The sequence below is a fragment of the Phaseolus vulgaris genome, chromosome 2 (genome assembly GCF_051622355.1).
Source record: "Phaseolus vulgaris cultivar YP4 chromosome 2, ASM5162235v1, whole genome shotgun sequence".
Taxonomy (NCBI): domain Eukaryota; kingdom Viridiplantae; phylum Streptophyta; class Magnoliopsida; order Fabales; family Fabaceae; genus Phaseolus; species Phaseolus vulgaris.
In genome coordinates this window covers 26,184,125-26,254,756 of record NC_143499.1, presented here as the reverse complement: position 1 = coordinate 26,254,756, position 70,632 = coordinate 26,184,125, and the positions used below count along the sequence as shown (strand labels likewise).

General features: G+C 32.7%; 6 protein-coding genes and 2 pseudogenes across 26 annotated transcripts; 5 read left to right on the top strand and 3 right to left on the bottom strand.

Moving 5' to 3' along the window:
• The window catches only part of LOC137809273 (LRR receptor-like serine/threonine-protein kinase EFR), an 8,553-nt pseudogene extending 6,487 nt beyond the window's left edge, over positions 1–2,066 (top strand).
• Positions 2,067–12,063: 9,997 nt separating this feature from the next.
• Positions 12,064–16,178, bottom strand: LOC137811115 (DNAse I-like superfamily protein). 4 transcript variants are annotated; one of them, XM_068612713.2, is made up of 10 exons: positions 16,107–16,178; positions 15,922–16,010; positions 15,787–15,827; positions 15,635–15,684; positions 15,475–15,544; positions 14,820–14,941; positions 14,163–14,305; positions 13,737–13,881; positions 13,443–13,590; positions 12,064–12,836 (listed from the first exon to the last, which is right to left on the bottom strand). In XM_068612713.2, the coding sequence occupies exons 1-10, from the start codon at positions 16,160–16,162 to the stop codon at positions 12,525–12,527; spliced, it is 1,176 nt and encodes a 391-aa protein (XP_068468814.1). In that variant the 5' UTR covers positions 16,163–16,178; the 3' UTR covers positions 12,064–12,524. The 4 variants fall into 4 exon arrangements, with proteins under 4 accessions (XP_068468814.1, XP_068468815.1, XP_090154570.1 ...); XM_068612714.2 differs by having other exon boundaries at positions 15,922–16,038; positions 16,107–16,175; XM_090298444.1 differs by having other exon boundaries at positions 14,163–14,300; positions 16,107–16,173.
• Positions 16,179–17,116: 938 nt separating this feature from the next.
• Positions 17,117–20,025, top strand: LOC137809272 (uncharacterized; annotated as a pseudogene).
• Positions 20,026–20,071: 46 nt separating this feature from the next.
• On the bottom strand, positions 20,072–21,546 carry LOC137809271 (protein MAINTENANCE OF MERISTEMS-like). Its single transcript, XM_068610404.2, has 3 exons — positions 21,115–21,546; positions 20,478–21,021; positions 20,072–20,118 (listed from the first exon to the last, which is right to left on the bottom strand). Exons 1-3 carry the CDS (start codon positions 21,544–21,546, stop codon positions 20,072–20,074), a joined length of 1,023 nt encoding a protein of 340 aa, XP_068466505.2.
• An 11,723-nt stretch (positions 21,547–33,269) lies between these two features.
• On the top strand, positions 33,270–40,749 carry LOC137811114 (Pectinacetylesterase family protein). Of its 5 annotated transcripts, none has more exons than XR_016518572.1 (18): positions 33,270–34,257; positions 35,052–35,173; positions 35,294–35,376; positions 35,514–35,643; positions 35,727–35,806; positions 35,910–35,996; positions 36,081–36,205; positions 36,293–36,353; positions 36,542–36,595; positions 36,685–36,762; positions 37,036–37,141; positions 37,318–37,463; positions 37,898–38,023; positions 38,317–38,388; positions 39,102–39,170; positions 39,270–39,344; positions 39,800–39,908; positions 40,500–40,749. XR_016518572.1 is itself a non-coding variant. In XM_068612712.2 (13 exons), the coding sequence occupies exons 2-13, from the start codon at positions 35,053–35,055 to the stop codon at positions 38,027–38,029; spliced, it is 1,203 nt and encodes a 400-aa protein (XP_068468813.1). In that variant the 5' UTR covers positions 33,270–34,257; position 35,052; the 3' UTR covers positions 38,030–38,264. The 5 variants fall into 5 exon arrangements, 2 of the variants coding, with proteins under 2 accessions (XP_068468813.1, XP_090154568.1); XR_016518571.1 differs by having other exon boundaries at positions 40,343–40,749; XR_016518573.1 differs by having other exon boundaries at positions 33,791–34,967; positions 40,343–40,749.
• Positions 40,750–42,323: 1,574 nt separating this feature from the next.
• On the top strand, positions 42,324–47,550 carry LOC137811113 (RING/U-box superfamily protein). Of its 4 annotated transcripts, none has more exons than XM_090298440.1 (6): positions 42,324–42,912; positions 43,779–44,838; positions 45,021–45,215; positions 45,301–45,452; positions 46,017–46,127; positions 46,687–47,550. In XM_090298440.1, exons 2-6 carry the CDS (start codon positions 44,398–44,400, stop codon positions 46,745–46,747), a joined length of 960 nt encoding a protein of 319 aa, XP_090154566.1. In that variant the 5' UTR covers positions 42,324–42,912; positions 43,779–44,397; the 3' UTR covers positions 46,748–47,550. The 4 variants fall into 4 exon arrangements, with proteins under 4 accessions (XP_090154566.1, XP_068468809.1, XP_068468807.1 ...); XM_068612708.2 differs by having other exon boundaries at positions 42,328–42,912; positions 43,798–44,838; positions 45,322–45,452; XM_068612706.2 differs by having other exon boundaries at positions 42,328–42,912; positions 43,798–44,838.
• Positions 47,551–52,377: 4,827 nt separating this feature from the next.
• On the top strand, positions 52,378–59,923 carry BMY2 (beta-amylase 2). 3 transcript variants are annotated; one of them, XM_068612702.1, is made up of 10 exons: positions 52,378–52,958; positions 53,425–53,649; positions 54,568–54,648; positions 54,818–55,021; positions 56,358–56,552; positions 56,819–56,983; positions 57,099–57,359; positions 58,534–58,746; positions 58,946–59,162; positions 59,595–59,923. In XM_068612702.1, the coding sequence occupies exons 1-10, from the start codon at positions 52,566–52,568 to the stop codon at positions 59,612–59,614; spliced, it is 1,974 nt and encodes a 657-aa protein (XP_068468803.1). In that variant the 5' UTR covers positions 52,378–52,565; the 3' UTR covers positions 59,615–59,923. The 3 variants fall into 3 exon arrangements, 1 of the variants encoding a protein (XP_068468803.1); XR_016518566.1 differs by having other exon boundaries at positions 52,382–52,958; positions 56,819–56,972; XR_016518565.1 differs by lacking the exon at positions 59,595–59,923 and having other exon boundaries at positions 52,382–52,958; positions 58,515–58,746; positions 58,946–59,234.
• Positions 59,924–60,191: 268 nt separating this feature from the next.
• Positions 60,192–65,309, bottom strand: LOC137811111 (RNA-binding (RRM/RBD/RNP motifs) family protein). Of its 9 annotated transcripts, none has more exons than XR_011081032.2 (9): positions 65,133–65,309; positions 64,668–64,986; positions 63,794–63,895; positions 63,567–63,653; positions 63,217–63,342; positions 62,774–63,064; positions 62,063–62,128; positions 60,862–61,005; positions 60,192–60,737 (listed from the first exon to the last, which is right to left on the bottom strand). XR_011081032.2 is itself a non-coding variant. In XM_068612705.2 (8 exons), exons 2-8 carry the CDS (start codon positions 64,965–64,967, stop codon positions 60,949–60,951), a joined length of 1,029 nt encoding a protein of 342 aa, XP_068468806.1. In that variant the 5' UTR covers positions 64,968–64,986; positions 65,101–65,299; the 3' UTR covers positions 60,701–60,948. The 9 variants fall into 9 exon arrangements, 1 of the variants encoding a protein (XP_068468806.1); XR_016518567.1 differs by having other exon boundaries at positions 60,192–60,638; positions 65,133–65,304; XR_016518569.1 differs by having other exon boundaries at positions 62,774–62,973; positions 65,133–65,304.
• Between the last annotated feature and the right edge of the window lie 5,323 nt (positions 65,310–70,632).

Genomic DNA, 70,632 nt, shown 5'->3' with positions numbered 1-70,632 from the left:
AGGTCATTTACCTAATTTCTTGGGCAATTTATCCATCCAACTCAGTCTACTACATCTTGGAGGTAACAAGATATCAAGAGAAATCCCTGAGTCATTAGGAAATGGCTTAGCTCTCTTGACGATGGAGCATAACCGCATTATTGGAACTATCCCAACTACTTCCGGAAAGTTTCTGAACATGCAAGTGTTAGACCTAAATGCAAACATGCTGTCAGGAGAGATAGGACCCTTCATAGGAAACCTTAGTCAATTGTTTCATTTGGATATGGGAAAAAATATGCTAGAAGGAAATGTTCCTCCAAGTATAGGAAACTGTCAAAAATTAGAACATCTAGACCTTTCACAAAACAACCTTACCCTTGGGGATTTTTAATCTTTACCTCTCTAACAACCATGTTGAATTTGTCAAAAAACTCATTGAGAGGTGATATACCAGAAGAAGTGGGCAGCCTAAAAAACTCAATTGACTAGATATATCTGAGAATCATCTGTCTAGTCACATTCCTGGAACTATAGGAGAATGCATAATGTTGCAATACCTCTATTTACAAGGAAATTCATTACAAGGATTCATACCACCCTCTTTGGCATCACTTAAAGGTTTCAACGTTTAGACCTGTCAAGGAATCATTTGTCTGGATCAATTCCAAATGTTATACAGAACATTTATTTCTTAGAATATCTCAATGTATCTTTCAACATGTTAGACGGTGAGGTTCCAACTGAAGGTGTCTTTCGAAATGCAAGTGGACTTGTGGTGACTGGAAATGGTAAGCTTTGTGGAGGTATTCCAGAAGTGCATCTACCACCATGCACGGTGAAAGGTGTGAAACTTGCAAAACACCTCAAATTCAAGTTGTTAGCAGTGTTATTTAGTGTGATTGGTTTTCTTCTCACACTGTCAATTCTTATAACCATACCAATGATGAGGAAAAGGAGTAAGAAGCCATCTTTGGATTCAACAACATTTAACCAACTAGCTAAAGTTTCGTACCAGAGTTTGCATAACGGAACTAGTGGGTTCTCAACTTCAAACTTGATAGGTTCTGGAAATTTTTTAGCTCTGTCTACAAAGGAACTCTTGAGTTAGACGACAGAGTTGTTGCCATAATGGTCCTAAATCTTCAAAGAAAAGGAGCTCAAAAGAGTTTCATTGCTGAATGCAATGCACTTAAAAATGTTAAACATCGAAATCTGGTTCCGATTTTAACATGTTGTTCCAGTACGGATTACAAAGGTGAAGAATTTAAAGCTCTAGTTTTTGAGTATATGAGAAACGGAAGCTTAGAGCAATGGCTCCACCGAAGGACACTGGGGGCAGAACATCAGAGATCGTTGAACCTTGATGAAAGATTAAACATCATGATTGATGTTGCTTCTGCGATACATTATCTTCATCATGAATGTGAGAAATTGATTATTCATTGTGACTTAAAGCCAACCAATGTCCTCCTTGATGATGATATGGTTGCTCATGTGAGTGATTTTGGCATTGCAAGACTACTCTCAACTGTCAACTCTACCACTTCTGGGCAAACTAGTACTATTTGTATAAAGGGGACAGTTGGCTATGCTCCTCCAGGTATGGTATAAACTCTTGAATCAATATTTCTCTGAATTTCCCTATCTTTTAGTGAAAAAATAATATTTAACCAAAGTTTGACAATTTTTGTTAATATTTTAGAGTATGGAATGGGTCTATGAATGGTGACATGTATAGTTTCGGGATTCTATTGTTGGAGATTCTTACCGGAAGAAAACCCACAGATGAAATCTTTGGAGATGGTCAAAATTTGTATAGCTTTGTGAAAAATTCATTTCCTGATAATCTTTTACAGATTTTGGATCCATCGCTCGTACCAAACCATGGACAAGCAAGCATAGATGAAGAAAACAATCAGAATCTTACTTCAAGTGTTCAAAAGTGCTTAGTTTTACTCGTTCAGATTGGACTTAAGTGTTCTGTGGAGGCACCAGATGAAAGAATGAATATAGTAGTGGATGTCAATATAGAACTAAGCAAAATTAGAAGAACCTTTCTTATTGGTAAGATAAATGAAAAATAAACTGATTCTCCGCGTAACAGTCATTTACAATATTTTTTTACTCCTCTGTTGTTTAATTTTATTTTATGAATTATTTCCCAACATACTACTTTTTCTTCTCAAACTTAACAATATAATAAAATGGAGATTTCTATATTCTTAATTGCAGATGCTAACGGCTTCAGCTCTTAACCCGAATAATTTCTTTAGTTCCAATTTGATTTTGTAACATTTTGTATGTATTTCAAAATTGCAGAACGTCGAAGGGAACAGGCTTCTTTTCGTAGTTCAGGTGTTGATGCTTGAAGAATCAAATCTGAGGTCAAAAGCCAAAGCCAAAGCTTATGTTTGCAGCATGGTGTACTGTTCAATTATATTGTAACCAGTTTTCTGCCTTTTGTTGTTGTTGCATCTTCTCATATGAATGCATCAATTTATTGTATGTCATAATTAATCAAAGTAATGTACTTACTGTACTTCGTTTTTATTTCCCATTATTTTCCAAATAGCACTAAAATGCTTTCAAACTAAATCTATATTCACCATACCAATGTTTTATGTTTATTTTGAAGTAACATAAAAATCATTGGTATGTAAATCTCACTTGGTATTCATGCTTTTAAAGTATTATTAGTTGGAACATTGGTATATTAAACTACACAACTATTAATGACAAACTAAGGATCAAGATACCTGCATAAAGGCGTTTCAGTGAAATATGGTTCATTGTTATGTTCTGTATCACTTTTATGGTGCACCGATTGAAAGATTGGTCCAAGGATGGTTGTATTTGAGAAGAACCTGAACAAAGGTGTCTAGTATGCCTTTTAGTTCATTTCCTTAATAAAAAGGATTTTCCAAAATTTTCCCAGTTTATTGGAACTTTGATCCATTGATTTTTCTTTCTTTTTCTGATTTAGTGTTTTCCAAAGATTTGTTTTGCAAAACGGCTTGCAGAATTCACCTCTGATCACAACAGTGTTTTTCTTGAAAACCACTACAGTTTCTCATAAATTTTGTGAGATGTATTTTGTTTTGAACTGTGATAGTGATAGGAAGCATAATTTTTTATATTCACTACAGAGGATTGATTTATTATATTGCTAATGTATTGCTTATGGTATTTGAATTTGACTGTATAGTAATTTGAATTACGGTTAAGCTTTTAGCTATCTTTCTTGTGAACGAGCTAAGATCATTTTTGAAGCAACTTGGTCTTATCACATTTGTATCGTGCTGGAGTACCTATTGCTTAGAGATCTACATGTTTAGGGGACTTCAATTTCATAGCTGAGAATGATTGATCCAACCATGTCATCAACTCAAACTTTATTTCCCATGACAGTAAAACTGTAAACGAACGAAACCAGGCAAAGATGCTATTTATATACAGAGAAACTAAGGAAAAACAAAATACCAGTCTAAGAAGGAAGACTGTTGAAAACAACACAAAACATACTAAGGCTAGAGGGTCTAGCGAGACCGTCTAGACGTTCCAATACACTAGACGGTCTAGCAAGCTGCAACACACTAGACGATCACTGTCTACAACAAACACGCTGCAACACACTAGACGGTAGACAATGCAAGACACTAGACAGTCACCATCTATTACGAAGCTTTCACGAGTCTACGTAGACTCGCGAGTTTGACAACCTTGGTATGGTGTAAACTTTTAAATAGCCCTTTTTTATCTGTCTCGCCTTTTGTAAGGACTTATTTACTAATGACAAGTTTTGCTACACATGTCAGAGTATGGAGTGAGTTCTGAGGTGTCTACGCATGGTGACATTTACAGTTTAAGAATTCTTATGATGGAAATGTTTACAGGAAGGAGACCCGCAGATGAAATCTTTGAGGATGGTCAAAATTTGCATACTTTTGTGAAAAAATCATTTCCTAATAATATTTTACAGATTTTGGACCCAGATTTTGGACCCTTCACTTATAGCAAAACCAGGACAAACTACAATAGAAGAAGAAAACACTCAGAATCTTACTAGTGAGTGAAACAAAATCAAGAGAGTCTTTCTAGCTTTTAGAAGAGAAAAAATGTGGATCATCATATTGTTGCTTGGCTATATTTCAGAGATATTGTTTGTTTTGGATATCAGAGTTCTATCATGATTTTGTCATTAAAAGATTTTTTAGTGGGTTTGAAGGAGGAAGGTGTATTTAAACCGTCTTTAGTCTCGACTCTTGATGTGAAACTATTGGGCATACTGGAAGAGAATCCATACACTTTTCTTTAATATTAAAGAGATATGCAGCATAGAATTCTGTTTAAGTTAAGGTTTATTAGATGTGAAATTGATGGTGGTCGAAAAATAAAAAAAGTCATGTGAAATATGCAAATTAATGAGTATACACAAAGTACAAAGTAGACTACAAAGGTATTCTTGTATATTCCCTGCACAGACTTTCAGTCTGAAAGCGATTTCACATTGCCGAGTCCAAGTTCTTGTGTAAAATCATGTTTAAATATTAAGATAACAGAGGAAAAATATGTCAAACATATATGCAGAGACTTTTTAGTCTATCAAAAGAGTGGTACAGGTACTTGTAATTTGTAGAACAATAAATGAATTAAGAAACAACTTTTCTAGGATTTCATACAATAATCAAACATTTAATCAGTGATTGTCTGTCTGTTTTCTTTAGACAAATCAACAAATGTGACTGAAAATGTAGACTATGCAACATTGCAGAAATCAAATTCCATTTTCTACCTGCTCATCACTTTTTAAATATACTGTTAATTGTTTGTCTTTCTCTTCAATCGTAGCTGGTACTTTTATTATATAATATGAACAGTATGTTTTATATCATCAGGCGTTTCAATGTACTTCAAATTTTGTTGTATCATAACTGAACAAATTGAGATTTTTCAGCAGTCATGAGGCCTAAACGAATTTGATGTCATTTCAAAACCCCTTACTTTTGTAACCCGGTGAGCTCTTAGTATTATGCAGCAAGGTTAGTTGAAACACCACTTTTCTTATAGTTCTTTGAGAGTTTTCTCTGTTCAAGTCAATTAATGAATGCTTTTCACCTGCATCTATTGATTTTGTTGTAATTTCAGAATTAGAAATACATAAGTTTATTGTTGAGTATTGTTGATCAGGAACTGGTTGTAGGCAAATATTTTCTGATGGACTAGAGCAGCAAACCTGTTGTAAGTTTATTTCAATTGCTGAAGAGGTGGACCTAAACTTGTTACAATTGTGTAATGGTAATTGAAACCACTTGATTGATCTTCTAATGTCGAGATAGACAATATGTATTGGAATTCTTCCCTATATACTTTCCATGTTCAGAAAGTCTGTACAAGGTATAACAATAATAAAAATATAAAAATATGACAACAATATTACAAAGGCTCTAATACTTAGTTACATTTCAGCTTAAAACCAATTGCCATGTAACCAAATGAAGCAATAGATATATAAATCACACTCTAAGAATAGGTGATAGGACTTTCAAACACTCCTGTTTCCATTAGGGATAACAATTTAAGTTATTTATCGCATAAGAAATGTAGATTAATTTTATTTTCCTATCCCACATAAGAGTTGGTTTGCGGGCTTAGGAGTCGAGCCTTAGGAGTCGAGCCCGCATAAAAAAAAATTTAAGAAAATTAATGAAATAGATTTTTTAAATATAAATTTTAAATACATTTTTTTGTTTATTAAATTAAATTTTTTTCATTTAGATGAATTAAGTATATTGTCTCAAAATATTGTTCTCACGACACATGCGCAATAAGATATAGATAAAAAATAAATATTATGATGTTATAATTTTCAATAAAATTTGAATTTTAATTGTATAAATAAATGGACTAATAAAATATTTTATTAAATATATACACTTTTAAAGGTAATAAATGTAAACAAATGATTAATTCTAATTAGAAAACAGTATAAAATAATACCTATAATATATATATATATATAATATTGTATTTAAATTTTATTATAAAAATGAATTAGGTAATATTACTATATTGGATGAGCATTGAAACCTAAACAATTTATGCATTATGCATTTCAGAAAGACAAAAATACACTATTAAATTTCAAAAAATCATCAAGTCTTACCGAATTTTGTGAAGGTGTTATGAATTAGGGATTGAGACAAGTTTCTTCCTACACCCCATACTTCAAAAAATACTCAAATTATCTTTACATTTTTCATTGAAAGTTTTTCTTTAATTTTAGAATTTGGAATAATATGGATAATTTTTCAATTTTTGAGAGTATGAGGGTACTAGAAGAAATTATGGAGGTACAAAAAAATCCAGAATTTTAATATATGCGGGTTGGCTTACGTCATCCTACACTTCACCCACGCGGACTACGAGTTATACGGAACGAGTCTAAGTGTACTAACTAACGGCCACTTCACGTTTTTCTTTATCAAGTCACAAGCTAACCCAATGACATTATCATCCCTACTTCACAAGCAAGCTTGCCAAACTAGACAATTATCAAGATAAATATCATGATAATAATAAACAAAGGATGGAGACATTGGAATAGGATTTCTCATATTAGCCCTAATATAAAGTCTAAAGCAGTGGACACAACAAATATATAAATATCACAATAGCATAAAAATTAAATTATCCTTAACTCATATATATATATATATATATATATATATAATATTATGTAACAAATATATCAAACTTACTTTAGATTACACTGCTTCCATTCCCTTACACCAAAAACTGCAATAACCATACATCTTGATTAACCCTTCGGTGGTTACACATACACTTCATTTCTCCAGTCTTCCTATGAGAATGGTCTCTGAGATGATGAAAAGAGCTGAAGAAAAGGATGAATTGGCCAGCTCAATTTCACGTGAACTGATTGTCCAAAAGTGTAAGTCCATACTATTTGGCACAGCATGTGCATTAATATTGAAACCATACACACACAGACAAAGGCAAAAGATGATTTAAAGCTGAAGTAAAGACAAATAAACTGCCACCGCCATAATTTATTTGTTCTCTTTCGTTTCAACCCCATTTTTATTTCCAAATTTAGGTTCTCTGTCTCACTTAACTTGTCTTTCGATTAATTCACTCTCATCAATTTCACATGTTGAAAATCCATACTGATATGACTACAGTAAAATGTAAACTTCAATTTCTAAATCAGTTTTTGTAAGCTTAATTTTATTCTAATTCAAATTTTAAGATCATATTTGAACTTGTTTTAGTGATTGTTGATTACAAATATTAGTTTCATGTTTAGGATGTAAAGTTTACATAAATAGATAATGAAACTTGATCTTGCAAATTAAATTGGTATGATTGAGTTATGAGAGTCTATTTTCTAGAGTTTTCTGCTACTTAGAAGTCATTTTCAATCCACAAAGAAGAAGAAGTTACTGTTTCATCCTAGCATCCATCTTCATCAAATAACTAACTTTGATATATCTCGATTCTATATTTTCATGGACAATAACTAATACCAATACATGTGATTTAGAGATAATGAGCGTTTTTATCAACATCTCATGTGCGAAAATATATTTTAAACATAAAATAAGAAAATTGAATAAACTTTTGTATAAATCTGATCCATGCAAGTTTGTGTACTTAAGTTTTTTTATAATATATGGAATACTCCTTTAACTAATTAACTACGTCTTTAGAAAGTATTTGCTGACAGAACATCTATGAAATTAGTCAGTAAATTTTACCATGAAACTTGTCAAAATAAGTTACAAGTTAAATGTTGATGTGATAAGTTTTCTATATTAAATAAGTATTTGATTAAATTATTTATGTAAACTTAACTTAAAACATATTAAAAATCTAGGAATAAGGATTTTCTGTGCAGTGAATTTGTTCGTACAGAAAATAGGTAAGGACAAGTTTATATCTGCCACAATGCTTCAACTAAAATAAAATTAAAAGCACCCTTTTGTATGCCACAGACTGATTTCTAATATCGAAGGCTTATTGAAGTAACAAAATTTGTGATTCAAATGAGAGGAAAAAATTAAAATCTAGCCACTTGATCTTCAATCTCTCTCTGATTGAAACTCTGATTATGCCTCAAACCATGTAATTGCGTGATCCATGATTCCTTCCACCCCCAACTTGCATGCCATTGAAGTTGAATGAATATGACAATGCTATCCAGCTTGTTCTAAAAGGTCCTACACTTCACGTGCCACCTACTTGTTCCTAATTCTATGGACCCCCTTTTTATTTCTCTCCTTGCTTTTAAACCAGTAACACTAACTGTTGCTATTGCTATGCCTCAACTTGTATTCAGATTCTGAGGTCACACTCATCATAAGCTTATTAGTTAACTTGAACAAGCTGATATTGTTAAGTCAGTGTTATAAGTTAATTGTATCAGGCATTTTTAGACTCAATTATTTTCTTAATTTTCCTCTTCTAAAGGAGAGGACAAGTCAGATAAACTTTATCAAAATCTCCCAAATATTAAGCAGTTTAGCTTTTGTGAAAGAAAAATAAACACATTTTTTGGAAAAAGAAACTTGGTAAATGATTAGTTTACCTAATTCATTTGTATCCCTGTGGAGGGTCTGCAATTTTTGAACTAACCCCTTATGACGTATTCATGTCACTTTCTATCACAATTTCTTATGCTTGTCAGTTAGTGTATGTAACACACCAAAGGGTGTGAGAAAAGATAAATCTTGGCCTAAAAAATCAGACCAGCATAAATTCACGCCATGCTGGCCTTCTCTATATAAAGGTCATCATCATTACAAATCTTAGAAGAGAGGTGAGAGAGAGAACACTCCTTGAGCTCCACCCATATCACAGCAACACTCTTGTTAATAAACAATGACCACTAACATGGCTTCCCAATTTGACAGTGATGTAAGATCGAAGAGACTAAGGCACTGTGCAGCCTCTTATGGAGAAAGAGGGAGCCCTAGCTCACTATCTCATCGCCAAAACTATGAATATATTCGAATCCAACCCCAAGGTAACATCAAAGAACAGCATACTAACAACATGGAACGTGAAAAGGGTACTAAACGTGGCACAAACCGAGGTAGGAAACAAGCACAAAAGCTTCAAAGGTTGGGTTTCTCGTACCTTGCATCATCTTTTCTTTACGTAGTCGTCAAGGTTAAAGCCTTCTATAATGGATTCCTTGGAGAAGTTTCTGGTGAAGCAAAAACAATGGGCATTGAAGCACCAATGACTACTGCACCATATTTCTCAGTGCCAGTTCTTGCAAATTAATAAAGTTCTTCCTTCAGTAGGGGCAACACGCATGTTCTCATGTCTGGTTCACTACTATGTTGGAGCACATAAAGCAAAATATAAAAAATGTCTCGAATGTTTATATTATTAAAGTGAGTAGAAATTTGTAATCAAGTTCTGACTAGAGTTGCACTTCTATGCGCAGGTTTCTTGAGAAGTTCCCTGCTGGACTATGAAGTAAAAATATATTTTTTGGGAACTGATTGTAATGATGTAATAAATAAATTTGAACAAATGTTATTCTGTTCTACATATTGGTGTCTGCTTTGCAAAAACCTGCTGAAGTGCTAGTTAACTACATCAGTGTATATGTGTTAATTAAGATTAACTAATTGCACCACTAAAACATTGAATACAAATTAATATGTTCCATTTTGGAAGTTCTGACCACGTAAATATTTGAACTAATATTATATTCTTAAGAATGGTTTCAAGCTCACAGACTATTACTTATTATACCAGCAAACGTGTATTCCAGAAGATTCAGACATGCGCATTTACTTAGTTCCAACAAAACTTGAATGTGAGATTAGGTAGCCCGCATATATTCTATTGCTGAGTCTAAATAAATTCACCAGGATGCGTAGAAAATTCCAGAACATGGAATAATATGTCAAGTTTCACTATGAGCCGAGTCAAGAATTTTGTCTCCTTGATGAATTTGTTTGGATTTTTCGGCAGTGGAACTTTCTGAAGAGAGGGAGACATGACATCGAAAAAACTAATATAAAGAGAAATTTAACAATAAATGTATGAGATGGAACGTGCCGATTCCCACCATCCAAAATGAGAAAGAAAGATTTGCGTAAGACTAATTACAGCCCATGTGGAACACAAACCACAGCAAAAGATGAAACTGAAATGTTTGAATTATGAATGTGTTTAGAGTGAAGATTAAAATTTGGGTGCCTTGTTTATCGTTTGGATAATGTTTGATGAACACTCAAAATGTGAAACTACATTTGGAGGGATGAAAAATCAGGGAGAAAAATTATATACTTACATGAGATTTGCTGTGAGTAAAAAGAGAGACAGGCAGAGAATAAGGATCACAAAGAGGGGTTCGTTAAAAGTTAGGTTAAACTCGTTTAATTTTTTTAGAGATTCATTGGAACTATTTTATTTAACGATAAAGCTTCCTCTCTAGAGAATATAATGATGAATTTGAGAAATTTGACAAGATTTTCATATTCATTAGCACAATCTTTATTTGATCAAGCTCCCGTAAGAAAACTAAATTCATCAAACTGTTTAAGAATTTATTGAGCATTTATTTTGGTTACCTCAAGAATTTAAGTCGATTTCCAGTTCATGGAAAAGTTAGTTGAAATGTCAAATATTTGATGTACTGCATACGGCATCCCATTTAAAGTTTCTGATGCTGACCTGGGAGAAATAGCCATAAAGTACCTCTATCTATACAAACTGTTTCCCATGTCAGGAGGGCAAAGTTTCCTTTACCTTCCAGCCAAAGACGAATATGCAAGGATTTTTGTTAATCGCCATGAGCCCCACTTCCCCACTTTCCTTTGGGTCTGGTTCAGATTTCGGAGACAAGTATATACTATCTATCTAAAGGCTTATATGACCATGTGACGATCTAATTTTTTTAAAGGTAAGAACCTTCCTCAAAGAAAGTCGCAATGGTTGCATTTTGACCATGTTTTTGAACTTTTGAAATGAACGTCGCGTTAATGCATCTAAAGAGTAACACCACTACACACTTCAGATTGTATAGTTACCTTAATTGAGACGAGGCAACATGTGTGGTTAAATTTAACCAACCTTAGAAACATGAAAAATGAGAACACAAACCTACCCCCCTCCCCAACTTGCAACTTGCAATGTTCGTGGTCCCAAACGAAACCCACCAATCATAACTGTGGGCATCAGTTTGTAAGGGTCCTGCTGCAATCTATCTCATTGATGACAACAGTAAATTGTGTTAAGCATCACGCGAATGGACAAATGAGAGCCGTCCAACAAGTACATAAAACAGAGCAAATTAGCTATGGAACAACTGTAGTTTCAAAATTCCCTACACCAGCAAAACAAGTAAATTCGTTTCATTATTGCACAAAAAATATAAAAAAAATAGATAGTTAGCTACTAATTTGCCCATTCTTACATAAAATATTTGTTTGATAAAAAGAAGAGAAATATAAAAGATGAGAATAGGAAAAAAAAATTGATTGGGGTAGATAAGGAATGAAATAAAAGTTAAAAGTGTTTAACTGAAAATAAATAGAGAATATAGAATAAATAAAAAGAAAAATAGGAAGATGAATAGAAATAAATGAAAAATACACTAAAAGGATTACTAGTAAATATCCCTACTTTTAAAAATATATCTCCACTAACTTTTATCCACAAAACAACCCTTCTTATTTCCATCTTCACTCATCCACCCTATTTTTCACAGAGAACAAAGACAAAGTGATACTTGGAATTTATAGCTAATAAGAAGTGTATTCTGACAAGGTAATGTGTGTTATGGGAAAACAGTGATATGGGCAATCTGATAGGGGAATGGGCAAATATTGACTTCGTAAATCAACTGTGTAGTGTTAACTAGTCGTTATCGTTGGGCAATCAAATCATGTCACAATCATGATGAACATCAAATTTCTGTCTCGTATGGACAGGTTCAGAACTTCCACCACAATCTTAAAAAAAAAAATATCCAACGAAAAAGATCATGGTCGTAAAAGCTGAAGCGGCCAGTAAGTGCTGGCCTGATAGGACATCCAATAGCCAGAATTAATCACTTTAGTTTCAAGATCACCAAAGAAATTCGGTATACATACTTTTTTCCAGTATTCCTTTGAAATAAATAATGACATTTAATAACAAAAATGCTTTATCTCCAAAAAAAATACATAACAAATTATTGTCTTTAGAAGGATACATATGTTCACATAATTTCTGAAACCGTCTACCTGAGAATAAAAAAACTTTTTTAGAAAGACTCGGCTGCAATTTCGGGGGGATAAGTCGGACAAACTCAAACGAATTTTTCATCACAAAACAAAGATTCCTGCATAATATTAGCATTTTGGTGACTGTTGGCCTCCTTGCCAAGTGCCTGTGATGATTTTATGACATAATTCATTGAACATTTGCTCCCAGAGCCTTGCTTGCATCTTCAAACAGGGGGAGGAGATAGAACATGAAGCCTGGTAATTTAAAGAACACCTTCCATACAAGAATGTTTACTCCTTGATGATTTCGAACTCAGCACCAATTGGTAGATGATCACTAGGATAACTTAAGTTTGGCAGTCCACCAACAATATCGGCTGCATCAGAGTCTGGAAGCTCAAGAAAACTAATTGGTTTAATGTGATCAGAAGGGGAATATAAAATATAGTCGAGTGTTCCAGTGAAGCCAAGTGTGTAGTTTGTAAATGGTGGCTCTCCTCTTGTAGAAGCATAGACACTACATAAGGGAATCGGAGGCGACTCCTCTAAACAGTTCAGCATCAGGTTTGATGAAGGATTGCCGGATACAAGGTACTGATAAACCTGCAAAAAAGGGGAAAATGCTATGGGTTAGTAAAGCATTGGAGAAAATACAGCTCATATTTTGAAAGCACATCCCAAAGCTATTACAGGTAATCAAACATGACTAAAAGTTACACGGACAAACAACAACAAATGCATACAATACAAGAAAGGAACTATGACTGCACAAATTAGTCAGTGTTGCACTGTTCATTCTAATGCTAACTAAAAAAAATATCAAAAGCCTCTATATTTTACATGGTAAAATATCTTTCACTGTGCAAAATTGATTAGCGATTATAGACATACTAAGAGTTTTATATTTTATTTTTGAACGATAAAGAGTTTTCAATCAATTGCTATGAAAATTGAATTGTGTTCAACATCTTTTGTCAAACTCAGAATTTGTACGTCAAGAATACTTGCATAGTTTGGTCATGAGTTTATTAAAATAAATTGCAATTCTTCAAGGGAGAGGAGTTAAAGTGTGCAGACTATGATATCCCGGGACACATTTTGCGATTTCCTTTTCCCAATAACTTTTATTATTTCATTCTTCTCTTTTCCTCGGGGACATTAGAATTTAGACAAAAAATAGAGAATTTGAGATTTAAGGGATGCTAGTACCGTATCTCCTGGCGTAGAATTGAAGTCACCAGCCACAATGACTTCAGGTATGCATTCATATCTATCTGAGACCAGTGTTTTAAATTTTTCCAAGCGGGATAGAAGATATTTAGCTTGTGCAAGCTTGACATCAGCCCATTCAGGATCCCTGGAGCAAAAATATATGTAATTTATTAATTCCACCACCAAAGTTAAGCAAACCCATGTATAACACAATACACATTTGAGTTAAAATTACATTCGAAGACAACAATGGAAAAAATGAAGTAAAACACACATAAGTCACTTCATTACCAATAAAGATGTGTGTTGGCCACAATAATAATTTGACGAGAGGGATCTTTGAATTTGAATGCAGCCATTATTCCCACACAATCACGCTTAAGTCTCACATGGGGGTCATTGGGATCTCCACGATCTTCTTTATTTGATTTGGAACCTGAATCAGGAATTTAGTTAATGAAGAAATCTATACTCTAATATGTACAGACATCCATGCAGCCACAAATTCTGTGTGTTAAAACAATGAACACATAAAAAAAAATAACAATGAAATAGCTAAGAAAAGGAAAACAGGGAATACAGCAGCAATAGAAATGAAGTTGCAGAACCAGAATTGAGTTTCCGCCAGTTCATCAGTCAGTCCATAACAAAAATTAAAACTGTATATAGAAGAAAATATAAAATCTTTAAGTATCTTTAATTTCATTTTGCATTTACCATTTTTGGGTGCCACATCCTTTTGTTTATCAGCATGGACTGTCTGATTATTGGTGTGATCGTCGTCGTTTGAAGAGTTCCCATCGGGAATGGACTTTACAAGATCATTGTATTCAATTTTCTCCTCTAAGAGCAACTCTGCACTAAAAGGAAAATTTTAAGGATAAATTTAAGTAGATAAAGGTAGTGAGAACTGACCATCAATGAATATTATGTAATCACATGTCTTAAATTCTTTTGGAGAGAAAAAATAACTAACAATTAACTCCAAAAGATGAGATGGGAAAGAGAGATAAAAGATAAAAAGAACCATTCCAATGTAAATATTAATTAACCAATATCAAGCAAAGTACCATTATTGCTGGTTTTAATTACTAGAAAATTAAGTTGAAACCATTCCAAGATATATATGTGTGTGCTTGTGTGTGTGTGTAAAACACTGACTTTGGACCTTAGATCAGCATAGTTACTGTAGTTCTCCCCGACTTATTAAAAAAAACTTGTATCCACTCTAGGTGCAAAATCTTAGCCATTCACTAGTCACTGGTTCAATCTCGAGTTAAATTAAAATCTACATTATAAACCATTCCCCCTTCCTTTCATAGCTACAATACAAGTTTATGCATGTAAAATAACCGCAAAAAAATTTGAACATACCAATCATGCTTGTAAAATAAGCCACACCCATCACGCTTCTGTCCACTTCTCTTCATATAAATCGAAGAATATCCTAAATCCTGCATGTTTCCTTTGTAAAAGCTTTCAAATTCATCAACTTCCTGAAATGATCCATCATAAGAAGAAGAACATCACTTGAAAGAAAGTAATTAAGAGGCCAAAATTTACTAATATGATATAAATTAAAATAAACAAATCGGAGATTGAAACTCAATCTTCACACTCACTTAAATTTGCATTCTCAAAATCTCTCTATTCCCTATTTTGGATAACATTTCACAAATTACCTTGACAACTAGCCAAAAAATATCTCAGCCATCTCCAACTTTCTGTGTCTATACGTAATCCTCTTAATAACAATTATTTTCAATCTTACTTATTTTATCTTTTATCTTCAAGTTAAATTTTAATAGTTTTCAATGCTTAAAAATAACCTTGTATCAAAATGTAAATTACTTTCATTGTAAATCCAAAATGTAATTTATATTCAACAGTATTTGTTTATTATGAATTTAATCAAATAATAATTGCCATATTCAAAATATATATTTATTAATTATATCAAAATAAGTATGTATCCTGTGCTGAGTAATGATAATTAGTGCCAAACTATAGTTTGACAAAAATAAAAAACCTGCAGGCAGAAAAAATCAGCTCCCAAGTCCTTCAGAACTTCCAAAATTGTGTTCGAACGAAGTTTCCATCTACAGGAAGCAAAATCATTTAGTGAAATCAGCGTGCAGATTTCACATTCATCATTTGAAACCTCAATAAATACAAAGCACATTAATTACTTGAGAGACGAAGAAGGAGAGTGAGGGAACAACGAGCTCTTCACATAAACCTACATTACAATCAGACATATTTTATATATAAAAAAAAGAGTAAATAAACTGTATCCGTATATTCGTCCATACAAAATTCAAAACTTTTACAATTAGCGTACCTGCGCCAATATGTTATACGAAACAAGACTGAATCTGAAGCCTGAATAATAAAAATTGAGAAGCGAAAGGGCGTAACTGAATTGAACGACGTAAAATTCAAAAGGAGAAGGGAAAATCAAGGTTAGGTTAGTTACCATCGGGTTTACTTCTGGAATGTATGTCTGAGCCTTCCACTGATACGAACTTGCAAGATGCCGCTGCTGAACTCATCTTCCTTACAACACTTTATTCATTGATTCATTCAGCATACACTGTTAAAAGGAACTCAAAGATTTGTTCAAAGGATTGTTAACAGGATTTGAATGTGTAAGCAGAATACCTAGTGGAAGAAGAGTTCGAGCATAGCACTGCACGTGCACCCAATGCTTTCAGCATCTCTGCAGACGATAGAATCAATGTGGCGGCGCATTCTAAATACTGGCCCAAACTAGTTCCCATGGGTCCAGGCCCGGTACCTTTTTCGGCCCATCAAATGACTGTGGATAGGCTGAAGCAATTCAGAGTGCTTCTTCCTGCACCTCCATCCTTTCTTCAGCCACCTCCATTCACTTTTAAAATTCCAAAATTGTCCTTCAGTAAAAAAAGATAAAAATAGAAAATTTGTTTTACCTTTCTTCGCATAGTGAAAACGAAGGTGTTTGGTCCTTGATGCTTGGTGCTTGGTGCTTGTCGTTGTTGTAGTCATGGTGATAGTGGTGCTTGTGGTGGTAGTGCTAGTGGTAACCGTGGTGGTGGTGCCAGCAGTGTTGTTGTGGTGGTGGTCTTCACGACTCGTATTCTCAAGTTGTTATTGTAAGGTAAGTTTTCAGTGCTTTAAACACTTATTTCCCCAGATTGGGTTAATCCGCTAGATCACCGGATTGTATAATCCGTAACAATTTAAGCAATGAAACTTCATGTTATCCACCCCTATAATCTGGAATAATTTTACAATCTGTAAGACATTAAAGTGATATGGATTAGTTAAACCGAAGGTATACCGGATCCAAAACAAACATACTCACTTTTCCGAATTGTGTAATCCGGTACAAAATGAACTATGGATTACATAATCTGGAAGTCATTTTAGAACTTCAAATATGACTTATGGATTATGTAATTCGGAATGCAGTTTGCTATTTTAATTTGACTTATGGATTACACAATCCGGAAGTCACTTTGAAGTTGTGAAATGCATTACGGATTATCTAATCTAGAAGGTACTATTTGACTTATGGATTACACAATTCGAAAGGGTAATTGAATGTTGTTTTTATTTTGCATACTTGTGTGAATTTATGAAAATTAGAATAAAATAGAAATTTATGTTTTATGAATGAAGGTGTAAGTATGGATATGGAGGTTGGATTGATTACAAAAAGATCAGATGAAGTAGAAATGATATATATGGAAGAATTAATTAATTTTGTGCATCAACATGAATTAGTTGAAGAGGATTATGGTACTCATTTTACAACAGATGAGGTGAATAAAATTTCATTCTATTTATGTTTATTGCTTTATAATTTGAAGAAGTGATTTTGTAATATTGTTGGAATAACTTTTTGTAGGTTTTTCCTTCACGAGAAGATTTATTTCAATGGGTCCGTAGGGTTGCTTATAGACTTGGTTTTGTTATTGTCATTATTAGGTCTGACATAGCAAATGGAAAGCAAGGGAGAAAAACATATGTCTTGTTAGGCTGTGAAAGGGGAGGTAGTTACACAAAGTACAAGGATGGTTTGGAAGTTAGTGTAACCGGTACTCGAAAATGTCAATGTCCCTTTAAATTGCGAGGTAAACCTATTGGAAAGGGTCAAGGTTGTGTACTTAAGGTAATATGTGGTACTCATAATCATGATTTGTATGATACATTAGTTGGTCATCCATATGCGGGCAGATTAAAAGCGAATGAACATTTCATACTTGTTGATATGACTAAAAACATGGTTAAATCGAGTAGCATACTACGTACTTTGAAGGAGAATAATGAGGATAATATGACAACAATAAAGCAAGTATGCAATGCAAGATACTCATACAAGAGATCAGTTAGAGGACCACGAACTGAATTACAACAGTTAATGATGTTGTTAGACCGTGACAATTATCTTCATTGGAGTACGTGTCATGAGTCTTCCAATATTGTTAGTGATATTTTTTGGACTCATCCTGATGTTGTGAAACTTTTGAATGCATTTAACATTGTATTCTTGATGAATACGACTTACAAAACAAACAAATATTGACTGCCTTTGCTTGAGATTGTTGGTGTGACTTGTATAGGTTTGTCCTTTTCTACTGGTTTTGCATTCTTATCTAGCGAGAAGGAAAAGAACTTCATATGGGCACTACAAAAATTTAGAGGGTCACTTGACATCGCATGTGAGGCCTGAAATCATTGTTTGTGATAGAGATCTTGCTTTGATGAATGTCATCAATATTGTGTTTCCTAAAACAAGAAACCTTCTTTGTCGGTTTCATATCAATAAGAATGTTAAAGCAAAATGTAAAATGTTGGTTGATTCTGTCGAGGCTTGGGAAGTTGTGATGGATTCATGGAGGACTATCATTGAATGTACAGATATTGCTAAATTTGATGAGTTTGTTAAAAGTTTTGAAACTATTTGTTCACCGTGGTCATTACTTGTTGAATATGTGAAGAACACATGGATTATTCCGCACAAAGAAAAATTTGTAAAGTGTTAGACAGATTCATTAATGCATTTGGGAAATACAACAACAAACAGGTATATCAATGCCTTTACTTTGTTTAGAACATGTATAACGTCTAATTGTTTTATGTTTTATACTTATACAGGGTTGAATCAGCTCATTGGTCTTTGAAACGAATATTACAAAATATCATGGGAGACTTGTGCTCATGTTGGGATGCTATCAAGCATGTTATTATACTTCAACATAACGAAATAAAGGCATCCTTTGAAATGAGTCTACATGTGATATGACACACATTCAATGTGCAGTTATACAAAATGTTGGTTGGCTTTGTATCTAAACATGCTTTGATTCTCATTGCTGAAGAGTTTGATTGGGTCAATGATGTGGGGTTAGATAGTGAATGTTGTGGATGTGTACTTAGATGAACTCACGGATTACCATGTGCTTGTCAATTAGCCATATATGCTATGGGTGGCATTCCTCTTAATGAAGTTCATGTTATGTGGACGAGACTAAGCTTTTCAGATTTATCTCATCTGAGTTGTCAATTCAACAAGGATGGGATGTCATTCTATCCTGGTTCAAACAGGTTGACATGTGTGGCAAAGTGACAATTAAAAACAAGTTGCGTAAAATTTCCTACCCATACATGACAACATTATGTGCACCACTTAATGTAGTCAAGACAAAAGAATCTCAAAAGAGTCAAGCAAACAAATTTCAGAGGTCTACAAAACGCATCCCTTCATATTTTGAGCATGTAGATCGCATCCATATTGTAAACGATAGCTCATCATCTTTGAAGACTCCTAAGGGAAAGGTTAAGGTGACGGCCAACACCAATGCAATTCCCATGCTTAATCAATTTCATCCGTAATGTCACCCTTATATTTTGGATGTAATAGATGTTAAAGCGGATGGACATTGTGGGTTTCGTGCTATTGCCTCCTTGCAGGGGATGGGTGAAGAGTCATGGCCACTTATCAGAATGGATTTATTCAAAGAAATATCTCAGTGGCGTGAAGAATACGCAACATTGTTAGGTGGTCATCAACGGGTAGAACATATCAAGAGATCCCTACTAGTGGATGAGTTGTCAGTGGTAAGTGTATATTCATAAGAGTCATGTGCATTGATTAATTGAACTTGTATGCTATCTAATTTCATTATTGTATTTTGCAGGCTAGTGTTGACAAATGGATGACAATACCGGATATGGGATACTTAATAGCAAGCAGATACAATATTATCTTAGTCTGTTTGTCTTTGAAACAAAATATTATTATTTTCCCATTGTGTACTGCACCCCCTACCGATGTTAGTCTACACCGATAACTATGTATTGGTCATGTATATAATTCACACATTGTGCAGGTAAAAATGGTTGATGATTGTCCCATACCTACCGCTGACATTTTATGGTGTACACATTGTTACCCAGAGGCAAGGTTATGGTCATCATATTACGTTGGTCGGATGCAATCTTTTACCCAATTAATTAGTATTAGTCCGACATATGTGAACCTTGGAGACGATTGATGTAGACATAATTTATTATGTGGGGTTCTTATTCATAATTTATTACTTAACTTCTGATTCATAATTTATTACTTCAATTCCGATTCATAATGAATTCGTGTTTATGTCAGATAAAAATAAAATAGCAAACACTACAACATAAATTAATTAAACCATATTGTACACATACAAAGTTACTATTATTACAATCATGTAATAAAAAAAATACCAACGACGTCCACGAACATTACGTGATCGTCTAGTGTACACCGCCGTGTCATCTGTCACGCTTCGGGCTAAATGCAGTACTGCCTTTGTACTCTCATACGCGTCAGTGCCTTCAGTGACCTGACGACAATTTATCATGCGTTGGAGAATACTAACAATGCGCCTAAATATATCATGCACCAAATTCAAAATAAATTAAACTTCTCAAATATATTGTTTAATCACGTAACAATAAAAAAAAAAAAACTTATTGAATGTGCACGCTCATCTTGAGACGAGACACCTGCCTGCTCAACATTTGGACTAAGAAGGCGACGACGTGGTACAACACTGGGTTGATCTCCAAGCTCACCTCTGCCAATGTATGGGTGTGACACCGTCCTGAACCAAGACATGTACTCAGGAACACATGCAGATGGACTAGAAGCAGCTGTCAAACCTGTCACCAAGTGGTGATCAAATTGCAACCACCTTTGATCAATGACATGTGCACCAGGACTCTCAGTTGACATCGGTGATGGTGGAATGCTCTGCTTGTAGCCAAATTGGCGCAACACACGCTCGGGAATATGTCTCTGTGATAAGTTGCCCAATTGTAGGTGACCCGAGAATAAATAAATGGTCTCAAATGACCTGCTCAATCTGTGGTCCTCATATGGAGTCCAGATGACTTCATCGTGTGTGAGCTCATCCAACTGCACCCGCACATCACCAACCGCACAAATCTGATGGGCAACAATGTATTGTGCTACCCGCGGATGTACCTCGTCATATGAGGGATTAATATCCCTTCTTCCCATGCCCGAGAAGTGCTCATAAATCCATGCCTGCGTAATTCGATCATATTAATTATAAAATATTTAATACAAAAAATTATGGAATGTAACATGTGATTGTTAATTATTTGTATGGTTTCATACCTGAACAAGTGTCACATAACTGTTCAACTGCTTTGTGTTAAAGTAGGAGGCATCCCTCAACTGCTCATATAGATGTGTAAGTGTTGTTGCTCCCCATTCGTATCCACCACACATACGAAGATTGTTGAATAATAACAAGTACGAAACAGATACAGATGTGACACTTTTATCTGCAAAATTAGTGGATGCAACCACATGCAACAAGTAAGCTCTAGCAGCACACTCCCAAGCCTCTTGAACACAACATCCCGCATATATATCTCGAAGCCAACTCAATCGTACGTGGACGCCTCTACACTGCCTCTTCTCAGCCTTCCCACGAGCCTCCTCCACCCCTAATAACTTAGTTAAAATAGTTGCAGCTATGTTGTACTCTAAGGGCACATACGTAGGGAATTGACCCAAAATAGGGAGGTGTAAAAGATGACACATCATCAAGTGTGATGGTCATCTCACCTATGGGAAGGTGGAAGGAGTTTGCCTCAGCATGCCACCTTTCAACAAAGGCTGAAATCAACCCTCTGTCCCCACCTCATAGCTTATATTGCACAAACTAAATAATCCATAATTTTGTATAAGAACCTCAAACTCAGCATGAGGCATCCCGAATTTACGTAATTTCCTACCGTGGGATACCAATTTAAGTTATCCCCGATCCTAATACAAAATATGTATATATTTAATATAATTAAATCAATTTAAACAATAATTAACAAAAACAATTTAATTAAAGGTTTTTTCGTTATTTCCTCACCCTCCTAAAGCTTAACATCAACATGGTCAGCAAAATTTACCAGCAAAGACATATCAGAAGGTCCTCCAGGAAACCCTTCTCCCTGGTCCACTTGCCCATCATCATGTAATTCTTGTTGATTGTCATTATCAATATGAACATCAACACCAATTCTTTCCTCCACAACACCTCAATCTCTTCTACAGACGGATGTCGTTGGTCTTGTTCGATCATGACCCTGAGATCCACCACCTCTTGTTTTAGCCATATCTGTCATAGGTGAACCATGGCACATAATCTAAAAAAAAGTTCTTCAACGGGAAACAAAATAAACTAAACACGGATTGCATACGTCAAACTCCAAAAAAAAGTCACTTCCGGATTAGCTAATCCGAAATCCTAAAATTAATACTACCGGATTACCTAATCCGAAACCAACTTAACCAACAACACTAGTACATAATCCGAAACATTTAAAAACACATCCTGAATTATATAATCCAGAACTAATTAAACACTACCGGATTATTTTAATCCAAAAACCTATGTAATCTGGAACTCACACAATTTGGAACTATTGAAAAAGACTACCGGATTATTAAATACAGAACCTAACTACACACTACCGGATTTAAGAATTTGTATGATGCAGAACAAAGACAATGCATGCTTTAAAACAGTTCCTCTACAAAGAATCCGGAACTAACATTTTCAGTGTTGGATGAAGAGGCTCAATGCTTGAACAGTGATTTGAAGTTTAGAATGGAAGTGAATGGTGCTCTTTGAAGGGGAGGATGGGGGCTACTGGGAGAGGATGAACGTTTGTTGGTGATTTAAAGAAAAGGAGGTGAACATGTTGGTTCTTTGAAGGAAAGGGGTGGGTGTCGCCGCGCTTCTGCTGCTGTTGGGTGAAAGGAGGCAAAATGCTAAAACAAAATGTGGAAAGGGGTAAAATTAGGTTTACTTTTAAATTTTTAATATTATTTTACTGAGGGGCATAATAGTAAAATCAAGTTTACTATGGGGGTGGCTGAAGAAGGAATGGAGGTGCAGGAAGAAGCACTCAGTAATTCATTTGTCAATTTAGGTTATAGGTAATTTCTTCAAGCACCTCCATGGCTTTCATGCACCCCATACTTTTGTAAATCTCAAAAATACCCTTTTGCAAATGGATATAGGTTTTGATGTTTATTAGTTGGAGTTTAATAAAGCTTATGGTGATTTTTTTTTGTTTAACTTCTTGGTCATTCTTGTTTTGGTGGTTGGTTGCGATGGTGATCGTTGGAGGTACTAGTGAGAGGTGGTAAGTGGTGGTGTTGGTAGGGGGTTGTGTTTCATTTGTGGTTAATGTACCATATTTTTTACTTAATTTTGGACTGTGGAATTTAAAGATTTTTTGAATTACAAATTCTATAAGATAACATTTTGGGTTTGTTGCATTTCAGATTGTGAATCAATAATATAAAGTTATATTTTGGATTGTACAGTACAATCCATAACACAACTTTATATTATTGATTGCACAATCTGAATGGTTTTTCTGAATTTGGGAATACCTTTTAGATTGTACAATCTGAAATGCATTTTAGAAAAAACACATTCTGAATTGTAAAATCTAGAAGGTATCTCCATACCCAAAAATATCTTCTAGATTATATTGTCCAGCATGATGCATTTCGAATTGTACAATCTGACATGTAAGAGATTTGACTTATACTTAAAAAATGTTTGACTTATTTCAAATCTTAATTTTAATAATTGATAAAATTATAATAAATGTGTTATCTATCATTCAATTTTATTTTTATTTCGTAGTTGTAGGAGAGTAATTGTTGAATTATGGAGATGGAATCCCAATGTTATAGCAAAATATTCTATGAAGCAGATAAAATGTTCTATATGGAAGAGTTCAATTTAATCAAGTTTGTAGGCAGTGAAGATGAATTGGTTTTGAGACTGTGTTAAGGATTTTACAACAAATGAGGTGAATACAATTTCGTTGTTTTGTGTTATAACTTTAACAGTTCATGTAATTTGTTGTAATATATTTGTGTAGGTTTTTGTTATGCGAGATTACTAGCTTCAATGAGTGTGTAGGGTGTGGCCTTTGGATTTGGTTTTGTGATTATCATAATTAGAGTTAGCAAAGCAAATGGAAAACAAGGGAAAAGACATATCTATGTTGTTCAATTGTAAAATGAGTGGTAAATATAGAAAACACAAACATGATTTGGAGGTCAGTCTAAGTAGTACATGAAAATGTAATTGTCCTTTTGAACTGAGGGGCAAACATATTGGCAATGAAGAAGGTTGGGTATTGAAGGTAATATGTGAGAGTCATAATCATGAAATTGTTGAAATATTAGTTGGTCCCCTGTTTGACAAACTAAAATCGAATGAACATTTTATGATTGTAAACATAACTAAAAGTCTTATTAAAGTAACAAATATATTACTTACTTTGAAAGAGAACAGTGAGGAGAATGTCACAACAATAAAGCAAGTGCACAATATAAGATATGCATACATATGATCACTTAGGGGATCTGGACCTGAAATGCAACAATTAATGATATTGATAAAGCTGACAAATATATTCACTAAGGTAGGTGTAATCAATATTTTGTAAGTGATGTTTTTTGGACACATCTTGATTCAGTAAAATTGTTGAATGCATTTAACATTATGTTGTTGATGGATATCACTTACAAAACCAACAATATAGGTTGTCCTTGCTTAAGATAGTTATTGTGACATCCATAAGTTTAATTTTCTCGGTTGTCTTTGTGTTGTTAGCAAGTGAGTGGGATAACAATTTCATTTAGGCTTTAGAAAAACTTAGAAGGTTGTTTTTGATAAGTGCCTAATTTCAGTAATATTTCATATTAAAATATAGGCATTTATGAGGATTTATTGTTAATTTACATATAAAATAATTCTTAATTTATGAATTTGTACCTTTTTACATTTTTTATGATCTTTATTTAAATAAGAGCATTTTATTCCTAAATTTAGTGTTAATTGCAAGTTTCTATGAAAGATTGGAGATTTGGATTAAAGAATAATTATTTGAGCTAAAAAGAGTAAGCTGGAAGGTCCCAAAATAGAGAAAAGCGCTGAAAAAACCAATTTCGCAACAGAAGATCTCGCTCAAGCGAGAATGCGTCAGACAAATTGGGCCTTTTTTATGTTGTATCACTTATCCCATTAGCACGACACATGAAACAACCTAACCCTGAAAAATTAGGTTAAATAGGGGGATAGAGGCTCAACCCTAAGGTGTCAGATTGAGAGGAAAACACCGTAGAGTGAATTGTAACCCAATTGGGAGAATGAAAGGTGCTAGAAGTATGTGTGACTAATTCTACCCATTTGAGATTGAGAGTAATATGCTCAAACTCTTATGTATTGAGGTGGTATCTTATATATTAATATTCAGATCATGATTGATTATTGGTATTGTTGTTTTACTTTTAACTTTCAGTGACAAATTGAGAATCTTAAATCTGACCGAGAGGTATTTTTAGGGTTCAGACCTAAACATCAATACTTATCATATTTGAGTACTAGAGATAGACTTGAAATGTTAATTGCCATTAACGTCTGATTGTGATTTCTAAGTTGTTTTTATAAGTATGCGAGAGATCGATATTTAGGAAATATTCTTATGAATTTTATATGCGAGAGAGATCGATATAAATGAATTTTCTACGGGCATCAATTTCAATCAAAGAACTTAATATTGACATGCTAATCAAAATACATGAGAGTGAGAGATGAAACCTAATCCTTATTTTTCCAACTTGAAACAACTAATTTTTTGTTTGTTTTCTTATTGATCATTGCAATTATTACTTCTGACAACACACTCAATTCAACACTCTTTTTATTGTTTTATTCTATATTTAATGATTATTGTACTTGATAATTCATTGTTCCTTATGGGATCGATATCCATCCTTGGGACAATTATTACTTTTGACAAATGCGATGCACTTGCCGTAGAAAGTCATCAGTTTTTAGGTCGAGTGTGTTCCTTGATGTCATTATTAGTGACAAAGACATTGCTTTGATTAATGCAATTAACACTAACTTTCCTAAAGCTTCCAATCTTATATGTTTGTTTCACATGATAAGAATGTTACAACAAAGTGTAAAATCTGAGTTGATTATGTGGAGGCATAGGAAGTTATAATAGATGCATGGGAACTATGATTGATTATACAAATTGTGATGCATTTGAGAGGTGCTTTAAATGTTTTGAAAGTATTTGTTTGCCATGACCATTATTTGTTAAATATGTGAATAACACATGGATCATTCCCCACAAGAAAAAATTTGTAAAGACATAGGTAAATTCAGTTATGTATTTGGGGAATACAACATCAAATAGGTATATTTGTATGTGATAATTAATTCTTCATAATTTATGTATAAAATTTATAGGTTACATGTTCTTATTTGTTTTGTAATATGTAAGACTGAATCTACTCACTGGAATTTGAAGCAAATACTACAAAATAGTATGAAAGACTTGTGTACAATACAAAATGTGTAAAAAAACAGATTTTTTAATCTAAAATATTTTTGGATCATCCCATCTGAAATGAAAAAAGAAAACTAAAAACTTCAAAACAAACATTTATTAATTATACAATTAACAACGACCCTCTAGTATATATGTTATATCCAACGAAATAGTACATAAATGTTTTATAGCACCAAAAAAAAAACTCAAAAGAGGTGAGGAGGAGTGTGGAGGGGCTGCCCCTGGTGATGAAGAAATGAAGAAGACAAAAGGATAAGGAAATATGGCTATTTATTTGTTTAATTAAGGATACGATGGTCTTTTCATCACCCTTTGGGGGTACATATGGAAACCATGGGGTGCAGGAAGAAATGGCTTAATTTATAAAGTTTCCACTTGCGTAGCAAACAAGTCTTCAAGTTTCGTTTTGTAAAATGGCAACAAGTTCAGTGTTCCTAATCTTCCTTTTCATCATCACTTTCAGCCATTTTCTGCAACAGAAGAGTCAAATTTCAGATTTTGATTATTATTCACATAGATCTATCTGCCATTAGTACTATTTCAGCGCATTGATTAAAGGCTTTTTTCTATGGGACATGTCTTGTATTCAAGACAATTTGGTTTCATGATAACATGTTTATGTTTCAAATCCAAACTTAATAATATTGGAGGGTGTTTTAGGGTTTATATATAAGATAACACAATATTGTGATTTTAATCAAATAGCATGCCATTGTCATAGCTAGTTTCCATAGTGTCCAATTATTGACCAGTTGCATTATTAACCATTACGAAAAGATCACATAATCACAACCACACTATTTTTTTTTCTGAATTTTATTTAAGAAAGATTTTTGAAATATTACTTCCTTATTTATTTGTTTATCGTATACCACTTCTTTTTAGATAACTATTACTTTTTACTTTATCTTTTATTATTAGTTTTCATTAAATAATTTCAAAATATATTTTCATTTATGGGAAATCCCACCAAAATTAAGATGAAAACATTTCTGTAATTTTATGAGTTGATTTTGTAAGGTTGGGTTAAACTTAAAATTTACTTCTTAATATGTTATAAAAAATCATTTAGAGTTTATCTTAACGATAGTTTGTTAGGTTTATCATATCACCCACTATGGAATCACCATAAATATATAGTCTCACGTACGAATTGACAAGTATCAGCATGTGACCCACTATCAAATATCACTCATAGATATACAGTCTCTCTCATAAATTGACAGGTATTGACATGAGAATTGTGTATTAGGTAAAGATCTTACATTGACGGTAGATAACAACATTTCATAATATATAAGTGAATAAAACTTATCTTATAAATCGATTTTGTAAGGTTGAATTTTCTTAATATTTTTAATATTAAAAAAGGAAATGTTTGAAAATTGTAAATGGATCATGGTCTTTTCACAAGAGGTGTGAGAAGGAAAGAGAGATAGGTAGCGACCGCGGTGACCGGCATTAATTGGTTTATTAATAATGCATGATGGGCAGAACATAAATTCTGAGAAGCACGTTTCCTCTGGAGCATGTTACACAGTTGTTGCTTATTGAGATGATTGAATAACTTGGAGGTGCAGTTTGGTGGCTTCCTTACTTGTTCCGTTAGTTAAACCATTTGAACAAATATAACAAGAGTTAGGTTTACCATCCTCATTGGTTTTCCAGTGACGTTTAGTGATTGGTTTCTCCTACCCAACAACTTTTCATGACATGCTTCTCATGTTATCCAAACAAGTCCTTTTCCACTTCTGCTTTCCGCGTTCTCTCAACTTCCGGTTGTTCCATATTAAATGCATTTCGTCATCACATGTCCCATGAGAAGCACTTAATTTTTCAGCTTCCACTATGTTCCATCTTGCATATGCCTTGCCTCCTATCATTTTTCTATCCTTATCTCCTTAACTTTAATTATTGTGTGCAAGATTCTCATCACCAATCGATTAAGACTCTTTTAGACTTCTAATCAACGTATTCATATATATATATATAGTAAAGTAAAGTAAACAACCATATCTTCTTTATAACCAATATTATTTTGAGTCAAACAAGACTTAGAAATATTCAATATAATTATAAATTAATACTCAAGACTCAAACTATAGTTCTTTTGGTTTCTACCAAATTGGTTTAATATTAATTTCTTAAAAAAATTATTGAAGTGGGTTTTGTCTTTACCCATCAAAATATGATCAGAAATCAAATCAGTTATGACAAAGTACACCTTGTTGGTTTTTAAATAATTGATTATGATATAATTTTACATTTCTTTATAATTGGTATTATACATTATTTCAAGATGTATTAAAGTGAGTTTAATCTTTTCTGATTAAAATTTTCGTGACGCTATAAAGTAAGTTCAATCCGTTCAACTTATTTAAAACTCAATTTGAAATATCGATCAAGATGAAGAAATTATTTCATTTTGACAAATTTAATTATAAGAATACAATTTAAGTATTTATAGAGCCATTTCTTTGATAACATCTTTAACAACAAGTTTACCTATAAGTTCTTAACTTATATTTCCTAAATTATATACAATAATAAACAATTTAAGAATTTGTGAAAACTTACTTCAATAATAACATTTTCAATAACTTAAATAAATGGTCTTACAATGGTTATACAACTTTTTTTTTTCAATACATAGGTTTCTACTTTATTTATAAGGTTTTTTTTGGTATAGCTTGTTGTTAATGATTTGCAACTTTGTTTCTGAGGAGACTATTTCAATTGATTTTTATATTTAAGAAATTATTTCAAGTCTTTACTCATATTAATCATATTATTATTAATCATATTATGTGTGGTTTTTTTTAATCAACAACAAAAATTTAATAAATAGAAGTATTTGAAGTATTCCAACCCATGTACAAAAATTTCTTATGTTAGAGAAATGAGGTTTACAGATAAAATACCAAAACATAGCCATATTCTGCATATATAATTCTTATAAGCTTACACCTCTTTAAAAATATATCAGGATGTCAATACATAAATCAAATTATCTATCAAGGAATCCAATAACTTAGTCCAAATCAAGAATATAAGCATATCAGCTCAAAAGAAAGACTTTGCCTCCTTACTATCTACTGTAGTTTCCAAGCATCTATTATCCATTATGACTATAATTATACCTCAAGAAATTCTTCTCATGTAAACCAATATTCCAGCCAAAAGTAGAGAAAAGACGTTAATCATCAGTGTAGTGATTTTAAACATTCATATACATTAATACATCAATTAGAATAAGATAAATTTGACTTTCGAAATTTATAACTTACCCATGCTCACACCTTTACTTGGGCCAAATTATGTGTGGTTTTAATTTGTGGATCAATTATATTACTATGAGAATAAACTATCACATGATTCAATCCAAACCATAAACTAGACCATTTTAATAAGCTCATTAATCAATTTTTTTAATATTAAAAACTATTTCATGTTAGAACTATAATTTTATATTAACAAATTCACTTGAGTAATTAAATTCATAAAAACAAATTCTTAATTGATTATAAGTGTTTCGTACATTCAATATTTAATATATATTAATATAGAAGACTGTTTATATATATATATATATATATATATATTTCTTTTCTTAAATTATTAAGGTATTTTTCAAAAACAAAATTATGACAAAATTTCCAACTTCAAAACCAATAATGATATTTCTCATGACTAAAACCTCCATTCAGCCAATTCTCTAGTAAAAAAAAAGGCAAGGTTCATTGTTGGAAAGTTTTTCTGACATAACATGGATTTTATTTTCTATATGTGCACTATATTTAAACAGATATTGTAATCTTGGATTGATCTGACACCGGAAAATTAGTTGGAATTCAGGAAACCGAATTCTAAGTTAGTTTTTTTTTTTCGTTTTGATTTATTAAGTAATATGAAGGAGAGAACTATGGGGAAAATTATAAAATTAATTAATTGAAAACAATTGTTTGGATGAAACATTAAAATTATTTTTAATAGTAATAATAATTAATTATATTTAGTAAGTGTGTATGATTTAATTATTTAGAAAAGTAAAAAATTAGATAAAATATATTTTAAAAAGTATATATTTTTAAAATAGATAATTTTTTAAATAAGAGAAATTTTGTATGTGATATTATTAAATTTATTGAGCAATAAAAAATATATTAATTTTAAAAATAAGTGTATGTAACATATATATATTTAGAGAAATAAAAATTTCCATAAATAATTAATTTAAAGTACACATATTTTAAGAAAATATAAATTATAAAAATATGTAATGAGTCTAATTTAAGAATAAACCTATATATTGTTTACTATCTTTCTCTAAATTAATATATTAAATGCACTTATTTTTTAAAATTTATGTTTTTTAACTCATTCAATTCAATTATATTACGTACATTACATTCTTTTCTTCTAATTAATTAAATTTTTTTCTTATTTATATTTCTTTAAAATATATCTATTTATAAAGGATTATTTAAATTAATTATTTGTTTACCATCTTTCTCTAAATTAATATATTACATACACTTATTTTTAAAATTAATGTTTTTTTAACCCAATCAATTAAATTATATCACGTACATTACAATATTTCCTTCTAATTCTATAAAAAAATTTGCTTATTTATATTTCTTTAAAATATATCTATAATTTGTTCTCCTTCATATTATTTAATAAATAAAAAATGAAAAAAATAAATATTTCAGAATTCGGTTTGATTTTCCAGTATGAAATGAGTAGATTCAAGATCATAATTTGGGTGAACAGGAACCGAACTCTTACACTCAGTTTGGATTTGGATAAATAGTATTCATCCAGAGGGATTTGTGCTGATCATTCAAGTTAACATTCGCTAATTTGCTAGGGCGTGAAAATATACAAGGAAACTTGAAAATACAATCCGCACAACATGATGGAGATTTCTGAAGAAAGCCACGATTGTGGTGTTTACATGATTATTCTTCAATATATTTTACTGTTTCGGGTCATAGATGCTATAAAATTGATTAAATGTTTTTTTAAGAAATAATAGACATTAGAACACATAAGAATCGATTATGAGTAAAATTTAAGGAGATAATCAATATTCACCGCATGACAATTGATTATAGGGGAAAATTTATGGGATAATCCCTTTTTTCATAATAGATTATGCGTTGATTTTTCATTTTTTTAAATATCACATTAAATAATTTAGATTTGTATTTATTTTAAATTTTAAATTTTAAATAATTTTAAAAAATTATTTGTTTAAATAGAAAATTAAATTATTTAAATTTGTATTTATTTAGGATTTTAAATAATTTGTAAAAAAAATTTATTTCATAATTTTATTTAAATATGACATTAAATAATTTAGAATTTGTATTTATTTATAATTTTTAATAATTTAGAAAATTTGTTTATTAAATAATTTATATTTTTATTTATTTAAAATTTTCAATAATTTGGGAATTTAATTTATTTAATATTTTATTCAAATAGAAAATTAAATAATTTATAATTTTAAATGTTTTAGGTTATATATTTCAAATTTTTATTTAAATAAAGATATTTAATAATTAGAATTTGTATTTTATTTTGAATAATTTAAGAATTTTATTTATTGAAGATATTTATTTAAGTAAGATATTGATTAATTTAGAATTTATATTTATTTAAATTTTTAATAATTTAAAAATTTTATTTATTTCATAATTTTATTCAAATAGGACGTTAAATAATTTATAATTATTTATTTAGGATTTTGAATAAATGTTTTTTATCGTATTTTTTTCAAAAATAAATTTTTAATTAAAAAAATTACAATTTATAAATAAATAAAATTAATTTTTCAACAATTTTTTAATACACGAACGACAAATATTTATCAATTAAAAAAAATATTTTTCAATCGTATCTATTACATTACTCAAAAACTTTTATAAATTTTCTTTATATTTTTCACTCTATTTTTTCATACTTTTTTTAAATCTTCTTAAATTTAATTCCTCAAATCCGATTCCTAATTTAAACAAAACATTATAGATACATTATGCCACTAAACTAATAATAATACAAACATGGCTATGTGAGAATTTTTTTCTCATTATTGAGGGTTGGGATGATGATGAAAAACATGACATTCAAATAAATCAATCCATAATATAGATATATTATTGTACTATTAATTAATTAACTTTGAGAAGTAAGCATTGATGTATTTATTACATTAATTGGGAGCGGGGTGTGATGAGTTGGGTTGGGTTAGCGTAATTAATCCCTTGATTTGAAGGGAGGAAAGGTATTAGAAAGTGCTTTTGCGTTTGAAAGGTGAGGTGAGGTTCAAAAGCAAGACAAAAAAAAGGTTGGTGGCATTGGATGACAGCTTTTTTCATTAATGGGAATATAACAAAACATCATGTATGAATCTAGTATATGTACTGTTTGTTTAGTGAAAGTCTGATGTGGTATTTAAGAATTCACCGTCAATCGCGTCCCACTTCTTCTCCCTCAACATTACTACCAAATTGTTAACTTTTCTCACACCCACTTTACAATCCAATCATGCCCTTCACATTCCTTCTACTTTAATTTATACATAAATGACTAAAAGATAAATTAAGAGAAAAACTAGAAGAAGTTATAAACAGTATTAGATTATTATCATAATTAACCATACAAATTACGTTAATATAAAGATTTTATATTTAAATCAATTGTGAAGACTTTCCAATCTGTTAAAAGAAAGACAATAAAAAGACAGAAAACGACTTACTAGTTATTGTGTAATAACAATGTTAAATTAGAACACATAAATTTCGTGATTTCTTGGTAAACTTTGACATCATTATATCGATGAAAGAAGACGCATGCATGCCGAAATTACGTTCGAGTCAATGAAACATCGATGCATGTTTACCTTTATTCCGCGAAGACAATCTCAGAAGAACAACATTATCGCCATGATGAGAATTTGTTTTGTGAAATTGAAACCCCCAAAATTCAATTATTATAGAATTTTGTCAAAGGAAAAAATGTAAAAAAAAGTGGAGACAGAGAGAGACGAGCTCATGATGATAAGAAAAGGAGCGTGCACAGGAGAATATTGTTAGGGGCTTGTTTGTTCCAAACTTTTATTTAGTCGGCGCCAAGATTTCACATTTGAACCACTCATTCATGTGCGAACGCAATACAACGATAAGATTCGATGCTTTTCTCAGACACATTCGGGTCGGACCCTGGAGCCCCAGAGACAGCATCAATATTCTTATTGCCTTAATTGTTTAATAAATAATTAAAGTATTTAGTTAATTATTATGCAGAACCCGAGGGCAGAAAACGAGAGAATCGTGAAAATTCTGATTTTCATAAATAAAAAGTTACTATCTTTGAACTTAGATCCCAAATTTAAGGACATTCTTCAACTGGGTTTACTCTGTCGGACTGTCACTCACATCTGTGCTTCTCTATTTGTGATAATAGTTTCATTTTTTTTCTTGAATGTGGTATCAAGTAAAAAACTTTACTATATAAATCTTCACATTCTTTCAAAAAACACATTTTTTTGGTGTGGGTTTTGAGCAAATGAGTGTCGGCTCTGGGTTCTCTGTCCAAACTGAAAAAAAAATCTTTGTACTCGCAGAACTAACTGACACCATAATTCCTTTACTTTAAACTGAAGAATTAAGAATCTGTTCTCTCTCCACAAACCACTTTCCTCCCAACACTGTCACAGAAACAGACTTCTTAACGATTGTTAGTTACAGTGTGTTTCTTCACCACCTTATAAGCCATCACCACCCTCAATTGCCTTTGATTAACGAACCTTCTTCAAAGTTTATTCACCCGGTTTTCCCAACCCATTCTCCAGGTACACCTGCTAGTCATCCCTTCTGCACAAACTGTTATCTTTTTAGTTTTTCCTTTGATCATCTGAATGTTTGCGGGGTTGGAGTGAAGATTCTGATCTGCCTTTAGAATATGCGATTAGTTATTGGAATGGAATGGGATCAGTGATTGTGATTCTTTTTGTGAAACTTACGAGAAGCCTTGTGCAATGCAAGTCGGCAGTTTTGGCTTCCATTACGTTATTGCATTAATTTCTTGTGATAGCTGAAACGAATAAATGGAAATCAAGATTTTAGGAAGCTGTTTGTTTCGCCATTTTCACCACAACATTAGAGTTTTTTTAGTCACTCACTGTAACTGCAATTATGGCACATGTGTATATAATTTCTGGCACTATCAAGGATCACGACTGTGGCTGGCTCCAATTGAGAACCACGTCAATGAAAATGCTGAGTTTATGGATTTCTGTGCGCGTGTGTGGAGACTAGTGGGAATAGGGGCGTTGGGTTTTTTCACTGTGGAAGGAAACCAATATTCGCACATAAGTCATAAATTCATGTTATTTCTTCTATAGGAAATCAAACGGTTTGGCTCTACGATTTTTGAAATACCAACTGCATGAATTGATCCTTTTTCGGTGAGTGTTAGGTCGATGTGAAAAGGGAGTTGGAACGATGATATCAAATAACGAACAATCCATTCATTCACGGGCGAAAGGGTTTCCTTTAATATGTATTTTTACTTATATATCGATGGAAAGATCTTACTCTGTTTTTATCGTTCTATATGTGTATGTTTATCGTTTTCTTTGTGCAGAATGGAGGGTGGGAGAATAAGACAGTGGTTGAACCTTCTGGTGTGTGCACTGCTGTCGCTGATGGCAGAGGCTTCTTATGTGCCAATCACCTATCTTCAGAACGCGGTAGCAAAAGGAGCTGGTTAGTAAATTTGGCTATGTCTCTTTTCATATACTAATTTATTGTGCTCTTACTATCATGCTTATTGTTTTCAATGATGTTTATAATAATTGGGAATTTAAGTTTCAAAATATTGTGCAGTTTGTTTGGATGGGAGTCCACCAGGTTACCATTTTGACAGGGGATCTGGAACAGGGATTAACAATTGGTTGGTTGCTTTTGAGGTTTGTTCCTCTCTACAAATTTCCATCAATAACGAGTCTCAAATATCAAATTTTGGTTCATTGTTTTCTCTCACTTTTTTTGACAAGTTATAGAAGTTTTGTCTTTATTGGTACATAATCTATTTCATTTCTACTAGGGAGGAGGATGGTGCAACAATGTCACTACTTGCCTCTCTCGCAAGACCAATCATTTAGGTTCATCTAAGCAAATGGCAAAGCAAATTGCCTTTTCGGGAATTATGAGTAACAGGCCAATGTTTAATCCAGGTCTTTCCCACTTGTCATCAATGTTGTTTCTCTTCATCAATTCAACACTTATTTAACTTTCTAACGAGTGTTGTAAATTCCAGATTTCTACAACTGGAACAGAATCAAGGTTAGGTATTGCGATGGTTCATCTTTTACTGGTGATGTAGAAGCAGTCAATCCAGTAAGTTCAGCTAAACTCTAAGGAACTTCCACATCTAAATTTAATCAAAATATTAGTCATTAGTCATTCTGGTTAAACTTTGAAACTATGGTGTGTAAATTAGGTTACTAAGTTGCACTTTAGGGGAGCAAGGATTTTTGCTGCTGTCATGGAGGATTTACTAGCAAAAGGAATGAAAAATGCTCGAAATGTAAGAAACACTGGTGTTTTGCTCTTTTTCTTCCTCTTTATTGTGTTTTTTCATTCACTCACTCACCAGAACTTGTAACTACAGGCTATTATTTCTGGATGTTCAGCTGGAGGATTAACTGCAGTACTGCATTGTGATCGCTTCAAAGCTCTATTACCTAGAGAAGCGAGAGTGAAATGCGTCTCAGATGCTGGTTATTTTATCAATGCGTAAGTTAATGCTTTTTAATTTGCCTCTTCCTAAAAAATTAAGAGTTCCTTAGATCATTTTATGATTCAATATGTTACTGTTAACAGAAGGGATGTCACCGGGGCATACCACATTCAACAGTACTTCAGTCAAGTTGTTGCTACACATGTACAACTCCTTTCCTTTATCTGATCAATTTCCATTTTGGCATATGCTGTGTTCTACACACACGCACAAAAAACTGTCACTAGTGTTTTCCCTCTTTTCATTTCCAAGATACTTTATGAAACTTCTTTCAAGGAAGATATAAAATATTCAACTCTGATTTTTTTTTTTTTTCATTCTAATGTTAAAAGGGCTCGGCAAGGAATTTGCCTCAGTCATGCACTTCAAGACTTACCCCAAAGCTGGTAAGTTTATGAATTAGTTTGATCTTTCTACCCTTGCAATTTCCCTCTTTGATGTTACTAATACTTCTGATTTCTGAACAATCTTGCAGTGCTTTTTCCCACAATATTTGGTGTCACATATCACTACGCCAATCTTCTTTGTAAACGCGGCATACGACTCATGGCAGGTCAGATAATTCTTTTGCTCAAGATACATCAGTGTATTTGCAGAGTGGTGCTCCTATTTTATTGTATTGGTCATGCTAAACCGATATTGATCTGTGTAAAACTTGTGGTTTCTTATGCAAAATAAACTTTGATTGTACCAGAAGGTTAAACCAAGATTATTCTACATACTGTTCTTAAGATTTCTATCATTTGATGTTTTGTTACTATCTCTTAATAGCTGGAGAGATCTTTCCAGTCCTTTCCCTGATCCTCAGGATGTTGTTTCGATTCAGATTAAGAACATTTTGGCACCGGGTGTTGCTGATCCTGAAGGCCACTGGCATAGCTGTAAGCTTGATATAAACAACTGCTCACCTGATCAACTCGATCTAATGCAAGGTGAATATTTTTTAGAACGCCTCTGTCAACAAGTGTTCATACTTTTCAGCCCTCACAATATCATAAGTTGTTTTATCTGAACTTTGGTCAAAGCATTTAAGGGCCAACGAAATTCCTGATTTCAAGTTATCACAGCGGTTCAATGACCTCACTTTCATGCATGGGTTGATTTTCAGGCTTCAGGACAGAATTCTTAAGGGCGTTGACTGTGCTTGGCAACTCTTCATATAAAGGAATGTTTATAGACTCTTGCTATGCCCACTGCCAAACTGAAATGCAGGAGACATGGTTGAGAAATGACTCTCCAGAGCTGGAAAAGACAGTAAGAAGCTGCATTTTCAGAAAATATAGCATACTTATAAATATTTTTCCATCTCTATTAATTTTTATTTATGATCCTTGTGATATCCAAACCTTTCGTTTTTCTGTCTTTCTTATCAGTCTTATTAGGCATTGTCAATGCCACATTACAAAACACACTTGCCTCAGGTGTCAACGCCTGCTGAAGTCACAAAACCTTTTTGTAATGGAGATTAATGGGAAGACAAAGGACCTATAAAGTTTGGACATTATATCATAAATTAAAAAAGGAAAACTCTGAAAGCAAAACTAGTATGTTTGTATAGATTAAAAATATATTTCAACCTATATGAACATATGATGAGTTACAGTGTGGTTTTTGCTTTGTTATTGTCTTTCCTTCATATCCAATCCGGCTGAATAAAATAGCTGACTTGTCTGCGTAACACTCTGCAGACAATTGCAAAGGCTGTAGCAGACTGGTTTTATGAAAGAAGGACTTTCCACCAGATAGATTGTCCTTACCCCTGCAACCCCACTTGTCACAACCGCGTTTTGGAACCACAAGACAATCACCAAGGAGTATAGATACATTCATTTCATCAAAATTTAGCTCACATTTATTTCTACCATTCTTATAAAACCCACACTTACTAGTTATTGGTTAGCAACATGTGATTGAAAAAGAAAATATGATCCAATTCTATTAGGCCGTCAAAATAAGTAAATGCCACCACTGCACTGAACTTGTGTGCTGGGTGTACCTCCACCATTGTTTAATGTCACTTATTCTTAATAAAAACTAGTGATAGTATATTCTTTCTATTTTTCTGTTACTTGATGTGTAAGAGCTTTATATGTTGTGTGAATGTTAGAAAAATGTGACCTCGAAAGGAACATCAGATGCATCAGCCAGAAAGCTCAATCTTCCGAAACTAACAAACAAGGTGAGCTAAGCTTAGTTGCAGTGTTCTGCTATGAACCACTCATTTTATTCCAAGGGTGGGAACCAGACACAGGAAAAACTGAACTAGACCACAATGCAAATTGCTTCAATCATTTACTGTGCTATTAAAGAAATATTATTAACATACATTTTTTTATACAGAGAAACCTTATGTTACCGAAATATCTTATATTATTGATTAATACAGTGATATATTTTCACAAAGTAATTCATCATAAATTTAATTAAACACGCGCTTTGAGCGATTGCAATTATCTTTTCACAATTTTCATCTTCGAAGCTCTAATCGCCGTCGCTCGCCGCCGCAAACTAAACTCACCTTGGCCGGAATCGTATCGTTTGAAGCCGCGTTACCTTTGTAACCTGTCTTGTCGTTTTATCTAATACAAATACAATTTCTTATCACTTGGGGGACCAAAGTACAAAAACATCTATGTCTGGATTTTGATAATTTGCATGTTCATATTTAAATCATCGGCACCATGTTCTATGTAGTATATACGCACGTACATGTATATTATTTATTTGTCGATTACTTTTCGTTAATGAGAACAATTTTTTGGCGGTAGATAGGATTTCCTTCTTAGTTTTTTATTTTGACTATATTATGCTCCTTAACATCATGAATTATAGCGTGGAAACTTGAACTTTGTTTCCTTGATGTTTCATTTTGTTTTTTTATTCCGTTTTTAGGTACAGTGGATTGAGCTCGTGCGCATTAATGGAGGGATCAATGGGTTTCTACTAACGTTGGGTCTTATGGTAAACATAAATGTTTAAAGCTGTTTTTATTTTATTTTAATTATTAGTTCATAAATTCTGCAGAGGGGTGGCATTTATATGTGTCCTTGCATCTTACAGATCATCCTTTAAAAGCTGGTTTGCTATGCTGATTAATTCTGACACGGCTGGACCATCTGTTCCACTGTCTTCCATGTAAGAAGGGTGAATTATGAATTCATGATTTATGGTTGTGAACTTTCGACTGAAGTGAATTTTTTTTTATTGTTGAGTGACATGTTTCTGGAGTAGTTTCCAAAGCTGATAGTGATAGAATCCTCTTGCTTCTCGCACTTGTTCAGTAGCAGTTTCACAATTCATTACATGGGACCACAATCCTTGTTAGTATCACAGGGTCTATGACCCTATTCGCAGTAAAACTGTTTTTTGGGTCTTGTGGATATTCTATGATCCGTAAGTTTGTTGTAACAAAGTTTTTGCTTGAATGAAATGGTATGTGTTGATAAGCCTTTTGAGATTATCAAATTTTTGGGTGTTGTTTGAAATTTAGTTTTTTTACTTTGGGTTGACTTTGTTGAGGAACTGCCGTTGGATTTTTGTTTTTGTTGGTTAGAAATAATGGATTGATCAATTGGGTGCTGGCTGTGCAGAGGAAGCAGGAATAAAAGCCAATCCCATTGGATTGAATTGAATCACTTTCTGGCTTTGTACAGACTGCAATAAATTCCAGTCACAGCTTCATAATTGGATTCAGTCAGAGTAAGCTTGAACTTAACTGTAATTGTATGGCCAAAATAATTAGCCTTATTTTTGGGAAAGGGGGTGTTCTGGTGTTTCTGTTTGACTTCTTTTTGTGTGCCATCTATTATGAGAAACACGATTTTTCGTTTATCAGAATTACTTTCTTCAGTGGTCTGCTCGATCTATTTTGTGAACATAGCATCAAGTTAGGAAATTCATGACTCTATATAGGTTGCAGGAATATAGCATCAAGTTAGGAAATTCATGACTTTATAGGTTGCAAGTACATAGCATCTTGTTTTGTAAGAACATAATTCACAATTTCTAATTCACCATGTTAAGGTCTTCCTTTTAATGTAATCTTAAACAGGGCAATAGTGCAAAAAAAATGTTACTGATCATGCAATTCATTTGTTTTTCTCTCATTGCATACTGATCTTTTAGTTCAACAGGTGTGAAGAAGTTCCATTGGCTCAGCATCTTGCACCTACTAGATACTTTTCATTTGTTTTGATTCTTTCTGTAATACATTATAGTTTTGAAGGCAACTTGTAAAAAGAATACAAAATAAAATAGAAAGATCATATGATCATTTTCATATCTCTGTAGGAGACATCATCATTGTTAGATTTTCTATGAGGCTTTAATACAAGAGCTCCACTGGCTACTAGTGGGTTATCAACACAATTAATCAGAGCATTCAGATCCACCATTATTGTATCCATTCATACCAACATTGCTGAAACACCAAGTTTTTTTCATCACTGCTTAAATGTAAATGATAAACTGTCCTAAAGAGTTACTGGTTAAAGTCATTATTATATTCTAAAGAAGATTCTGATATCATTTTCTTTAGTAAATCTGACATCTCTTCTTTCAATTATTTGTTCATTTCTAGCAACATCCATGAACAATTTTTTGTGTTTCAAGTAATACACATATAGATATGTCAAAATCGTGTAGACCATGTTAATATATTATCTAATTCACCATACTGCATATATTTGGAGTTTACGTATCTGTGCTTTTGACATTACTGTTTGAATATGGTGTGTCAGAATGCTAAAATCTTCCTCCTCCGCAAACCACAAAAATAAAAATAAAAATGAAAGGTTAAATTAATTAGTAAATTATTGAAGAATTTCAAAATTATTAAATAATTCGTGTAGAACATCTCAGTGTATTATCTAATCTATCATATTGGATTGATTTGGACTTTACGTATTTACGCCTTTGATGTTACTGCTGAATTTGGTGGGACACTACAATATCACCAAATTAGTAAAATCACGAAAAAGGTTAAATTAATCAGTAAAATATTGAATAATTTCAGATATTCTAAATAATGGTGTATATTTTAAATAAATATACTATGTACATAAACTTATAAGTAATTTATAATTGAAATTTAAAAATTTCACACATTTTTTTAATTTAAATTATAAATATTTGAAATATATAGAAGATCATCTAAAAACTCTTAAATAGTTCAATAATTTTCATATTATTTCACCCTAGTAATATAATCATTAGTCAGTCAATTTGAACTTTTCTTGAAATAAATTCTTATGTTTTTAAAATTAGAGTAGTGTGAAGCATGACTTTTGTTTAAGGTTAAAAAAATTAAATATTTTTTTATTAAAAACTATGTAAGAAGAACTATTAAAGATGATAAAAACGTATTTTTTTTTAATTCCATTAAAAATTCCCTTACTTCTAATATTTAAACCAATTAACACTGGTATTTAAAAATGAAAAAAATAAACTTTTTCAGACCTTTTCTTTAGTTTATGTTGAACACGACACGTTTTTTTAGGTGGAATAGGAAGGAAACACACATCTGGTTATCTAACACATTAATAACTAATAATAATAACTAACAGTAGAAATAGAGAGTAGGTTAAATTAATCATTTTATGATTATAGGTAATATTTATTCCAACACAATCAATATAAAATAAATTTAAGATTTAAATTTGTTGTTTTTCCCCCTTTAAGATTTAATGTTCTATTGTAAATGATTTTTTACAGAAGGGTCCCTAATGGGAGTTAAGTCAGTTACAGTTACTGTTGCCGTTACCATGTGAGTACCGTGTTTTTTCCAACAGAAACAAAAGGTTGAAAACAAAAGACGTGGGAGATTCAGTGTTGAAATAAGGTAAAAAATGAGAGAAAAAAAGAAAAAAGAAAAAGGTGTTGGAGGCAGCTCCACCTGATTTGTGAAATTGAATGCGATTGAAAGACACGCTGCACTCATCGTACACCAGAGACACCTATATTTTGATCCCCAGAATCGTGGGGGCACACACAAATTAAATGCCATTTTTTTAATTTTTTTTTCTTGAATTAAACAATTTTTAAATTTAAATTTATGTAAATTTTGTAAGAATAAAAAAGTCTGTTATAATTAGTTATTGGATATGGCATTACAGAAAGTGTTTTACATACATTATTAGTGTTATCTGTTGAATTAAATTAAAGTGTAGAAACAGCTACTACTTTATTTTCCTTGTTTCTTTATTTTATGTGCTCCTCACTTTTCTTACAAAAAAAGCCTCCTTTTCCGTTTCCCTGCGAGTTGCTTTGTCTCATTCCCTCAGCTACTTCTATCACCACCACACTCTTTTCCCTCTCTACCCTCTTCTTTTCTCTTCTCTCTTCTTATTCACATATCCACATTCAAAAAAACTCCCTCACTCCAATCCAATGCACCACAGCATCCCGCAAAAATCCCACTTTGCTTTCCCATCTCCGTAGATCTGAACCACCCGGGATCTCAAAAAAACCGCATTTTGATTTCTGGGTCTTGCCGTTTGCTCCATTGGGTACTCCCAAACGCATTTTTTTTTGCGGCGTGTTTGGTTGTCGGCAGAGAAAGATGGGGTCCAGTGGCAGCAAAGCCACGTCATCGTCGTCGTCTTCGGGGAGTTTCAGGAAGGGTCGATCTAAGGGGCACAGAGGTTTCCCGTCTTATTGTCTGGGAACGTCGTCTGGATCTCGTGACATTGATAGTGACGACCAGGTAACACTAACTTCCTTGTTTTTTCAAACTTTTTCGCATCCTTTTCAATGTTACGACAGTTAGATTTTAATTTAAAGGATAATAATTTTCAATATTTTCATTAAGCTTACCCCTTTTTTTATATTTTAAAATCAAATATTACGTGTTTAAATTTCCCTTTAGTTTCAAGGGTATTTGAAAGCCATTGGTTTTCGTAATTTACTGGTGAGACTCCTTATAAATCGATTCTTAATAGAAGAGATGGCGTAATTTAATGAGGTTCTTGAAAGATGCAATAGTATTTATACAATAAGGAAACGACTAATTAAGCATTGAATTCCTGATAAATGGAAGTGTTGGAAGGTACTGGATAGTGTGCCTCGATTCTTCTTGTAGTGTGGTTTATACATCTGTTGGGGAAACTCGCCTAATGCCAATTGATTTTAAGGTGAAATCTGAAATGTGCCAGAACCATTCTGGTAATTGTCTATTCTGGTAGACTTGTTTGGTTTTACAGTCATATATGGAGAGGTTTGATGTCAATTGGTTTTAAGATAAAATAAAGATCATCTGTTATTAGGAGAACATGCATTTAGAGATGTGAGTTCCTCAAATGGATTGTGATTCTATAACAACTTGCAAAAATTTTAAAATTGTGGTCGGTCTTAATACTTATGCCTCTGTCTTATTATTAGCCTCATTGTCCTATAGGACCTTGTTTTGTTTTTAGGCAATGACATGCCTGTAAGTTTGTTTTGAAAGTAATATAATGAAATAGTTTCTCTTCCCCATTTGTTCTCATACATTTGTTTCCTTGTATCACTGTCATGTAGTGAAAAAGTTTTGGAATTGGTCAAGGTTTTTTCTTACTAACTGCCTAACTGTAGTTTGAAACACATGCTTTAGGTTTGTGATCAGAATAAAGTAAACGGAGATGATGTGACATACACCAGTGGCAATGAAATAGACTCAGATGAAGGGAAGACAGATTCTTTTAGGAAGGTGAAACCGGATAAATCTGATGAAGTACCTTCTAACGTTGACCTTGAGGAGTGGCGTCACACTGCATCCAGAACTGGTAGCAGCTCTACACATTCTTCTTCAAATCAGTCCTTGAACCCCTCAAGTCGGTTCCTATCTCGTTTTAGCCTTGTTCCTGGTAATATAAGCTTCAGACTTAGCAGAACCACAAGTTTGGGGTCATCTAGGCCTTGCCCGGTTTCTTCAACAAGTCTCTCAATATATGATGAAGGTGAGCTTAGTTTACATCCAGGGCCTCCTGGCAGCTTGATTAATAGAAATGAAACTCAACACCGTAGTGATTTGCTCAATGCATCTTTTGTTAGTCAAGTGCCTAGGCAGTGTCATGAAGAAACCTCTAATAGTTTACGACCTAATGCCCCACCATTGGTTTCACCTGGTAATTTGGTTGGCAGTCGCCCACTTTCTTCTGTCCAGGATGTGGCTAGAGATGGAAATGTTGCAAGAGAAGTGCCTGATGTCAACATGTTTTCTCCAAGAATTCATACTGACACAGAAAATGTTGAGACTAGACATGCTGATAGAAGAAATGGAGCTCGAGAACCTGTTGAACGTAATGTTCGTTTTAGCCGAACTTTAAGTGTTGGAAGGCTCCGTGACAGAGTTCTCCGGCGATCAACATTGTCAGACTTCACTTTTTGCCCTATGCAACGGGAGAGAGAAGCAAGAGATGCTGGTCAAGAGAATGGAAGACGAGTGGGGGATAGAGACACAAGAGTGTCATCAACTGGTCGTAATGCTTCAAATTCTTCTACACCTAGATATCCTCTGCCCAGTACACCAAGCTCCTTGTTTGGCATCCAAGACTATGATGTTGAGCCGTCACGTTCTAGAGAAACTAGGTATCAGGATCTGCTGGAACATAGGTCCAATTTCCTGGAACGGAGAAGAAGAATACGGTCCCAGGTTTGTGGATTTTATGAATTTTTTTTCCAAACCCAATAATTCCCTCATTATTCGAGGCTTTTGAAACAACAATAACAAATCTTAGGACTGCTAGTTTTTTCTCTGAAAACATCTGTGCATGTTCTCTTTCCTCATCCCTGGAATTTGTTCATTCTTAATTATGCTAATTTTAATTGTTCTAGGTCCGTGCTCTTCAGCGGTTGGGTAGCCGGTTTGAAAATCTTTCTGGACATGACAGATCATGTATCTTATCTGGTCAACACAGAAACGGTCGTTGTGCATGCAGAACCAATAGTCGTGATACCAATTCAAATGATGATACCAATGCTAGAGCTAGCATATCAAGAATTGTTATGCTAGCTGAAGCCTTATTTGAAGTGAGTTTAACCTGCTGCTTATCTTTTCTGGTGGCCATTCATTATATATTTATACAGGTTGAATATTTGTACATATTTTAATTAGGTTCTGGATGAAATTCACCAGCAATCTGTGGTTTTATCTTCTCGCCCTTCTGTGTCATCTATCGGTTCCGTTCCTGCACCTAATGAAGTTGTGGAATCCTTGCCTGTCAAATTATACAAAAAGTTGCACAAACATCAAGAAGAACCTGTACAGTAAGTATTCGAGCTCACCCTCCTCAGTGTTCATTCATTTTCTTAAATGCCTTTGAATTTTTTCTTTTTCTTGTCCACTTTCATTTCCATTTATTAGTATAAGTTATTCCCTCTTACATCTTATCTTGTGTGACATGTCAGACAAAATTTAGAACGTATGCAACTTTTCGTAAAAAAAATTAAAAAGTAGAAAGCGAACAATAAAAATTACTGTTTAGTCATGTCTTATGATGCCACACTTGATTCGTTTTAATATGCAATTTTGGATCTTGTAATGTTTACATGATGGCACAAAAATGTTAACTGATACCAGATACTGTGAAATTTTTCCTCCAACCTCTATACCAGTTATTGTTGTAACTTGCTGCACATCATGACTGTCTTCTATTTTTTGTCGTGGCATGTGAGACCTTTACCCCCACTTTTCCTTTCTTTAGTCAACATGCTGATGTGCGTTTTATTTTTAAGCATATTTAATACTATCTAACTAAACTTGTTTAGCATTTCCCTAACATGGATTATACTAAACATTTTTCCTTTTTCTTTTTGCCTTTACTTTTGCAGATGTTATATATGCCTTGTGGAGTATGAGGATGGAGACAGCATGAGAGTTCTGCCTTGTCATCATGAATTTCATACAACATGTATAGACAAGTGGCTGAAGGAGATTCACAGGTATGTGGGTATAGGGATTTGGGTGTCCTTTTTGTTAATTTAGGATTATTATGACTAAACTTAAAATTTATAAAATGGCACAGAAAGAACATAGATGAGTGAGTTTTACATGTATTTTTTAGACTAGAAGCACTCTACTGAGTAAACTGCAAAACAAAGCACGTAAAAACAGCAATACTATATGATGCTAAACTTTGGTGGTGATTGATAAAACTGACTAAATGTTGTGCGGTCTATGAGCTTTTCCCATGTTTTCTTCAACCTATTCGATTTGTGGTCCAACCACCATGATATTCTGTGATGGATAATGGAAGATTTGGATGCCCTTCTGACATAATGATGTTATGGATTTCTACCGTTTTTAATTCTTGGCAATTCATAAGACCCTACTATAATAATTGATGGAATTCCTTTGCGTCTTAAAACTGAGCTATATATGTCCTGATACCATGTTGTCCTCTATTCTTATGATCATTATGTTAATATCTTTACTTGCAACTCATGTGCTAAAGATGCTTGGAAATGTGTATCTCTTTAACTTTTATTATATTATACACAGGGTGTGCCCGCTATGTCGAGGGGATATCTGTGTATCTGATTCACTGCCAAGGGAGAACTAAGGTGGCCAATTGTTGATCAACATCTTCTCTGTCATTGCTCCTTTGATCACTCATTGCACAAAAGCTGATGTGACACATCAGAAGAAGCACTCTAATTGTTGTCAATGATTATTTACTACAATTTCTGAATAAACAAATCAAACCATGGTAGAAATAGACTGACCTATTGGGTCACTACCCTGTATCACCAGGTGAAGCAAATGGCCAAAAAAGTGGGCTGTGGTATTGTTTAATGGAAATTTTTTTCCAACATGTTTCAGAAAAAGGTTCTCTCTTATGATATATCCGACATCCTTTGTTTTGCCCCACTTGTTAAACACAATTTGGAAAAAAGCACCAGTCAAATGAACTTTTGGTCATCCATGAAACTGCAGATTGGCGCAGCATCTTTGACTGAGTCATTCTCTTTCTCTGTAGACCAGTCAACCAAATGGCTTCAAAACAATAAGCTGTGGTGCATGCGTGTGATGATATCCCTTTTTCACTTTTCAGAGGAAAAAGGGAAAGAAGCATTTGAATTGCCGTGTAAACTGAGGAGACAAGTGGTAGTTGTCTCCTAACAGACCTGAAAGACCACCATCTACACTCATTTGTTGTACAATTTGGTCTGCCTCATGTGGTTTGAATTGTTTTGTCCCTGTTCTTCCCATGCATGATCATGATGCAGGGTGGCTAAAGGATCACTTACTTGAGTTTTGGATCACTCACTCATCTTCATTGATCTGTCAATTTTTTAATATTTTCTTAATATTTTTATAATTTTATCTCATCCCATATTAATGCATTTTCATGTTGCAGTGTCACTCACTCCTCTCAGCCTTCTTAGATCAATTGCAAGAATATTATTATCATTATTTAATGCAAATTAACATTATTAATGAATTAAATGTCTTGATTTTCAAAAAAATATAGTGTTGATTTTTTATTTAGTGCCTTTGGGTAATGGTGAGCAAAACTATTATTATCTTTATTAGATATTCGTGGAAATTCAGACACTGCTGTACCTTCGAATCTACATTTTTTATAAATGATAAAAATAGTTTAATATAGTGTTCACATTTTTATGATAAAAGGATAGTTAATACAACTAAAAAATTAATTATTATAATAAAGAATTGTTATCAAAATATAAAGGATAAAATTGTAAAAGAAAAACTGTTACGAAATAATGAATCTCCTGGTATAGGTAGTTTAATAAATAGTATTTATACTCAATATGTTAATTTATTGTTTTAATTGAAGTGTCAAGTTAGAGCTTAATATATAATTTAAAACTAAACACTTTTAGAGAGTTTGTTATTTATGTTTTCATCCAGTAACATTGTTTTATCTAACTGGTGTCTTCTACGAAGACACTGGTTTAGTTAATTATTTTTCTTTTTAATGTTGTAATAATGTTGTAATCGTCATGGTCTGTGGTAGTTCTGTCAGATCAGGAAATTACTGGTATAATGATGAGATTAAAACATAATTTTTAAAGCAAAAAGATTATGGTTGATTGATTTAGTTGGTTTTGGGATGAGTAGGTACAGTAGTACACTATTAGTGTCAATTCAAAACAAATACAGAGGACAAATACAGAGGTGACCGATCGGTCACCATCATACGTGTCAGTCACTCAATCAAAACTGAACAATTTTTCATTTCCAAAGTAATTGCTTCTTCAGAATGAGCAAGGTCATTTCCTTTTCCTTTTCCAAAGTAACACCTCTTTTATTTTATAATACATGATTATCCAGATTTTTATTAATCTAGTTAAATTTCATCTTTTAATTTTTAAAATAGGTAATTTTTTAAAAATTATTAAAAAATAAATCATATTGTCACGATTTTAGTTAAATTTAATACGATTTCATTTCAGTTTAAATACGTTTTACTTTGAGTTAATTTATTTATTTTGATAATTTTTTAAAAATTTAACTATTTCAATAATCAAGATAAGATTTGATCCAGGACCTATCCCCAGGGTTCTTCGCCTCGAAGAAATGTAGGAAGACGTCTACAAAGGTGTTATGCCCAAAGTAGTTGCAGAGGATCTAGAATGCCCGTATGAAAGCCCAGGCATTCGGATGGAGTTGGCAAGGGGCGACGTTCAGCTCCATCATCAGCTCCTTCTCAAAGAAGGTGAAGGGCAAGCGCAGCTTCAACCTTTTGAAGATGGCGGAGTATATGAAGGTGAAGGGCACCCCATTGGTAGCCCTATCGTCCACACAGATTAGCATCCCTCGAGGAGGAATGCGTATACGAACGTTGAAATCATTCTCCCTGTCGATGGCGCAGGAGGGCTCATCAGGGTCGTTGCTCAGAAGGGTTTTGAGGTGGCCTTTCGGTAGTTGAGTGGAAGTTTCAGCCAGCAATGCCAGGGGAGCCCAGTCATAGACCCTGGCGTAGTCCTGATAGGAAGTTGTATCAGGTGGAGGTGACGCTGGTGCACTTGCTGAAGGCTGTGCACCAGAGGATGAGGCGACGATGCGAGCAGTTTGCTTTAAGCGAGCCATTGCGAGATAACTGCAATGGAGGAAAGCAAAAAGTCAGATGAACGGAAGAAGAGGGAATGATGAATGGTTCGGTGAAAAACAGAGGAAGGGAAGAAGAAAGAAAGGTCCAGACAAAGAAGAGGAAGAGGGAAAAGTAGAGAGCGAAGTGAGAAACGCAAAAAACCCTAGCGCGGGTTGAGAAGAAGAAAAACAGAGAAGATGAGTGCATGGTAGTGAAAAGGGTGAATGCAATCGGTAAAAAGAACCTAAATGGATCAAGGAAGAAGAAAAGTCATACCTTTAGATGATCGCGGAAGGTCTTGAGGTAGAAAGCTTGAAGAAAGTTGGGCGCGCAGAGAGGAGATTTGAAGTAAGTCTGAGAGTTGGAGTATTGAAGAAGATGATGAAACAGTGAAGGCGCGCGCCTATTTGAATAAGGGAAGCATTAGCGACACTCCACGCTAGCCGTTGATGCGTCCACATGTCGCGAGATTAAGGGAGGAAGTCATAACGTCAAAAGGCAACAAGTGAGGTGGCACGTGATGTGGCCCCACTTGCCACGTGGACCGAGGGCGCGACCACTTAGTCTCTTCGCTGAGAACGAGTTCACAGCTCGAGACTGGGGGGCTTGTGATCCGGTCGGTCATCGGTAGTCGATGATGTCAGCAGCAGATAACTACGTGGAGCACTCGCAGGGTGACACGTGGATCAGGTGGTAGAGAAATCAGGGAGGAGATCACCCAGAACGGTGATCGGTGGTCAGTAACCGAGTGACCACCGACAGATCAGTTCCAAGATAAACACCCGGGAGGAGAACACGAGAAGCAATAGAGCACCGATCAGTCATCGGGTGCATGGTCATCGGGGTTTCGTGTTACACGTAGTTAAACTGGGACTGAGATTCCCAGCGAGAGCGTTACGCATGGACCTCGCATGATCATATCTCAGAGAAAGAGGAGCTACTCGCCGGTAGAATCGTGCACGAGAGTGGCCTGAGGGAGTTAGTAAACCGGTCAGTGATTGGTTACTCTCTTAACCCATTACGTGCATGACATCGTGAAGGGGAAATCGTTTATGCAGAGAGCAATGCTTGGTGAGTGTGCCTAGTCCAGCCACACCTGGCGTTCTCCTGGGAGTGTGCGATTCACCCAGATGGAAGAAACGCGCTAAGTTACTCCGCAAGGGAATAACTTAGGCGCACAAAGAGATGCGCTAGAGCCCTTCAGGTAGTGGCACGTGTACGGTTAGATGTGAGTTGCATGCCTCCACGTGTCACCATCTGAGAGGGGCGCGGCCAAGATAAAGGTGCACTCCGCGTCGTGAAAGGTACACACAGAAAACACACACCCACCCAAGTTTTTACTCATTGTGTACGTTTTCGCACAATAGCGTAACAGAATTCTGACACACGCAGAGGATAGCGTAACAGAATTCTGTTAGGCACAGACACAGAGAGAGAGAGAAAAAAGAGAATCACAGAGAGAGATTCAGTGAGATATTTCTTTTTGTTGGTGGTTCTGTGACCTAACTTGAGCGTCGAAGAGCAAACGGCCGCTAGAGGCGCCGTCTGTGTATTTTGCAGGTTGCGTTTGAAGTACCCGGTGAAGGTTCTAAGAGCTTTCTTGCGGATAGCACAGTTGCATAGGCGGGGTAAGGAAGCGACAAAGCAATTCCTCCACGCTAGAGTTGGCGACAGGATCAAGATTACATTACATTATTAAAAATATCTCTGTCATTATTTTTAAGATTTTTTGTATAGTCTTTATTAGTATTATAATTTGAGAACATCTGTCTTGGTAATATTAGGTTTAAATTTTAAAATTTCAAATATATATATATATATATATATATATATTTAGAGTCGTAATTTCATGTGATATAAATATGTTATAAAATGTATTATTGAAAATATAATGTACTTTTGAAAATAAGTTGATTAACTTATATATCTATACTATATATAAAAATGATTATATTCACTGCTCTTAATTCTTTTTATTTTATTTTATTTTATTATTGTAGATATTGTGTCATTTTTTATTTTTTTAAATATTTAGTATACGTGTTAGTCATTTTTTATTTTCTATTTAAAAAAACTAATATACTACATAAAAAATAGTTATTAATTTTATATTTTAAATGTGAAGTACGAAACAGTTTATAAAATTTATTAAATATGAAACAAAACAATTTATTAACTATGTAGTACGGATACGGATGTATAATCTCTAAAATATAGGATACGAGACACAGATCTATATATTATATCATTTTGAATTATATAAATTAAAAAAATAAATATTTATGTGCAAAAGTATGTTCCAAATTTTTTTGGAAGTAGGAAGATATTTTTCATGACTGGTTCAAAAGAATTTATTCTTATTTTTATAATCATAATACAAATTTATATAATAAAATTGAGTTTTTAGAAAGTTATTGTATTTATACATTTTAAAATTGTGTTAGAACCGTGCTAAAATTTTAAAAAAATTCAACAAATATTTTTTTTGAATTGAACACTTCACCGATAAGTATCATACGAGTATCAACACGGATACGTGTATCCGACACGGATAAGCCATTTAAGAATAAGTGTCTCAGCCTGATAGTTTATTAAACATGGAACAATTGATTAGAAGAGAAAATGTTCACCATGTGAAACAATTTTTTTTTTATATCTTCATTTATCTTAAAAATTATAACTTTTATCTTTTCTTATTATTTAATTTAATTGACATCTTTTATTTAATTTTTAATATTAAACATAATTATATACAAATAATAAAAAATACAGATACATAAACACTATTTTAATTTAATTGACATCTTTTATTTAATTTTTAATATTAGATATAGTTATATATAAATAATAAAAATAAATAACGGATGCACAAGCTCTATAATAATAATAATAAGCTTAAAACTAGATGTTTTAAAAAACTAATATAATTTTTTTTATTTTACTTTATTCTTCTCTTTTTAAATTATTTTAAATATTTTTTCAATCAAATCCTTAGTATTTTCTTATATTAATAATTACAATTGTATTTCGTTTTAAAAATAAATTTGATATAATTAAATAATATTAAGTAGTGTAAATCAGGTTTTCATTATTATTTGAGACATATAAAAAGAAAAACAGATAATGAAGTTATCCAACACTAAAAAAGTTGAAGAATAGGAATTGTTTTGAGCGAGAGAGGTTGAGAAATGAAGGCCCAAGTAGGAGGAGGAGTGGTTAACGTTGGGCCAGATGGTATCAGAAATCAGAAAAAAGAACGGCGTTGAGTTTAGTTGTGAGAGGAAGTTCAGGTGAGAAGCGTCAACACTGAATTCTGAAGATGAAGAGCATAAACGACGACGGTTCCACTCAAGATCTCGACCCTCAGAGCGACCACAGCTCCGATTACTTAGCTCACCCTAACTCTAACCCACACCCTCACCCTCACACGCGCCGTCCGCGGGGTTTCGCAGCGGCGGCGGCGGCCACCACCAATTCCGTCGCCAAGGGAAAGAAGGAGAGAGAGAAGGAGAAGGAGCGCACCAAGCTCCGCGAGCGACACCGCCGAGCCATCACAAGCCGCATGCTCGCAGGCCTCCGCCAGTACGGCAATTTCCCCCTGCCGGCGCGTGCCGACATGAACGACGTACTAGCCGCGCTAGCTCGTGAGGCTGGTTGGGTTGTTGACGCCGATGGCACCACCTACCGCCAGTGTCCCCCTCCCTCTCACATGGTTCCTTTCAATTATCCGAAAATTTCTCGTTTGAGCTCTAATTAACTCATGATTGTGGCTGCTTATTGTTGAATACTCCAATTAGTTGATGGTTTGAAGTTGAGATGTGACCTGCTGTGACAATGTGATTGATAGTTAGTTGCTTGTAAGTGAGATTGATTGAAAGAAAAATTGAGAGAATAAGTAATACACGCTGACAGCGTAAAATTTATACTGTCATCTAATTACAAATTTCCATATCCGTTAGATTGTTGTGTTTATAGTAACTACTCTAAAAATCTTCCAAAGTATGATTTATATTTGGTTGACAGAGTAAAAGCATTTACACTGAGAGTGCATGAGTGCATGGATATTAAAGCTGAGATGTAAAATAAGAAAATGAAATGAAATGTTGGGGTGAGAAATGATCTGTTGTGCTAATTTTAAGTTTTTTCCCCTTTGTGTAATGTAATGTGTTATAATGCAGGGGTCGTTTGCGGCTAAATCAGTTGAAAGTCAACTCTCTGGTGGTTCTTTGAGGAATTGTTCTGTTAAGGAAACGATTGAGAATCAGACATCTGTGCTTAGGATTGATGAATGCTTGTCGCCTGCATCCATTGATTCTGTTGTAATTGCAGAAAGGGACTCTAGGAACGAGAAATATACAAATGCAAGCCCCATCAATACTGTTGACTGCTTGGAGGCTGATCAGGTGATTTTGGAGGCTAATTTTAGTGGATTTATATCATATTTGACGTTGATTTTGATATGCACTAGCTATGGTTTTAACTGCCCTTGTTGTTTTCCTTGTTTGCAGTTATCTGAAATCTGAACAATTAACTAAATATAATGGGTATAATTTATAATGTGATTCTACATTTACACTATTGAGTTTTCATGATATACCATTGATTGATGATTGTAAATTTGACATTCTTCTACCTAACTTTTCTGATGGGCCAGATTTGCACTCCACTTGCATAATGTTTATTTCATATGTTTTTGTTTTCAACCCGACTGATGGGTTTAAATTTAATTTAAGATGGTTGTGGAGCAGTATTTGAAACCAAAAGCTTGCTATTATTCTTGATAAAGTATTCTATCATTAGTTTGTTCTATTTTTTTTTATCAAAAATTCACGGATTCGCAACACTTCTGTTCCTTTTGGAACAAGTCACCAAATAATTTATTAAGTTACAGTTAGCCTTTTGCAGAAATGAAAGAAGTCATGGAGTGTGTTAACAGATAAACTTAATATTTAGAATTTGCTCCTCTTGATATGGAAGTATTTTTAATGGTGTGTGAAGTTCACAACCATGGGAACCTGAGTATCAGGATATGTAAAATTCACTATAAATCTTTATAAGCAAAAAATTGACAATGGCAATATTGATATAGAATAACATAGAAATAAATATTACACCTGAATTTGCTGAACTGATACTAATTTTGCAAATATCACTTCCTCAATGGCTTTGTTTTGGTTCCTGGTATGCCATATAGTTTTTAGATTGAAACTAAATTAGTCTCTGTATTATGTACTTTTAACTTATGCATAACCATTATATTGAGCCTTATATATGAGCAGATGTGATCCAGGACCAGCTGATAGTGTAATTTATTGATGCAGCTTATGCAAGATATTCATTCTGGGGTGCATGAAAATGATTTTACTGGCACACCATATGTTCCTGTTTATGTAAAGCTTCCAGTAAGTGTTCTCCATTTGCTGTTTGCTGAGTACCTAGCTTTGATCATGTTTAATTTATCCGTTCTAGAATTTTTTTTATAAATTTACAACTTTCATTTATTTGTCTATTTAGTACTTTGTTTTCCTTGTATTTGATTTTAAGGTTTCAAAAATTAGTCTTTTATTGCAGGCTGGTATTATTAACAAATTTTGCCAGTTGATTGATCCTGAAGGCATTAGGGAGGAGCTAATGCACATGAAGTCTTTAAATGTAGATGGTGTTGTTGTGGATTGTTGGTGGGGCATTGTTGAAGGCTGGAGCTCACAGAAATACGTGTGGTCTGGTTATAGGGAGCTTTTTAACATAGTTAGAAAGTTCAAACTGAAGTTACAGGTATTATTTTACTTGCTCACATAATCTTATACATGCATAATGCATTGATGTTCTTTGAAAAGAAGAATTATCAACCACAAGTATGTTTGTGCTATGTGTACTATGTGGTGTATGTCTGGAAGCAATAGGTCTAAATAATTTATTTTCTTTCACAGCACTTTCTTGTTTGGACTTTTGGTCATGGTTATTAGTATCGTACAATTCATGATACAACTAGTGCAATATAAGTGTGGGTTGTACCAATTTTTGTGACTGAATTGCATATGAATTGTGCAAATTGTAAACGAATTGTGTCTTGCATGCAAATCATGCAATTCTTCCACAGCAGGTCACGATATCTTGCTGTCCAAAGGCCATCATATACCACCTGGCCGTTGGGACTGGGGCAGTGAATTTTGTGGCCGAAATTGCAAAAAAACATGGCCATTGAATTAGGCCAATTGCACTGTACTGCATATGTATGATCTCTGTTCCACTTAAGCTGCACTTCTTGCTGGTGGGTCAAGAAGGGAGATGACCCTCAACCTCATAGTTAAATGACAGGGTACCGTGTTTTTTTTTTATTGCGGAACTTTTATATTTTAGTCCAAGACAAACATCACCAAGATACAATTTTTTGACTTTAGGGCATAAGTTATCCACTGGGTCCATGTTTTCTTATAGGACTTTCTAATCTCTTTTAATCACAATATAGAGAATAAAAAACATTAGATCTAGATTCCTTATAATCAAGTTTTATTTTCGTATTTAAATATTTTCTACTCATGACATTTTGTAAACTGAAATAAACTTATTTTTGAAACTTATATGTTTATTTGGTAGCTATTTAATTTGACAATGCTAATATATGTGTGTATTTTTTTTTATGTTATATTGCTCTTAGAATTATCTTTATTTTCGATTTTGAATCTTGCTATTCATGACTATAAAAATGAGCCTTTGCATCCATAATTTGTATCCCAACTCAACCACCGTGCTTTTGATAGATGTCCTGCCTATTAAACACTTTAATTTAAACTAGTAAAAACACGAATGACATAATATGGAACAGGGAATTTTAGGATGAACGGATCTTGTCAACTCTCTATGACATCTTTTTTTATATCGAAATTTAGACACAATAGCTAGTGGATGATGTCATTGATATTATTCCTTAAAGAACTGTTTCTTTAGTATAATTCGTAAAACCATGCTCTTGCTGGCATAATATTTGAAACACCATTTAAAATATGTCATAGAGGTTTCTCTGATTGGATGTGTATTTTTGTCATGGGAATTGGGAACCATCTTTGAAGTTGTTGGAGACCTTTCTTGATTCTTCTTTAAAATTCTGAAGGTTGTTATGGCATTTCATGAATGTGGAGGGAATGATTCTAGTGATGCATTGATTTCCCTCCCACAATGGGTTTTGGATATTGGAAAAGACAACCAGGATATATTCTTCACAGATCGTGAAGGACGGAGGAATACTGAATGCCTTTCTTGGGGGATTGACAAAGAACGAGTTCTCAAAGGCAGAACTGGAATTGAGGTGTGAAAATTTCTATCACTACTGCTAGATTCAAAGATTTGATATTTACCTTATTGTTAAATGTCTGTTAGTCACATTGACATACTAATTTCTGGAATAGTTGTACATTTTCACCTTATTAAAAAATAAGAGAGCAGTTTTTTTTAGTATGTGCACAAGTCTGTGGTCATTTAGATTATATTCTTTGAAGTATTCTTAAATTGATTTCTACTAGTGTTTTCATTTCTTGTGTTTGTTACTGATTATCCTTTTCTGAAAACATGCAGGTCTATTTTGATATGATGAGAAGCTTTCGGACAGAGTTTGATGACCTGTTTGCAGAAGGTCTGATTTATGCTGTTGAAGTTGGACTTGGAGCATCTGGAGAGCTGAAATATCCTTCTTTCTCAGAAAGAATGGGATGGAGGTATCCTGGTATCGGTGAGTTTCAGGTACCTCATATTGTGGCCTAATTGCAAAATTGTTGCGTTATTCTGTGCCAGAAATAGTGTGCGTGCTATCATTTTATAAAGTTGTCCCTGTTTCTGTTTCATCTTCTATGGGCAGTGCTATGATAAGTATCTGCAACATAGTCTGCGGAAAGCAGCCAAATTACGTGGTCACTCTTTCTGGGCTAGAGGACCTGATAATGCTGGACATTACAATTCTATGCCACATGAAACTGGATTCTTTTGTGAGCGAGGTGATTATGACAATTACTATGGACGATTCTTCTTACATTGGTACTCCCAGACATTAATAGACCATGCAGATAATGTTTTGTCTCTTGCAACCCTTGCTTTCGAGGAGACAAAAATAATTGTTAAGGTAGTGTTCCTGGTATATCAGTTTTTTTCTCCGGTAGTTTTGTCTAGGTCGTATGACTAAATTTGGATGATGTTTGTTACTGGCAGCATTATCAGGGTCTGCATTATTTAGTTTCAGTTTAGTATCCCCTTTTAAATTAGGGTTGCATTTCCTACACGTTTTACATTTAAGAGAACAACTTTTCATGGAATAAATGTTAATGGTATATAACTCCTTTACCTGTAAAATATAGAATGTGAGTGCATAAATAAAAATTTAGGTTAAGAAATGGATATAGTGAAAACCAAAGGGGGAACGGAGTTAAACCTTGTGAGGAAAACTGGTAAATAAGATAATATCAATATCGGAGAGGAAACTCAATTTTAGAATTAACATTTGACACAGATTTCAAAACCTAACAATGGCTATGGAATTATATCCAAGTCTCAAATGTGATATCATCTTTTGGGAATCGTTCTGCAGCAGACCCAAATGGATCATGATGATATTTGAGAGCAGCATGGTATTAGACTAAAGGATAAAAGCGAGAGCGTGGAAAAAAGAGTGATAAGCGTAGTCTCACATGGGGGTTGAATTTAATTAATATCTAAAAGAGGAGAAAAATCACTCATAAAATTTACTTTCTTCTTTACATTCGTGCAGAACATTTAATTTTTCTTGAAAAACATCCTTAAAGTTTTTCCCACACTTAACCCCAAAAAACCAAACATAGCCTGAGAGTGAAACTTTATGATAGCATTTATTAATTACAACAGTGTTATTCAGTCCGTGCAAGTTTTAGTTCTATTCTGCAGTGTGGTAATTTATTTTGAATTAAACTAAATTCTGTAATTCCTTTTAACGTTTCAACATGTCTGGCCTCTAACTAGAATCATTACCAGTGTTAGTTTGTTTCTGATGCATATTTTATTCAATGAAAATAACTGTTAAAATCTTTTTGTGTTTGTGTGCAAGTAAGAGATCAGAAATGAAGATTCAATTATCCAATATATAAGGAAAAACCAAATTTTAATTTTTCTCTTCAGTTTTTTTCTTAAGATGTTTATTGTCACAGGTATTTAACCTTAGGAAGCATAGTCATTACATCTCCTTTAAAAATCATAACCTTCCATTGAAAGTACAAGTATATAAACTGAAACTACATTTTCTTCAAAGTGACAATGATATCATGTAGGTTCCTGCTGTATACTGGTGGTACAAGACTCCTAGTCATGCAGCAGAGTTGACAGCAGGATATCACAACCCAACAAATCAGGATGGGTACTATCCTGTGTTTGAGGTTCTAAGAAAACATGCTGTCACCATGAAATTTGTCTGCTTAGGGTTTCATCTTTCCAGCCAGGAAGCTAACGAATCATTGATTGATCCAGAGGGTCTGAGTTGGCAGGTAATGTTTTTCCTCTGTTCTTAACCTTTGCAAGAATAATTCTTCTGATGACAAATTTTGTAGTTACCTGCGTGAAGGCAGGAGTGTTGCTTGTTTAGGTAGTTTGCAGAACTTATATTGGTAAAGATGGACGATTGGTCCCAAGGATGTTTTTATCTATTTGTTATGACTGATCATTGTTTATTTTATGTTTACACAGGTGTTAAACTCAGCTTGGGATCGTGGGCTGATGGCTGGTGGAGAGAATGCTCTCCTTTGCTATGATAGAGAAGGGTACAAGAGATTGGTTGACACGGCAAAGCCGAGAAATGATCCTGATCATCGACATTTTTCATTCTTTGTTTATCAGCAACCATCTTTGCTGCAGGCTAATGTTTGCTTGTCCGAATTGGATTTCTTCGTCAAATGCATGCATGGTAAGGACCCTTAGAATTTACTCTGTTCTATGTGAGAAGTATTGTGAGGATATAAAATTCCCTCTCACTATCAGGGTATCGTGTACAGTCTGATAGAATTTTTTATGTTCACTTAAATAGGTTTTTCGTCCATCCAAATTTTTATATGTAATCCTTGTAGAATAGGGACTCTTGGTCTTTTTGCGAGTTGAAAATCATTTTTTAAGCACCAATATCAAAACTCGTCTATTTCTATGGAATTAAAAATATATTTAAACCTTTCAAATTTGATATAAATTATGTCCAAAGTATTGATTAAGTTTCTTTAACTATTTAACGAAACTAAACGTTTTTTCAAGCTGCCTCTGTAATGTAATTTCAAAATCTGTTATCAAGTTCTATTATTTATCTTTTCAGCAAATATTTTCCATCTAATGTTTATTATTCCTGCAGGTGAAATGACGGATCCGTAATGACTGCAAATTATAAGTTTTAACTGTAGGCGATTTCATGGGGGTAAATTATCTTATGGCAGTGCAATGCCATTTGTAACAATGTCCTCTATATATAATAATATATACAATAATATTCATAGAATCATAGCCTTTAAGAGGTGGCCAAGTCCTCAAGCAGCGGCGTACCATGCTAATGCCAGAGTTTAAGTCATTCCAACTTCTAATCTTTCTAACCGGTAAAATAGGGAGTTATAAAATGTGATTAAGGATGGCAATATTTTGTTAAGAAATTTGTTAGTGATAATAAAAAGCATTTGTGTATCTGTAGTTTGTCTAAACTTTTTATTATTATTCCAAATGTAATTGGATGGTTGAGAATCTATTCAGCTACCCAGCTGAAAATGCTACTATATATAGATAGTATTGGGTGAGTGCAAAGCTTGAATGGTAAGCAGTTAAGTTCTCAGATAACAATGCTTAACAGCGCATAAAACTAACACATGTGCTGTTGCTTTTGGTGCGGTATGGATTCACTGAAACTTCCATTTACATAAATATATACTTTTTAAAAATAATGAGCCATCTGAACGTTAAATATTGTAGTCAAAGACAAAATTTAATCTAAACAAATAGGCTATCAATCCGATCCTTTAAAGAAATGTTATACAATTGAAGCAACGTTAGGATACCACTGCAAAACGATTCGCCACTCGTCTGTGGAATATCTGGAGCATTATAAAACAAATATATGACACGTTCAACAAAAAAGATAATATATGAAATCACAAATGATTTTTATCTGCGCAATATAACTAGTTCAAGTCTCGTTGTCTTCCCCTTATAACTGCCCATCTTGTTATTCATTCATTACCCCCTTTGTTTACTTAGAGAGGTTTATATCCTCTGCCCTCAACTGCAGAGTTAGTAGTTATAAGCATTATATATTTCATCAAGAATTCCACATAATCAGATGAGAAAAAATCCAATGACGATCTGGTAGAAAAGAAATGTTGGGGTCTTGGAAGCTGAAACCGCAAGAGTTCTGTCACGTTAAGGTTTTGCGCATCATCAGTAAGAGGCTTGGGCTGCTAGTGAAGATGAATATAACTGAATGAAGCTATGGTTGTGGAGTGCTGGTGACCTATAAAGGATAAAACCACCCTAAAGCCCACAAGATTTTATTTAAATATTTCTAATCCAAGAGACATCTCCCATGTGTGTGAGAATTATAATATCAAAAAACACCAAACAGATGCAGAACACACCTCAGGTTTTACTGGTTCCAACTCTCAAAACTTGTTGCATTATACATTATACGTTGTAAATCTTCTCACTGCCGCCTCAGTGAAACCTTATCTCTGAGAATCGCAATACTGAGAAAATTCACATTTGCACAAACCTGCTCTAACCTGGTACACACAAATACTTGTTTTTAACATGAAAACATATAGACAGGAAAGAAAAACCTTGCAACTACAATTAGTTATCAATTATTATAATAGAAAAGGATGCAGGCATGCAAAGATATATTTCTTTAGATTTCTGCACTGTCAAATGCATAGTAGTTAGTAAAAGTCTCGGTTTATTGCATTTCAGGAATATATATCTTTGTATTTAATTGCATTCTTTATGTAAGGGTGGTGCAACTGAAATAGTTTTTGGCATATGCTTCAGATTGGATGGGCCTGAAGAGGTTTCAAAGAAGAAAAATCAAATGGTTCAGGGATTTTATACATGGTCTTAGAATTTTAAAAAGAACATTTATAATAGTTAGTTTATATTTTTAATTTTCTAAAATAAGATGATGACACTTGAAGGGTCATCATTTAGCTGTTGGTATGTTTGTAGTTTATATAAATGTACTCTTCTTACCTATGAAAGAATGAGAAATATCAATGTTATCTTTTAGCCTCTCTTTAGTTGTAGATTTAAGTATTTTAGAGTAGAGTTTTGGCTCCATATCAGCTTCTCTTTTCTCACTCAGTAATAACACAACTATAACTAAGGGATTTAGATTTCAATTCTTATCATCCCCATTCTTCTAAAAATATGTTGAAATTCATTATATGTTAAGCGGGCCTGTTAATTAAGTAAGCTTCAAGAAGAAATGGTTTTAGTTTAGGATAGTTATTTCAAGACAGACTAAACTGTAGGCATAGAAATTGTTCTCAAAGTGTTTTGATTTCTCAAAACTGCTAATAATTATTGGATTAAAGGAATATTGCACTGGAAAATTATAGCCAATGTCAAATGATCATATTAACCAAAAAAAAAAAAAAAAACTGAAATGTGCATATCAAAAGCCCAAACATGAAAAAGGATTTCATAAGAGGTATGAGAGCTACTGAAATAATTGCATTACCAATATTTTTGTTCTCTTTTGTTGAAGTACTAGATACTGAATCACAAACAGTAATAAGGTGTTTACAGGAATACCCGAATGAAAAGACCATGACATCTACTCACCTTACGAAGTGTAAAAGATACCCTTCTTGAAGCCCTTCTAATGACACTGCCATTAACTTTATCTATCTGTGAGGAGACAAAATATATTTAGTTAGAAAGATATATTATCAAGGCACACCTAAATGCACTTCCAAGTAAAGAATCAATCTTCAAGTTTTCTGCCATCAACAGAATATAAAATACTTACGAGAAATGTCATGAATTAGGACAATAAAGTTGCCCTACTACGAAACACATGAAAAGAGCAGCAAACTTATGGGACTAATACTATAGCAGGCATCTTAATTGCGTCAAAGGTTATAACTTCATCACAATACAACGTTTTGGATTTTTAATATGCTCTTTTATAAATCCAGCACGCTTATCTGAAGTGCTCAATGTGAAAAGCATCATAAGGAAATACAGATTGTCTTGTAACGAAAGAAACATTATGAACTTAATATCTTAAATACAGAAATTCTCAAACAAGGATCTTTTACTAATTTATATTAAAAATTTAGGAAAACTTTTGGCTTGCTCATGAGCCAAAAAGGGGTTGTTTTGCTTTTGCACTCTCATGCCTTTTAAGATAAGTTTTTCATGATTTTTCCATTTAAATGACCACAAATAAACTACTTTCAGACAATGATAGCAAAACAGGATTCTGAAATGTAACAATTTTTTTCCACATGTAAATGGGCGCAAAGCATAATCATTTCCGAATCATCACACCTTGTGGTGTGGAATGTAATGATGCCATGCATAACGTGCTTCTCCAGACAGGAGTAGTAAAGACCGAGGAGGAAGATAGATAGTTCTCCTTATAAAATTTGATTGATCTTCTGTATTTTCTATTTTTGCAACAGAACTTGAGGCAACTTTAGGAAGCCAATCACCATTTTCATATCGTCTGAACTCCATTATACAGGGCCCTGATAATGAAAGGCTGAAAATTAAATCTTCAAATGCAGAATGAGTGTCTATATGGGGGGACAGACCCACTCCAGGTGGGTACTCATTTACCTGGTGGTGACATGACATGACAACAATTAACTTAGAACATCATAAACAGTATTCATAATATACAATAACCCATTTCCCTCATAAATAAACTAATAATTGAATCAATTTATGACTGGATTAAACAAATATGGAGTACTAGTAAGTCTGAATACCGTAAGTTGGTCCAAAACTATATTTTTAATATTCTTGAAACTTGGACATGATGAAATTCTTTCAAGTATTGGAGAAACAAACGACGGAAGTTCACCTAAGCAGTGCCTTGTATTAACGTTCCTAGTCTGCAAAGCCAAATAAAGTGGAAACAGAGTCTAGATTAATCAATCTTCTCACAATACTCAGCAGCCTATTTGTTATATATAATATAGCACATTTCCAATAGTTTGGAATAAGATCTTCAATCACAAAGTAATTATTTAGTTGTCTGGAAAAAAGGTTGGATCCCCACTAACTTAGGAACAACAGAAACAGATAAAGAGAAATCCAAATAATCCTTGAAACTCACATCATAACGAAACTCATAACCATAGTGTTGAACCCTTCTTTTTGCAAGACTGTTCCAAGGCCTGCAGTCAACAGCCTGAAGCAGTTCCTGGGAAGATGGAAGAGACCAAAAATTTGTACAGGAAGAACCAACATAAGTAAAAGATGATTTGAAAAACAATGCAAAAAAAATTCAAACATGGTAAGCTAAACAGTTAGCATTGATACGGAATGAAAAAGATTCATAACCTCTTCTTCTTTAGCACTGATGAAGTCATGAATTAGGTAAAGTCCTGAAATGCTCACTTCTGATGCAGTGATAGATACAGGAACCAAGTCAGTAGCTTGATCCTGAACAGACATGAAAACTAATAAGGACTAGCATAAGGGATAATTCCACAAACCACCATTGCTTGTTAGAAATGCATACCTCCTCCTTCCTTACCTTGTTAATTTAAAATAATTTTAAGAAACTTATGGGCGTGCACATAAAAGTTACTTTAATTTTCTAAATATCAAATGCCAATGTATGAGAATAAGAATTTAATTCGCATACACAGGGCGTTCATAGAATTACATTATCATCCAATCATAGATTGCAATATAACAAAAAATTATTGACTTTTGTGAATTACTTTAAAGGACATATCTAAGATGATTTTTTACTGATTGACCATCTAAAAACCTTCACACTAGAAGTTTATCAAAATTAAGCTTTAACAATAATACATAAAATAAGGAGTGGCATGCTTTGTGAACCAATAAAAATCATTATTAGTACGACTCTTCAAGTAGTTACTACAGAAGTTAATGAACTTACTGTACACAACAATTTTGCGATTGAAGGGAATTGCATGTAATATATATCCTTAAACTATGAGAGAACTTTTACAAATCTGTCTATGCATAATCTAATTTTAACTTATGAAGAAATCAATTTCACTCTTTTTCTTCTTATTTTTGTCCCTAAAAGTCCTTATGGAAAATCTTGTCCAAACATACTCTAACATTCCAATCAAACAGAATGCAAATGTAATAATGCAAATAAAGCTGTAATAATTAGCCAAATCTAAATATAAACACGAACCAATGTAGTGAAAATGAGTGGTGGTAGCAGTAGTACCTGTGTTGTTGGCTGAAGCACAGAATAACGGATATGCATGGATCGACCTCCAAGTTCAGGACATGGGCGTCCATGTAATGCCTTTAAGGCAGCTTGTGCTGAGCCCTCTTCAGCATAAGCCACTATGACACGTGTCCCACTCTCATCTGCTGCATAAACTCCCTTAAGCTCTCCGAATTTGCAGAACACAGATGCAATGTCATCATCAGAAATCCCCACTGCAGGCCCACAATTAGCCACGTAAAGGTTCGAACTCAACTCACCATCGTTCTTAGTACGCCCAAACCTTGGCAAACCCATATCAATACCCACAAAGAAGCTGCATAAAGAAATGAGACAAACTTCATTAGAGTTATCGAAGGTCTTGTTTTGGTTCGACACAGTTGAGGATCAGGGAAAACTAGAATGGAATAATATGAATACGCAGTCCCACTGTTGAAGGTAGGAATCAAGTTTCAATTTTACCGATCTCCAAGCGTTATTGTTGTTTGTGCTACACAATCAAGCACATACAACCTACACCAAATCAAAGGATTTGAATCTGTTTTGGGTCAAATTAATTTGTCAGTTGGGGATGCTATTCACACCCCTTTAGGTCATTTTTTTTCCTTCCAAACTTTTAGACAAAAACTAGTTTGAAAGAAACCGTGATATGATTTTTTTATATATATATTTCTGAAATTGGTCACCGTTACGTGGAAAATTGCATTACGAAAATTGGGGTAAAGTTGAGAAAAAAAAATTGGAATATAAAAATAGTGGAAGTATAAAGAGATAAAAAAAAGAAGATTCCTTATTATATATTTTATAAATAAATAAATATTAATATACACTGATCAAATTTAGAGTTTTATTTCAAGAATTTTCATGGTCAACAATAATTTCATTAAATAAGTTAGATAGTGTTAAGGTAAAACTTATAATCTATAGACTACCATGATAATGCTGGTAAGTTTTGCATTTTTTTTCTAATTAATTATTTTTCAAGAAAATAATCATTTGTTTTCTATTAATGTACATGATATTTTTCCTTAAAAATTAATTTAAATTATAAATTTAATGAGGTAATATCAACAATTTCATTTTTTTTGGTAAAATTATCTTTTTTGACAATCATGATTAGATAAATAAATAAAAGTATAACTTTCAACATAGACTCCAACTTTAGTTTGGTTTATCATGCAAAGAGTTATTCTTTCCATTAAATTCAAATATTAATAGTAGTTTTATCTTTATTAAATACTAATTTAATATATGTGTGTTTAAATGGTTTATGCAAACAAGAGTTCATTTTGATATAGAATTAAATTATTTGCTTTATCATATAAAATAGAATGAGATAAAGGCAAGTTCTAAGAATTCTTATGTTGATGATAGATAACCTTTTAGAAGGGTGATCAAAATCAGAGGAAACCTCCAGCATAAAAAGTACTCTTTTTTATATTTTTAATGTGGGTTTTTTATTTTATCAAATTTACGAAAAATTATTTAAAATGAAGAAAATAGAGGAGAGGATGTGGGGTTTTTGATTGAAAACCATTAGACATAAAAAAAAAAAATTATGGTATTTCTTTCTACATCCCATTATCCTATCAATTAGGTAAAATTGTCAAAATATTCCGTTTAATTCACTATCATTTTGGAAAGTTTTTTTGAGAACATATTCTAAAAAAATTATTTCTCTATCTAGCACCCTTTTGTTTTTATTTTCCTATCTAGCACCCTTTTGTTTTTATTTCTCTATCTAGCACTCTTTTATTTTTTATTTTCCTATCTAGCACCATTTTAAAAATAAATAAATAAATAATAAATTATTATTTTTTTATAATTTTAATTTTGAATGCATTAAAAAATAAATATTTTTAATGTTTGAAATAATTAGAAATATAATTAATGAATAAATAAATGAGTTTTTACAAAATAAAAATAACAAAGTAATAAATTAAAAATGTTTAGTTTAAAATTATTTTTTTTAAAAATGAAGAAAATAAAAAATTAAACTCTGCAACAACATAAAAGTTGAATCTATAAACATAAATTAGTATTTATTTTTATTATTATTGATTATGTAATCATGTTAATTTCAAGTAAAAAATACAGGACATATTTATAAAAAAAACTAAAGTCAATTAGTATTAATTAATAGTGGACACATAAATAATATTGAAGTGTTTACCTAAATGCAAAATTCTAAAAAAAACTAATACAAACGTTACACTTAATGCTTAAAAATGAGAAGAAAAAAATGCAAAAATAAATAAGTCTAGAAAATAAAAACAACAACAATAAAATAAAAACAAAAACCATAAATAAATAAAGATTGAGAGAAAAAATAATAATAACTAAAAACATAAAAGGTATAAAATAAAGGAAAAACAAAATAAGATAAAGATAAAAGATATAAAAAAAATCAAATAAATCAAAACAAGATAAATATAAGAGATATAAGGCGATACTAAATAAGTATATGTTGATCATAAAAAGGAAAATAAATGAGAGATGATCATTCATTTAATATGTTCTTCAATGGTACATTAAATAGTTTGTGCGAAATGAAACATAATTAATGACGAAAAGTAGACGGTCTAGTAATGTTGGGACACATTCTTTTTGTGTGTCCTGGTGTTTGACAATATTATTATTTTTTCTGTCATTTTTTATTTGATTCTATTTATGTTTTTATTCATTAATTATATTTCTAACTATTTTAAATACTAAAAATATTTTTTTTAATGCATTCAAAATTAAAATTATAAAAAAAAATTACTGGATTGTGCAATTCTCGTCATTAATTATGTTTCATTTTGCACAAACTATTTAATGTACCACTGAAGAAAATATCAAATGAATGATCATCTTTTATTTATTTCCCTTTTTATGATCAACATATACTTATTTAATATCGCCTTATATCTCTTATCTTTATCTTGTTTGGATTTTTATCTCTTATCTTATTTTGTTTTGCCTTTATTTTATATCTTTTATGTTTTTAGTTGTTATTTTTTTTTCTGTCATTCTTTATTTATATTTATTTTTTGTTTTTATTTTATTGTTGTTGTTTTTATTTTCTATACTTATTTAGTTTTGCATTATTTTGGTCTCATTTTTAAGCATTAAGTATAGCATTTGCATTAGCTTTTTTTTAGAATTTTGCATTTAGGGTAGACACTTCAATATTATTTATGTGTTCACTATTAATTAATACTAATTGACTTTGTTTTTTTTATAAGTATGTCCTGTATTTTTTACTTGAAATTAACATGATTATATCATCAATAATAATAAAAATAAATGTTAATTTATGTTTATAGATTCAACTTTTATGTTGTTGTATAGTTTAATTTTTTATTTTCTTCATTTTAAAAAAAATAATTTTAAACTAATTTTTTTAATTTATTACTTTTTTATTTTTATTTTGTAAAAACTCATTTATTTATTCATTAATTATATTTCTAATTATTTTAAACATTAAAAATATTTATTTTTTAATGCATTCAAAATTAAAATTATAAAAAAAAATTATTATTTATTTATTTATTTTAAAATGGTGCTAGATAGGGAAATAAAAAATAAAAGAGTGCTTGATAGGGAAATAAAAACAAAAGAGTGCTATAAAGGGAAATAAAAACAAAAGGGTGTTAGATAGGGAAATAAAGATGTAAATGGTGCTAGATAGGAAATTGAACCTACAAAAGATATGTAATAAGTTTCAAAAATATTATTCAATAAATTTTGTTTAAAACATATTTTTTGAGAATATATTTCCTGAATTTTGAAAAGTTTATTCTAAAAAAATATTTTTAAAAAGAATAAAACAATCTTTTTCACAATTTATCAAGTATAAACCCTATACCCTCCAATATTAAAGGTGGGGTGGAGTGGAGGTTACTTTTATGTAATCAATCAACCCAATATAGTATTACTAGTTAGAGGATGTACTATTCTAAATTATATATGTTTTGAATTTTTTTTGTTGGTGTTAAATTATTCAAATGTTTTATCTTTTTGTTATATATTTGTGTTTAGGGGTGGCTAAGCGGGCCACCCCGTCCCGCATTGGCCCGTCCACGCTTGGTCTGCAAAAATGCGGGTCGGGTTGGCCCGTCCCACAAAGTTATTGCGGGCTAGAATTCTCAATCCGCCTCGCATAAGAGCTGGCCCGCATTCTTTTTTTTTAAATTAAATATTTTTTTTTTTACATTTTGTTCTTAAAAAATTGTCAAATTAAACATATATATTTGTTACTATCAAACCTAAATTCTTTTTCTTTCTTTCCAAACATAGTCAAACATCAAAACATTAAACATTAAGATAAATATCAAATATCACTATTCTTCCACTTCCAAAGCATTAAAAATACCTAATTCCAAAACATTAAACATAAACATAAACATTAATTCAAAAACATTAAACATAAACATTATTGACGCAATTGTGTTGTGTTTCTTTCTTTGAAATTTTGTGAAAACCCAATTACGTTGCCTTGCTGTTGCTAAGTGCCAATTTTTATTTTCTTGCGGGTTAGCGGGTTAGTCCGCCCCGCCCCGCTGCTAGCCCGCACGGATTGCGGACTAATACGGGTTAGCGGGTTGAAAAGATCAGTCTGCCCCGCGTTTTTTACCAGCGGGCCGCGGACCAGCCCGCACAGCCCGGCCCGCACGGCCCGCCCTGCTTTGCCATCCCTATTTGTGTTATCTATAAACAATTTTGTTGAGAATTATTTATTATTTGAAATAAATCAAATTAAGTTTTTTCATAATTGAAAATTTGAGAGTGATTGATTAGTTTTCCGTTGAGATTACTATTGTTATTCTATTGAATGTTTTAAAATTAGTTTTTTACTGCTTAAGGAAATAAGACTAAACAACTCTTACTTAACTCAAAGAATAAGATGTGAACTTCTTAATACTTACAACAACAAAAATAACATAAAGGATACAAAATTAATTTTTAAAGGTTTTTATAATAATTAAATTCTTGTTATAGTTATTTTTAAACTTAATAAAATTTTATAATAAATCATTGTTCTTATGATATTTAATGTTTAATGGTATTTAACCGTTTAAACTCCTTTAAATGATATTTTTACTATTACCAATAACCATTGGTATATACTTTTCAAGTGTGCAATATTAATATTAGAATCTACTTTATTATAAATTAAAATCAAAATAGATACTCTTATCTATTTATAAATAAATAAAATTACCTATATTATTACCCTTTGTATGCAACTGAAAAGACAATTTTTGAATTAAAAAATATCTTTTTACTTAAAAATACATCAGGTTTATACTTATATAAGGGTATTTTTTAGTAATATTTAAAAAAACTTATTCAATTAAGTGTTGTTTGTATCATTTAAACAGATATCTAAAAAAAATTCTTTTTAATGTTAATTCCCGTAAAATATAATTTTGATTTAAGCTTTTAATTTATTTTTCATCTAATGTTAGTCATTATTAAGAAAATTAGTCTCATTTATTAGCTTCCTCTTTCTCCTCACCATATGAGGTATTTTTTCCTTCTATTTCCTACACCATAATTTGTTATTTCACAAATCATAGGTGCAATGGCAAATTTCAGTCGAGAACAAGTAAATTTAATACATTTTGCTTCTTGCTTTTTAAAGTCTCTCATCCAATTGGAAATCCTCTGGAACTTCTTTTCCTTTTTTATACATTAGAATAATGACCAAGCATATCAATTAATTATGATAAATATTCTATCCATGTTCAACATTATGATAACATAACTAAGATATTTTTATCAATATATATGTTTAATTAACAAAGTTAGTTATTAATAATAATATAATATAATTATAATAATTTGTTTCTTTACTAGATAACTTATAACATAATACTAACTGTTTTATAAAGAATATTCCTTAAGATCATTTGCATGTGGATCTTCATGTGATATTCATCCCTATTTGATCATAATAGATTTATTACTTCAACAA

Bases quoted from the DNA above. Each gene is read 5' to 3' on its own strand.
- LOC137811115 (XM_068612713.2), bottom strand. From the start codon at position 16,162: ATGCTGAAAGCATTGGGTGCACGTGCAGTGCTATGCTCGAACTCTTCT. The intron at 14,306-14,819 runs GTATGTTCAAAT...TTTTCCTTTTAG, and splicing joins TTATTTTACAAGCATGATTG to TGCAGAGTTGCTCTTAGAGG. The intron at 12,837-13,442 runs GTACTAGCATCC...CCTTTTTTGCAG, and splicing joins ATTCTACGCCAGGAGATACG to GTTTATCAGTACCTTGTATC.
- LOC137809271 (XM_068610404.2), bottom strand. From the start codon at position 21,546: ATGTGTCATCTTTTACACCTCCCTATTTTGGGTCAATTCCCTACGTAT. The intron at 21,022-21,114 runs GTATGAAACCAT...CGAATTACGCAG, and splicing joins GTTATGTGACACTTGTTCAG to GCATGGATTTATGAGCACTT. The intron at 20,119-20,477 runs GTGTCTCGTCTC...TTTATGTTGTAG, and splicing joins TCCAAATGTTGAGCAGGCAG to TGTTTGCTATTTTATTTTTA.
- LOC137811114 (XM_068612712.2), top strand. From the start codon at position 35,053: ATGGAGGGTGGGAGAATAAGACAGTGGTTGAACCTTCTGGTGTGTGCA. The intron at 35,174-35,293 runs GTTAGTAAATTT...AATATTGTGCAG, and splicing joins CGCGGTAGCAAAAGGAGCTG to TTTGTTTGGATGGGAGTCCA. The intron at 37,464-37,897 runs GTAAGAAGCTGC...AACACTCTGCAG, and splicing joins CTCCAGAGCTGGAAAAGACA to ACAATTGCAAAGGCTGTAGC.
- LOC137811113 (XM_068612706.2), top strand. From the start codon at position 42,415: ATGTGCTCCTCACTTTTCTTACAAAAAAAGCCTCCTTTTCCGTTTCCC. The intron at 44,839-45,020 runs GTTTGTGGATTT...TAATTGTTCTAG, and splicing joins GAAGAAGAATACGGTCCCAG to GTCCGTGCTCTTCAGCGGTT. The intron at 45,453-46,016 runs GTAAGTATTCGA...TTACTTTTGCAG, and splicing joins CATCAAGAAGAACCTGTACA to ATGTTATATATGCCTTGTGG.
- BMY2 (XM_068612702.1), top strand. From the start codon at position 52,566: ATGAAGAGCATAAACGACGACGGTTCCACTCAAGATCTCGACCCTCAG. The intron at 52,959-53,424 runs GTTCCTTTCAAT...GTTATAATGCAG, and splicing joins GTCCCCCTCCCTCTCACATG to GGGTCGTTTGCGGCTAAATC. The intron at 56,984-57,098 runs GTACCTCATATT...TTCTATGGGCAG, and splicing joins CTGGTATCGGTGAGTTTCAG to TGCTATGATAAGTATCTGCA.
- LOC137811111 (XM_068612705.2), bottom strand. From the start codon at position 64,967: ATGGGTTTGCCAAGGTTTGGGCGTACTAAGAACGATGGTGAGTTGAGT. The intron at 63,065-63,216 runs GTATTCAGACTT...TGTCACCACCAG, and splicing joins TAGTTTTGGACCAACTTACG to GTAAATGAGTACCCACCTGG. The intron at 62,129-62,773 runs GTGTGATGATTC...GTCTCCTCACAG, and splicing joins ATTACATTCCACACCACAAG to ATAGATAAAGTTAATGGCAG.